At 42.1% G+C, this 72089-nt stretch overlaps 1 protein-coding gene across 1 annotated transcript; it reads right to left on the minus strand.

The window, feature by feature from the left end:
* Positions 1 to 25454: 25454 nt before the first annotated feature.
* LOC114643976 (potassium channel subfamily K member 13-like) lies at positions 25455 to 54910 on the minus strand. Its single transcript, XM_028792284.2, has 2 exons — positions 54392 to 54910; positions 25455 to 26441 (listed from the first exon to the last, which is right to left on the minus strand). Exons 1-2 carry the CDS (start codon positions 54729 to 54731, stop codon positions 25561 to 25563), a joined length of 1221 nt encoding a protein of 406 aa, XP_028648117.2. The 5' UTR covers positions 54732 to 54910; the 3' UTR covers positions 25455 to 25560.
* Between the last annotated feature and the right edge of the window lie 17179 nt (positions 54911 to 72089).

Here is a 72089-nt window from a genome sequence, read left to right on the forward strand (position 1 = left end):
TCTCAGCTGATCACAAGGGCCTCTCACTCCACCGCAGCATACAGTACCTCGTCTCCCTGTTCAGCAGCTCAGGTAGAGCACGAGATGCTCAGCACCATCGATGCAGTGCCAAGGCCAGTTTCAGAGGCATCAGTCAGGAGAGTAAAAGTAACATTCAAATTAGGTACAGTGTGACGATGCAGATTGGCTCCACCCTCCCACTTTTGTTTTGGGTGCCTCTTGAACCCAACGCCGTCAATAGACGATAGTAACTGGATGAGCCAGGCAGATGAGGACAAACATGTAACGCATCGCAAGGGGTAGGTGCCAAGGTGAAAGTGCTCTCATTAAAACAAGGTACAAAGCAATGTCCAAATTAAAGTGCAGGGCAACCCTCCTTAAATACATAAAACAGAAAAAATGAACAGTGTCCATGTGGAGGTTAAAATCCATCAAAGAAATAATCCATTAAAAATGAGGTAAAAAAACTCCAGCAGGCATTCCTCTTTTTTGAAAACTTTTGATGTGCAGTGCCCCTGTCAAACAAACGTCTCCTTGGCTTACCATAATGGGGTCTTGCTACCCAAAGGAGGCATTAACACCAATAGGTACAGACTACTTTTATGTGGCTCGGGTCCTCATCTGTCCCTGTCCGAGTCTCGCTTTAGCTTCCACCCTTCCTTCCCAAGATGGAGGCTCCCATTGAGCCCATCCAGAACTGGGTCCTCACTGCAGCCATTAGGCGCCCACTCTGAGCCTTCCTCCACTCTCATTGCTGCCCAATGGCTCCACTTGGCGAGAGCACTTCCTGAGTGCTACTAGGGGGCTCTGCCCCCTGCTCGCTTCGCTCGCCAACCCCTGCCGTTGGGGCATGACAAAGAGTGAGATGTATGAATTAGATATAGAATAGTGTGCAGGTGTGGATGATGCATAGAAAGCAAAAAATACAGTGTTTGGCACAGAGTAATGGTTTATTGGAATATTTCTTTGTACACAACATTAGTAGTAAAGATGGTGTCCTGTCCTTGAATGAGTCTTCCTTGGCATGGAGCATTTATAACTTTAACTTTAACGTCAGATGAACGTCGAACACGTGAGAAGGCAACATAAAGTTGTCCATGTCCAAAAATGGGCTCAGAGAGGCAGATGCCAACCTTGTCCATGGTTTGTCCTTGTGATTTGTTGATGGTCATGGCAAATGCAGGTTTAATGGGGAACTGTCGGCGTTTCAATGTAAAAGGTAATTCTAGGTCAGAACTCGTAAGGTCAATTCTAGGAATGAGAACAGTATTGTTAGCATGTGATCCTCTAAGAACTGTTGCTTGAATAACATTGTGTGTCATGGTGTTGACGACTAAACGTGTGCCATTGCATAAACTCTGTTTAGTGTTAAGGTTTCTTAATAGCATGATTATTGTTCCGTTTTTAAGGTTAAGATTGTGTTGTGGTAATCCGGCTGGGTTAATAGTGTTCAAATATTCTAAGGGGAAATTTAGATGTTCATTGTCGTCATCAGAGTCAACTTTGTCAGAGCTTAGAAAGAGCCGTGTCTCTCCAGGAAGTAATGAAATGACCTGGTTATTAATGTGATCAACATTAATATTTTTTGGACATAATATAGTGCGTTGTGTTAAAAGGGGCATTTGGCCTAATGAGACCGCTGTTCCAAATATCTCCGTAAGTAAGTCGTCGCAGATGAAGGGTTGAGGAATTGTAATAATATCTGGGTGAAGTCCATCTGTATTGGTGAGTGTACAATGTTGTAGTTGTAATAACCAATTGTTATATTCGGGATCTGGAAATCGCATGTTTTGTACCAAGTGTATCTTTAGAAAGCAAAGCCAATTGTTCGCGTAACATTTTTTGTTCCGCGGTTTTAGAAGCGCGCCGAGGTGAATTTTTTTGTTTGATGCGGGTTAGTGTTTGTGGTCCCGTTACTCGAGCCGTCTAGTTTTGTATCCGTGATCGTGAATTGATGACTTGTTTGATCTTTATCGTTAGGAATATGGATAAGTAATAAGTAGGATCGAACTCACTGTTAATATGCGGACTGTTCGTTTCTTCGTATTATCACCAATCAGGTCTCGCGCCTGTATATGTATTGTAGTTCGGTCTCGTGTTGTTTATATGACGTCGTCGCGTATTTTAAGGTGGACTGAATAATATCTGCGCGCATAGCATGTGGAGCAATAGGTAAGCACTGTCTAAAATCTCCTCCTAATAAAAGTACCTTTCCCGCAAAGGGAATATTATTATTCATCAACGTTTGTAGAAGTTTATCAATGGTGTTGAGTAAGTGACTGGATGCCATTGCACATTCATCTATAATTAATAGTGTGGCAAGACGGATGTCACGTGCATTGTTACTGTGCATTGTCATAGTGGATACCGATGTTTCTGTGATTGGGACCGGTATTTGGAATAAGGAGTGACATGTGTTTTTGGAGCCGAGACATTTTTTCTTCCGCGGTTCCAGAAGCGCTTTGTAGGTGCCGACGTGATTTGTGCATATTTGCACAAGGATTGGTGGGGCACGAGCGTCTTCTTTCTTTTTGTGTGCCAGGGGCTTGTTGAATCCTCCTCTTTGTGTGTGTCCCGTCCGTTGCTTGTAGGGTGGGTGGGGTGGTTTTGGGTTCTTTTTTTTTGTGTGCCAGGGGCTTGTTGAATCGTCCTCTTTGTGTGTGTCCCGTCCGGTGCCTGTAGGGGTGGGGGAGGTCTGGGAGGCTTGCAGGTGGGCGCGAGCGGCTTCTTTTTTTTTGTGTGATAGTTTCGTGTGCAATGGGTTTCGTGCGGCGCTGTGCGGCGCCTGTGTTTGACTCCTTTTTTCTGTGCTGACTCCTTTTTTCTGTGGTCGCGGGGCCTCATTTCTTTGACTCCTTTTTTCTGTGCTCACTCCTTTTTTCTGTGGTCGCGGCCGCCTCTCGCGGAGCCTCATTTCTTGGGGCGCCTGCGCAGTACGTCTTTTTGCGGCTACGGCCCATGGCCGGATGTCCCTGCGTCCATCCGGTTTAGCATTCTCGGTTAGTAATATGGATGGCCACTCCTGCTACCTGGTCACTCAACAAGACCGCCCATCTTCTACCTTCTTCACTCCCTTGTACTGCCTATCTCACTCTCTGCTTTAACCTCCATTCTTCTTTCCATCTTTTTTTTCCTTCCTGCCCCATGCAGGCTCCTCATATACGACTGTTTCAACTAGAGCACAGGTGTAAACATTCTGTGCCCTCCAAGGAATCGATGAGGCACCTGACTGACACACACACTCGCCTTCACGATCAGCTAGACACAATGGCCATCCTCAGAGCAAAGTGTGTTTGCACACCCACCAGAGCCCAAATAGAACCTGTACATATTTAAAATTGGCACAGCGCCACGGACCACTCTTCACATACAGTAGAGACTGTCTTTAGTCATTTGCATTCTACACCACATGATTACAGTACCGCTTCCTTGCTAAGTCTGGTAGAGTTGTAGTTTGGTATGTGATAAGAGGTCCGTACCAAAGTGTCATTTTTAAATAAATAATTGGGTCCTGGAGCATAAAGATACCAAAGGTGCGTGAGCGGGCACATTCACATGCTGCATCTGGGTTGATTGGTGGTGCTTGGAGTAGGTGGAGGACAAAACCTGCTCCCAATCAGGCATTATAAGAAAAGCCTGCACAGTAGAAGGAGGAAATTAAAGGCAGAGGAGATCAAAATCAGATCAGAAGAATAGAAGACACCTCTGCCTCAGAAAGTGCTGGGTGACCATCTGATGCTGATGGATGCTGTTTTGGAGTCACAAAATACAATAGTGGATGCTCTAAGATAGGGGATCCCAACACCGGTCTTAGAGGGCCCCAGTGGCTACAGGCTTTCATTCTAATCCTTTTCTTAATTAGTGGCCAAATGAGTCTAACGAATTAACGCAAAAATTTTTGATCGGTTACACGACAAATTGCTTAAATGTGCATCAATAGACAATGCTGAAACAGTTGGTGGTGATGGTGCGGAAACATCAACTTACAATATCCCGTAGGATATCTACAACCATTAACATTGTCTGGTCTTCCACCGGCCGAATTACTGTTGAAAGGAGGATGTATCGTAATGTTATTGCGTAATTTATGTCTGAGTGATGGGCTATTCAATAGGACAAGATTAGTTGTATTCAAAATTGGCTGAGCAATTCTGACATGTAAAATTTTAACAGGCGACAAAAAAGGTAATGTAGTACATCTTCGGGAGGATAACATTAGACACCAAAGGAGATCTTGTTATGCCATTTGTATTAAAACGTTTACAGTTTCCCATTAGAAGAGCTTTTGCTATGACAATTAACAAATCACAGGGACAAACATTCAAAAAAGTCAGTTAATTTATTAGAGAGAAAGAAACGATATTCACTCACAGGCAGTTATACGTTGCATTGTCACAATGTAAGTCCAAACACGGAATCAAAATTCAATGCGATATTGATAAAAAGTTAATTCCAAATATTGTTTTTACTGAAGTTTTACAGTAAAAGTGTAAGTTTAAAAAGTATTTGCGTGTTAATTTCAAAGCCAAACAGAACGAAAACGTGTAAAGCAACGAATACCTGTAACATAGCATGAAACATAATTTTCTTTCAATTTATTACATTTTTCTATTTTTTACTATGGTTAATTACTCGCTATAATGTAAAATAGTTAGGTATATTATGCATATCTAGCAATTCCCATGAAAATAACAATCTGTTTAAATTGTACATTCACTTCACCCTACGTGAGTGGCTGTAGTACAAAGTGGCCAGTGTGTAGCACCCGCCTGGGGGTTGGCGAGCAAAGCGAGCAGAAAGAAAGGAAGAGGTCTCAGGAATGTTGATCTGCTCAGGTCCCTGACACATTTTAACAGTGCTCTTATAACATAGAAAATCAATAATTTCAGAATGTCTGCTATTGCACAACGTGAGCAGCAAAAAGCCATGGAATTAAAGAATGAGTTTAATTAACGACAAGACTCGGTTGGAGTTTGAGGCCCTGACTTAGTTGGTCTTCTGTCGGCTCACTCACTTCACATTTAATTTCTGTTTGGGTGCCGTTTAAGGGAAGAAATGAAACAACTTAGAGGAACGATGAAGAAATTCAGGGGAACAAATCTTAAAAAAGTTCAATTAAAATAAATTCAAAAGAATGTTAATTAGCAGAAACAACAGGTCACTAATTAAGAAAAGGTTAGAATGAAAACCTGCAGTCACTGCGGCTCTCCAGGACAGGAGTTGGAGACCACTGTTCTAGAGGGAGAGACAGAGCAGTCAGTAGCTCTACAGAAGAGCGAAGGAGATTGTTCCCTCTGATTTATTGGAGGACTAGGTTTGATGGTAGTGGAGTCCCTCTCAGGAATCTGAGGGATGCCAAGGATGCGAGAAAGAAAACAGAAGGACTGCCAACCCTGAGCAGTCTGATAGACTCTGATAGGTCAAAAGGGAGGATCACAGCTGCTGGAATCTCCTCCGGCTGAGTGAGCTATGGGTGAGCTGGGGAGACAGTGAAGAAGCAACCCTGGGCTCAGATAGAAGAATGGGACAAAGATCAAGGACCCAATGACTGTGTTTTATTCTGGTTTTATCTGTGGACTATTTGGATTTTAACTTATGGACTATTCACTATTTTTATGGATTATTTATTTATTGTCTGTTTAATGAAGATCTTTTTTATGCACTACACTATTGGACACTGTTTGCTCATTGGAGAGTAATTGGGTGTTTCACCAACCCCTTGCTGGTGAAGTAGATAGATAGATAGATAGATAGATAGATAGATAGATAGATAGATAGATAGATAGATAGATAGATAGATAGATAGATAGATAGATAGATAGATAGATAGATAGATAGATAGATAGATAGATAGATAGATAGATAGATAGATAGCGTATCTCACAAAAGTGAGTACACCCCTCACATTTTTGTAAATACAGTGGAACCTCGGTTTGCGAGCATAATTCGTTCCGGAAACGTGCTCGTAGTCCAAAGCACTCATATATCAAAGTGAATTTCCCATAAGAAATAATGGAAACTCAGATGATTTGTTCCACAACCCAAAACTATTCATATAAAAATGATTAGTACAAAATATAAGGTAAAAATACATAAAACAAATTAACCTACACTTTACCTTTGAAAAGAATCATAGCTGGTGTGAGTGAGTTTCTAAACTCTTGTGGGATTGCATCCAACGGGACGACACGCAGAAGAGCGTCCCAAAGCAATCGCAGTCTCCCAGCGCTGTAGCAGTTCGCCATAAAAGCGAATCCGAAAAGATCACGGACGTGCTATAAGCACCTGCCGTCAATGGGTGATACAAGGAACAAGGAACATTATAAATGTGCAGGGCCCTGCCTGACTGCTGTGACTGTTTGAAGCTGAATAAAGCTGGTGTTGCTGAAGTACTGAGACTCAGCTTTGTGTTTTAGTGTGCAAGACGGGGACTCGCACCTTATAGCACAAACGCGCGCGCGTGCACACACATACACAAACGCGCGTGCGCATACACACATACACACACACGCGCACGCGCGCATACACACAGTCACAATGCTAATGCTGTAGTAAACAGTATACGCTCGTACGGATGTTTACTATGAGTGAGGCACGCCGACTCAGACGGAGAATAGGAGATGATTGCCCACAATCCCGCAGTGAGAGAGAGAAGAACCATCAGCTCTGTTGTGATCACATGACGCTCAGCAGACAAAGAGTATACATACTACTCGTACTGCAAGACCTCGCTCATTTATCAAGTCAAAATTTATTAAAAATTTTTGCTTGTCTTGCAAAACACTCGTAAACCAAGTTACTCACAAACCGAGGTTCCACTGTATTGTATTATATCTTTTCATGGGACAACACTGAAGATATGACACTTTGATCCAATGTAAAATAGTTAATGTACAGCTTGTATAACGTTGTAAATTTGCTGTCCCCTCAAAATAACTCAACACACAGCCATTAATGTCCAAACTGCTGGCAACAAAAGTGAGTACACCCCTAAGTGAAAGATGTCCAAATTGTGCCCAATTAGCCATTTTCCCTCCCCGGTGTCATGTGACTCGTTAGTGTTACAAGGTCTCAGGTGTGTTAAATTTGGTGTTATCGCTCTCACACTCTCTCATACTGGTCACTGGAAGTTCAACATGACACCTCATGGCAACAAACTCTCTGAGGATCTGAAAAAAAGAATTGTTACTCTACATAAAGATGGCGTAGGCTATAGAAAGATTGACAACACCCTGAAACTGAGCTGCGGCATGGTGGCCAAGACCATACAGCGGTTTCAGAAATCTGCTGAGATGGAAAACCCTGTTGGAAGTATGATCAAGTACGATCAGGCAATTATGGCGGAGTGGGTAATTCCCACTTAAAGTTTACCAAAAAGCATTTAAAGGATTCTGAGAGCATGAGGTAAAAGATTCTCTGTAGTGATGAGAGAAAAACAGAATTCTTTTTCGTAGAACTCTAAGAACTATGGATGGTGAAGAATAGATGCTGCTCATCACCTGTCTAATGCAGCAACAACAACAACAACAACAATTTAATTCTTGTATAGCCCAGAATCACACAAGGAATGCCTCAATGGGCTTTTACAGACCTTGTTTTTTGACAGCATCCCCCTGCCTTGACTCCCTAAGAAGAAAAGAGAAAAATAAAAAAAACAAAACCTTCCAGGAAAAAAAAAAGAAATAATCTCCCAGTTAGGTTGGGGGTCTACAGTTAAAAAATGTGTGTCAAAAATGGGGAAAATACAACAAACAAAACAGAACAGAAGTAATCCTCTTCACAGAGCTGGATAACCAGTCTATCAAGGCCACCTCAGAAATATAATAGTAGGAACTATACTAATACCATCCCTATGGTGAAAAATGGTGGTGGCAGCATCATGATATGGGGGTCCCTTCCAATGGTTACAACAGGGAGATTCGCCAACATTGAGGAAAGGATGAATGCAGCTAAATAAAAAGTGGTCTTTGAAGGAAACCTGCTACAGAGTGCACATGTCCTCAGACTGGGGAGATGGTTCATGTTTCACCTCGATGAAGACCCAAGACAATGCTGGACTGGCTTTGAGGCAAGTCTCTGACTGTCCTTGAGTGGTCCAGCCAAAGCCCAGATTAGAACATATATGGGGAGACCCGAAGATGGCAGTTTACAGGCACTTCATATTCAACTTAATTGAGCCTGAAAGGATCTGCCAAGGAAAATGGGAGAAACTGCCCAAATCCTGGTGTGTAAAGCTTGTAGAGATTTACCTAAGAAGACTCAAAGATGGAATTTCTGCCAAAGGGGCTTCTACAAAGTACTGAATTTAGGGTCTGAATATTTATATAAATAAGAGATTTCATGTTTGATTTTTTAATACATTTGCAAACCTTTCACCCAAAACATGTTTTCAATTTGTCATTATTGGTTGCCAGTAACAGAACACTGCATGATAACGTGCAGTAAATACACTTGACTTGAGCATTCCTCCTCTTTCCCTGTACGTTTAGCATTCGTTTTCTCAGAGATTGATGCGCTCGCTGCTTCCTGAGCAGCTCTTCTTTTCTCCATCGTAGCGGCCTGCTTCTTCTCTTCTTTCCTCTGCATCTTTTTGCGTTAAAACTGATTAAGTCAGTGTTTGTGTTGCAATTACTTAGTACATTTTTCTTAATTTTTCACTTAAGCTGGCACTTACCATAGATACTCGCGTATTAGTCAATCTCGCAGATAAGTCGAGTGTATTTTTAAGCCGAAAATTATGAAATTTGTTATGACCCGCATATTAGTCGAGGGTAAAACTTGACAGCTACCAGAGATAGAGGGCGACAATCAGCTGTTAACCCTTTGCGGTCGTTAGGCCAGAAAACTGGCCTTAGTAAAAAGTGCGCTATAGGTCGTCAGGCCACCGCTGGTGGCCCTGCAAGTTTCTGACCGATTTGCACAGTCGCCTGGTCGAGAAAAGTGGCCTGTGTTATTCCTACGTGCTTGAAAAAAATAACTGCTGTAATTATTGGCGTTTTTTCAATAATTAATTATGACTAATGTAGCGTCACGTTGAAAATTAAATACGACTGCAAAGGGTTAAAGACGACAAAACTCACTGTCACGTCACAAGCATTCCCTCTGTGCTTGGAGAAATGCTAGACTCGTTGACTCGGCAACTAATCCTTGCGTGTGCGTGAGTTGCGAAATGTAAACAAATGTAAACAAAGGCAAGATGGCGTCGATGTGTCACAAGGGAGCGAAGCGAGTGCAGAAAAGAAAACACTTGGCAGACGATGTTTTGCACATTATCGCTGAGTCAGACTCTGATTTTTCAGAATCGGATTTTATTGACAGTGATCAGGAATCGAGCAAGAGAGTGAGAAGCCGGCATCAGCTGATCGGACACCAGCCGATGCCACCCCAACTGATCGGCTGCCAGCTGAACGCATTCGCGCAGCTGATGCACCTACGGCAAGGTTCGCATGGGAGGAATACCCAGAAATTGATCCGTGGGAGCCGAACTGGCTACTGGACTTCACAAGACAGCATGGCTTGCTGTTGGACACAACAGATCACCAACTGCTGGACTACTTCAGGCTGCTTTCTCCTGATGCTGCTTTTCAGCTACTGCCAGACGAGACAAACAGGTAGGCAGAGAAATTTTTTGAATTGCGGGCTGCGCTTGCATCGCATTGATAGCGTGCGTTGCCTTGGTTCTTTTGATTCCAAATCTGGTTGCACGTGGCAGCTAATGGTATGCTTGTTATCCAAAACCTGCAAAAGCTAAAGCTCAAATTCAAGTATTTCACAGTTTAAATAATTATTTAATGAAATTAGGAAAAAACTAGCTATTAGCAATAGTATTGCTGGCTTATAATTATTTCAAAGACCATGGGAAACAGCAGATGACCGGTGACTTAACACCGTAAAGCGTGAGTGTACAATGTCATTGCCCAAATTCTATGGACAATTGTGTTGCCTCACGGATAAGTCGACCTTGTTTTTTTGAATGAATTTTAAGGCATAAATTTTTTGACTTATACGCGAGTATCTACGGTAAGTCTTCAATCTGCCTCAGGAATGGTTTAAGATATGAAGAGGTAGGGGAAGTGATGGTGAAGGTGGTAGGGATGAGAACGGCGCCCGTAAACATGCGGCCACACGGCCACCCTGCTGTGCACTGCCGAGAGTTCATTCTACAATAAAATAAAATAAAAATAAAAAGAGGAATAACCTTGGAGGTCAATCATCACCCCAAAAGTAGATAGTAGACGTCACGTAGTATATGTGTATCACATTTCAGGTCAATAGGTGAAACGGTTTGTGAGCCACACGTGATTTAAAATCCTGGACAGATAAACGGACAGCCACAGTAGCAAATTATATATAAAGATTGAGAGTAAATTGATGGGAAAAAATGACAGATTTATATATTTAAACTTTAATCTGCAAAACAATAAATTGTATATAAAAATAAAGGAGACTGAATACTTTCTATGTTCGCTGTGTATGAATTGAGATATACAGTATACTAATACTAATACAAATACTAATACTAATGCTAATAATACTACTACTAATAATAATACAAATAATAATATACTAATAATTAATAGTACCAATTAGATACTAATAATCTTCTTAAATCCATTCAAACTCATAAATATTGAATACAGGGCAGCTCTACAAAGTGCTGGGGTGCCAGCTGGGTCACCTCTTTAAATTGTAGTGGCAAACAATAAACAAAACAGGCACATAAGAGCATAAAATCTAAGCAAAACAGCATTTTTGGCTTCATTATAAGATCCGGCGTGTAAGAGTGGGTCACAATGGAGGAGCTCCGTCCTCATGTTAAAGTTCTGCTCCAAGTGAGACTCTGACATTTGGAGGTGCCACATTCTTATAGGCCTCCATCCATTAGAGGCAAAGTCACTTGTCAACAAGGGGCATCCTCTCGCTGCTGCAGAGGAGAAAACAGAGCACACTGTTAGCGTCAGCACCCCCTCTCTCCCTGGCATGGTATTTCATATTTTAGGTTACCCCAGGAGGTGATCCTCTGATGTGCATGCATGACAATATAAATATTCTAGCTTTACTTTAATGTGCATTTCTAAAAATCAAGGTTTTATACAGTATTTACCATGAAAGACTCAATATAAAAGCAAAACATATTGATGTCTACTGTAATGAAGAACACAGATAAGCATAAAGAGTTGGGACACCCACAGGCAAACCCCATATAAATGAAAATAAATGTGTTGAGAAAGGGAAAGAACATCTTCGCAGATGTGAGTCTCAAAGTGACTCCACCAAAATGGCAACACTTTTGGTTAAGTACAGGCCAGGAAGAAAAGAGGCGGGTCTAGCGGGGACATGCACCAGAAGTGACATCAGAGGTAGGTGGGCTGTCAATCATCTATTCTGTAGAGCACGCGTGTTGAACTCCAGTCCTGGAGGGTCGCAGTGGCTGCTGGTTTTCATTCTAACCATCTTCTTAGTGACCAGTTTTTGTTGCTAATTAATTTCTTTTGCTTTAGTTTTAATTAACTCGACTCAGGCCCCTTAGTTGTTTCTTTTTCCTTAATTAGCAGCCAAACAATAATGAGACACAAAACAAGCCGCCACATGAGCAGCTCACCTGTGTCCATCACACCAAATCTGAAAATGAAGAAAGGTGATGGTCTCAGTAAGGTTGATCTCTCAGGTGACCAAAACATTTTGATGGCGTTCTTAGAAAAAACAGAAAAATCAACAGTTTTGGAAATGTCTGCTGTGGCAGAATGAGAGCAGCAACAAGCCATGGAATTGGATAACGAGTTTAATTAACAGAAAGAATCAGCTTCTCATTAAGAGACTGGTTGGAGTTTAAAATCCCAGTTCAGCTGATCATCTGTTGGGTCGTTTCACATCTCATTTCTGTTTGGCTGTCATTTAATGAAGAAAAGAATCAATTCAGAGGACTGAATCCTTAAAAATGAAGGGAAAATAAGTTAATTAGCAGTGGAAAGAGTTAGAATGAAAACTTGCAGCCACTGTTGGCCTCCAGGTCCGGAGTTTGACACCCCTGCTGTAGAGGGAGGAGGAAGAAGTGAGAGGTTAGGAGCGCATTGCCGCACCCACCACATGACAAACCACCTCAGGATCCCAGACTATGACCCGAGTGCAGCCATGCAACGGGTGACACCTCAGCACACACTGGTCATCGGAGTTGACGGACATATTCAATCTGTCCCAGGCACAGGTATCCATGCCCTCCTGCTACAAGACCACTACCATCGTGCCCCTTCCAAAGAAATCGCATGTGAACTGTCTAAATGACTATCGTCCCATTGCACTCACCCCTATTGTGATGAAATGTTTTGAGAGACTAGTCATGGCACACATTCAGAAGTCAATTCCAGCAACCCTCGACACCCTACAGCAGTGGTGTCGAACCTATGGCACGCGTGAAAGAGGAGCCACTCAGAGAACCTCTCTGTGGGCATGCGTGCCGTCACCCCAGCACAGAGTTCGTTACTAGGAAGCCAGAGGGACGGGGTGCCAGGCTGCTCCCCTTCCCCTCTCCACGCGTGCCTGAGGACATTTCTCACATCACCCGCCCCTCTGCCCAGCAGCCCAATGGGAGCACTCCCTCCCTCCCCTGTCTGGGGTAAGGCAGGTATCTCACATGCGCTGTGAGGGTGCGGCGTGTATGACAGCCTGTCCAGTCTGTGGCGAATGTGATTCCCGTGGTGGGGTTGGAGGGGAGCATAGCTCACAGCGTGGCATTGCAGAGGGGAACAGTTGCTTGATTCAGGGAATACAGTAATCCCTCGCTACTTCGCGGTTTCACGACTTCGCGGATTTTATATGTAAGCATATCTAAATATATAATGCAGATTTTTTGCTGCTTCGCGGGTTTCTGCGGACAATGGGTCTTTTTACGTCTGGTACATGCTTCCTCAGTTGGTTTGCCCAGTTGATTTCATACAAGAGATGCTATTGGCGGATGGCTGAGAAGCTACCCAATCAGAGCACACAGTTAAGTTCCTGTGTGCTGCTGATTGGCTCAGCGAAGGAGTGCTGCATTAACCAGGAAGTCTCATCTCATTCATTCAGCATTAACGTGCTCCTGCTACTGCCTCAGGGGCCGTGTCCAAGCGCCAACAGAAGATGCAAATGATTTCAGAAAAGGTAAAAGTTTTGGATATGTTGAAGGAAGGGAACAGCTACACCGCTGCAGGACACCATTACAGCATCAATGAGTCCACGATTCTTTTTATTTAAAAAGGAGGAAAAGCATATAAGATCCACGGCCGCAGTGTCCTTTAACCAGGGCGCAAAACGAGTTGCAAGTGGACGTGATAAGGCAGTAGTCTGGATGGAATATGCTTTAGGAATCTTTGCAACAAGGTCGATGACGTCATGGCCACCTACAAGCTGCTCTTCGACCGGAAAAAGAAGCAGCGGCAGCAACTGCCAATCACAATGTTTTTGCAGCCACGCAAAAAAGAGCCAGTTCCTACTACTACTACTACGGATACACCTTCGGAAACCGTGGAGGAGGTGCCCCAGGAAATGGCACCGCCGTCTGAAGAGACGTTAAATACAGTCATCGGCTGCGCAGTAAAAGTCATCATCACCTTCATCGTCATCATTTTTACTGCGCAGCATATTCATCACCATCATCACGTCATATATAGCTACGTGTACTTCGCTATACAGTAAGTGTAAACTTATCTACCGATTTCATATTGCTTAGCAGTTGTCCCTGTTATTAATAGAGTAAAGGGTGGGTTGTAAACAATACAGGGAGGGTTTAAAAACGTCCAAATACACATTAAATAATTAAATAAATATGGTGTCCCTACTTCGCGGAAATTCAGTTATCGCTGTCGGCGGTGCTATCCCGCGATAAGTGAGGGATTACTGTATATCCATTTCTTTAGTGCTAGCTATTTTTGGTATAGGGATAGATTTGTATTGGGTGCTTCATTTTCACAGTTAATTCTGAAAATGAAATCCTTAAAGTGTGGAATTCTCTGCCAAATAATTTTAAGTCAATGAAAGCACTTGGGATTGCTTTCTTTACTTTGTTTGGATCATCTTATGCTTCTGAGCAGCTGTTTAAAGCTTTGAATTATGTCAAATCTGACACCAGAAACAGACTAACAGATGACCTGAGTGCTGCACGTGTTGCTCTCAAACTTACAAAGTATGAGCCAAGGTTAGACAAATTATCAGCATGCATAGAACAGCAAAAATCACATTAATTTTTCAAAAACATGCCAAATGCAAACTTTTACCTTTCAATAAAAAGTTGTTTGTATCATTGAAAGCTCTGTCAGTCCGTCATTCTCCTACCCGCTACATCCTAACACAGTGTCATGGGGGTCCGCTGGAGCCAATCCCAGGCAGGAACAAATCCTGGGCAGAGCAGCAGCCCACCGCAGGGCACACAAACACACCAAGAACACACAGGGATAATTTAGGATCGCCAATGCACCTAACCTGCATGTCTTTGGACGGTGGGAGGAAACCGGAGTACCCAGAGGAAACCCACGTGGACACGGGGAGAACATGCAAACTCCACGTAGGGAGGACCCGGGAAGCGAACCCGGGTCTCCTTACTGTGAGGCAGCAGTGCTACCACTGCGGCACCGTGCCGCCAAAAGCTCTGTTATTGTGTTTTTCGTTTAAGACAAAATATGTTCATGCATGAATTGTTTTTTCTAAACTAAAACCTCCGTATTCAGGTTACACTGCTGTATTGGCACTTTGCAATAAATAAGTGGGTTCATCATCACTGCCCTACAGTATTCTTACTGCCAAAATCGGTCCACTGATAATACAGTCAATGCTGCCATCCACACATTCCTCACACACCTGGAGAAAAGGGACACATATGTAAGAATGCTGTTTATTGACTATAGCTCAGCGTTCAACACAGTTGTCCCATGGAAACTGTGCAATAAACTTGTCTCCCTTGGACTGACATCATCCCTCTGTAGCTGGGTGCTGAATTACCTTACTGACAGACCCCAGTCAGTCAGAGTGGGAAACCAAACATCAGGCACAAGAACAATCAGCACCGGCTGCCCCCCAAGGCTGAGTGCTGAGTCCTCTGCTCTACACACTGCTTACCTATGACTGTGTGGCCTCTCCAAACAACACCACCATCATTAAATTTACTGATGACACTACAGTCCTAGGGTTGATCACTTTTTGGTCAGAGGCAGAATATAAGACAGAGGTGGCAGGACTCATGGCCTGGCGTCAGGAAATCAACCTCTCCCTGAATACAGATAAAACGAAGGAGATGATTATCGACCCCAGGAAGAGGAAGCTGCAGCACACTCCCATTTGCATCGGTGAGGCTGAGGTGGAGAGAGTAAAAAATCTTCAAATTCTTTGGAACCCACATCAGCAAGGACATGACTTGGTCTTACAATACACAACAACCCATTAACCGAGCACACAATAGACTCTTCTTTCTGAGGAAGTTGAAGAAATTTGCCATGCCAACCAAAATTCTCACCAATTTCTACAGGGGTACTATTATTGCTCTATTATTGTATGACACGGTAACTACTCCTTGCAGGAAAAGAAGGCAATCCAGCATGTAATTAAAACTGCACAGCACATCTCTGGAGAAACCTTCTCCTCCCTATAGGATATTTACACTAGTAGGGTGATCAGGATGGCACACAACATAATTAAAGACAATACTCATCCTCAACACACGCTTTTCACGCTGCTTCCCTCAGGGAGGCGCTACAGGAGTATGAAATCACACACCACAAGACTGATGCATATCCACAAGCAATCAGACTCCTCAACAATTCTAAACGTTAAAGTCAATCCAAACCATAACTCATAGCCTCATAAATGGTACTGACTGCTGCGGTATGTCATCAGGCACTGTGCACCTTATTTTGTATTCTTATAATTGTAATTGCTATTTGTTTTTATACTTCTTTTGACTTTCTGTCTTCATATATGAAGGTGAGCAAGCAAAGTAAGAATTTCATTACATGGTTTCAACATGTGTTTTTACTGTGTATATGACAATAAACTTCTTGTTTTCTTGTATCAGGTGGAACGGAACACTGTGAGGAGGCATTAGAAAACAGCACCATCTTGTGGATCTACAAGAAATTACCACCACCAGAGCCTTAAAGCTGTCCTCATGGCACACATGTGTGTCACACGGTAAAATGGAATGCCATAATTGCAAAACACTTTATAAGATATTGATTCCTTCATTTATTTTTTTTTTGTAGGTTTTAATTTAAAAATCTATTGCTGCTATTTGACTACTACTTTTTATTTAATATGTGTTTATTGGTGTATGACCTAAAAATGTTAATACACCAAATATTCCATCATTTTCTTTTCTGTTTATTTCCATTAGGAGATGAATTCATTAAATTGTCTTTATGACTCAGCATTTCAGTACCCTTTCATTCTGATGAAATTACCCTCGCCCGCCCGATCTTAAGAGACACAAACACCTTGTACTGCGGTCAGAATCTGCCTTGGGCTGATGTGACACTTGAGTCACTCCAAAGTGCTCCATTGATGTAGCATCGCCTAGCAACCTCTGAAGAGCCGATTCAAGTCGACATAAAAAGGAGCAGCCATGGTATTAGCACGACGGATCCGTTTGCAATGTCACAAATTAAGACTGAACTTAACAAGCTGCCATTAATTCTCGATGCTTATGAGAAAATGTGCAGGCATTTCATAATTTAGTGAAATGAAAAAAAAAATAGTTAACATTTTTTTGAAGGAAAAACTTGCAATGATAAAAATGCTTTCACATTTGAGGCCAGTGCTGGGTAAAATATTTCTTGTAATGGAAGGCAAGGATGGGCTGCCATCCGAGCTGGGATGGGTGATTGGTTACCCAACTGGGAGGCCCTCATAATGGATGGAGAACATCAGTGGTTAGGCTTACTGGCTTGGATAGCTGGTGTCCCCTTTCCCAGTCTGTAAGATACCATGGAAGAGAAAGTCCGGTCAGATATCAACTGACGACACTTCTGCTGTTGCCTTACTCCTCGTCTTCAGGTCTGGGAGAAATAAAAGGAGAACAACACAAGAAGTAGCCATCAGATGACCAACAGCAGATAGGAGGATCATTGTCTCTATAACGACAACTGTATAGGTAAAATCTCCATTACTTAAATTCCCTATTACAAGCAGGAAACAGAGAATATTTGTTTTTCCATGTGTTACCTGTTGTTCAAGTTGGTAGATAACCACGGAATTATTATGGTTGTTCTTGTTTGTTTTTTCTTGGCTCAAAAATTAAAGATTTGTGTTTCTTACTTTGATATTTTTTTCATTAAAATATTGCTACTGACAAAAAAAAGAGAGAGAGCAGCTCAATTGGAGTGCAGAACTAACATTCTATAGTGGATGAAGCATGAAAGTGTTGAGCTCCAGAAGCTCTAGCTACACAGCACTGGGCCTCCATAGAGTGTTTATGACCGTGAAATAGAGTGAAAGGCACTATATAATAGATAGATAGATAGATAGATAGATAGATAGATAGATAGATAGATAGATAGATAGATAGATAGATAGATAGATAGATAGATAGATAGATAGATAGATAGATAGATAGATAGATAGATAGATAGATAGATAGATAGATAGATAGATAGAGTGGTGTGAAAAACTATTTGTCCCCTCCCTGATTTCTTATTCTTTTGCATGTTTGTCACACAAAATGTTTCTGATCATCAAACACATTTAACCATTAGTCAAATATAACACAAGTAAACACAAAATGCAGTTTGTAAATGGTGGTTTTTATTATTTAGGGAGAAAAAAAAATCCAAACCTACATGGCCCTGATGTGAAAAAGTAATTGCCCCCTGAACCTAATAACTGGTTGGGCCACCCTTAGCAGCAATAACTGCAATCAAGCGTTTGCGATAACTTGCAATGAGTCTTTTACAGCGCTCTGGAGGAATTTTGGCCCACTCATCTTTGCAAAATTGTTGTAATTCAGATTTATTTGAGGGTTTTCTAGCATGAACCGCCTTTTTAAGGTCATGCCATAGCATCTCAATTGGATTCAGGTCAGGACTTTGACTAGGCCACTCCAAAGTCTTCATTTTGTTTTTCTTCAGCCATTCAGAGGTGGATTTGCTGGTGTGTTTTGGGTCATTGTCCTGTTGCAGCACCCAAGATCGCTTCAGCTTGAGTTGACGAACTGATGGCCGGACATTCTCCTTCAGGATTTTTTGGTAGACAGTAGAATTCATGGTTCCATCTATCACAGCAAGCCTTCCAGGTCCTGAAGCAGCAAAACAACCCCAGACCATCACACTACCACCACCATATTTTACTGTTGGTATGATGTTCTTTTTCTGAAATGCTGTGTTCCTTTTACGCCAGATGTAACGGGACATTTGCCTTCCATAAAGTTCAACTTTTGACTCATCAGTCCACAAGGTATTTTCCCAAAAGTCTTGGCAATCATTGAGATGTTTCTTAGCAAAATTGAGACGAGCCCTAATGTTCTTTTTGCTTAACAGTGGTTTGTGTCTTGGAAATCTGCCATGCAGGCCGTTTTTGCCCAGTCTCTTTCTTATGGTGGAGTCGTGAACACTGACCTTAATTGAGGCAAGTGAGGCCTGCAGTTCTTTAGACGTTGTCCTGGGGTCTTTTGTAACCTCTCGGATGAGTCGTCTCTGCGCTCTTGGGGTAATTTTGGTCGGCCGGCCACTCCTGGGAAGGTTCACCACTGTTCCATGTTTTTGCCATTTGTGGATAATGGCTCTCACTGTGGTTCGCTGGAGTCCCAAAGCTTTAGAAATGGCTTTATGACCTTTACCAGACTGATAGATCTCAATTACTTCTGTTCTCATTTGTTCCTGAATTTCTTTGGATCTTGGCATGATGTCTAGCTTTTGAGGTGCTTTTGGTCTACTTCTCTGTGTCAGGCAGCTCCTATTTAAGTGATTTCTTGATTGAAACAGGTGTGGCAGTAATCAGGCCTGGGGGTGGCTACGGAAATTGAACTCAGGTGTGATACACCACAGTTAGGTTATTTTTTAACAAGGGGGCAATTACTTTTTCACACAGGACCATGTAGGTTTGGATTTTTTTTCTCCCTAAATAATAAAAACCATCATTTAAAAACTGCATTTTGTGTTTACTTGTGTTATATTTGACTAATGGTTAAATGTGTTTGATGATCAGAAACATTTTGTGTGACAAACATGCAAAAGAATAAGAAATCAGGAAGGGGGCAAATAGTTTTTCACACCACTGTAGATAGATAGATAGATAGATAGATAGATAGATAGATAGATAGATAGATAGATAGATAGATAGATAGATAGATAGATAGAGTTTGGTCCATAAATATTTGGACAGAGACAACTTTTTTCTAATTTTGGTTCTCTACATTACCACAATGAATTTTAAATGAAACAACTCCGATGCAGTTGAAGTTCAGACTTTCAGCTTTAATTCAGTGGGGTGAACAAAATGATGGCATAAAAATGTGAGGCAACTAAAGCGTTTGTTTAGCACAATCTCTTCATTTCAGGGGCTCAAAAGTAATTGGACAAATTAAATAACTGGAAATAAAATGTTCATTTCTAATACTTGGTTGAAAACCCTTTGCTGGCAATGACAGCCTGAACTCTTGAACTCCTGGACATCACCAGATGTTGGGTTTCCTCCTTTTTAATGCTCTGCCAGGCCTTTACTGCAGCGGCTTTCAGTTGCTGTTTGTTTGTGGGCCTTTCTGTCTGAAGTTTAGTCTTCAACAAGTGAAATGCCTGCTCAATTGGGTTAAGATCAGGTGACTGACTTGGCCATTCAAGAATTTTCCACTTCTTTGCTTTAATAAACTCCTGGGTTGCTTTGGCTGTATGTTTTGGGTCATTGTCCACCTGTATCATGAATCAATTTGACTGCATTTAACTGGATTTGAGCAGACAGTATGTCTCTGAACACCTCAGAATTCATTCGGCTGCTTCTGTCCTGTGTCACATCATCACTAAACACTAGTGTCCCAGTGCCACTGGCAGCCATGCACGCCCAAGCCATCACACTGCCTCCACCGTGTTTTACAGATGATGTGCTATGCTTTGGATAATGAGCTGTTCCATGCCTTCTCCACACTTTTTTCTTGCCATCATTCTGGTAGAGGTTGATCTTGGTTTCATCTGTCCAAAGAATGTTTTTCCAGAACTGTGCTGGCTTTTTTAGATGTTCTTTAGCAAAGTCCAATCTAGTCTTTCTATTCTTGAGGCTTATGAGTGGCTTGCACCTTGCAGTGCACCCTCTGTATTTACTTTCATGCAGTCTTCTCTTTATGGTAGACTTGGATATCGATACGCTGACCCCCTGGAGAGTGTTGTTCACTTGGTTGGCTGTTGTGAAGGGGTTTCTCTTCACCATGGAAATGATTCTGCGATCATCCACCACTGTTGTCTTCCGTGGACGTCCAGGTCTTTTTGCGTTGCTGTGTTTACCAGTGCTTGCTTGCTTTCTTTCTCAGGATGTACCAAACTGTAGATTTTGCCACTCGTAATATTGTAGCAATTTCTCGGATGGGTTTTTTCTGTGTTCGCAGCTTAAGGATGGCTTCTTTCACCTGCATGGAGAGCTCCTTTGACCGCTTGTTGTCTGTTCACAGCAAAATCTTCCACATGCAAGCACCACACCTCAAATCAACTCCAGGCCTTTTATCTGCTGAATTGATAATGACATAACGATGGATTTGCCCACACCTGCCCATGAAATAGCCTTTGAGTCAATTGTCCAATTACTTTTGAGCCCCTGAAATAAAGGGATTGTGTTCAAAAATTGCTTTAGTTGCCTCACATTTTTATGCAATCGTTTTGTTCACCCCACTGAATTAAAGCTGAAAGTCTGCACTTCAACTGCATCTGAGTTGTTTCATTTAAAATTCATTGTTGTAACGTACAGAACCAAAATCAGAAAAAAGTTGTCTCTGTCCAAATATTTATGGACCTAACTGTAGATAGATAGATAGATAGATAGATAGATAGATAGATAGATAGATAGATAGATAGATAGATAGATAGATAGATAGATAGATAGATAGATAGATAGATAGATAGATAGATAGATAGATAGATAGATAGATAGATAGATAGATAGATAGATAGATAGATAGATAGATAGATAGATAGATAGTGTGGCAGACGGCTGTGATTTTCACAAGCCACAGTCTGAGACAAGGTGGTGACTGTTGAAGAAGGGAGCGGTTTCTGCATTTTCTGAGTTGAATAATAATTTCTCCTTTTCACTTTCAAGACCGGTGGTTTGGGAGAGGAGAAGGCGACCTACTGAGAATGACACAATAGGTGAGGAGGAGGAGAATAAAATGCTCCTGGACCACACCCTCATACACCTTTATCGTAAGAGCATCCCTTATCTAAGATGGTGCGATCAATCAGAAGAAAATATGCAGCTTGTTGAAAATTAAACGTCATTGAAGTACTGAAAGAAATTGATAACTGAACTGCTGCAACAAAATTCAATGCGTCTGAGAAACTGATGCGAGATTGGAGGAGGCAAGAAGAGGTAAAAAAAAAAAAAAATTAAAAATAAGTGTCATGTTTTTGAACGGATGTATAAATTGGGGTCTGATTTTATAATCGATTTTTAAGGTTTCAAGACCTGACTTATATGTGAGCATATACGGTATGAAGAACCAAGATCTTCGAGGGAAATGCACAAAGTTCCAAAGTTGAAACCAGGGCACTACAATGGGACTGGTAGCCTTTTGGAACTGATCTGAAAATGTTGCAGGGGCAAATAGTTGAGGGACCAAGGACAGAGCAGTGCAGTTGGTGGTAACACTGGAATGGGAGGCTTTTAAAGTGCTTGAGGATGTTCCATGGGAGGATTTAACGGAGTTGGGACAGCTTTTGAAGGCCATTAAGCACCGTTATGGGAGGACGGAAACTATATTTGGATCGTGAAGGCAACTGCATGGAACAAAGTCTGGTGAGTGCCTGGGAACTTTTGCCATGGAAGTACAAGGGCTGGTGAGATAAAATGGCACGTAACGTATTTCCCCATTGATTTGAGTCAAAAGCATTGAGCCACCATGTGCAATTTTCTGACCCGCAACTCTGGAAGAGGCGCTTGAGCATGCTGCCGAGTTTAAACTGGTATGTGAGGGGGAATCAACCTATACTGAGGGTTGCAAGAGATGGTGGGAAAGGATGTGCTGCCAGCCACTGCACACCCATGTGTTGTGCCTGGGAGAGGAGGCCAGTGGAAGAAATCCCCTGGTGGGACAGAACCTTGGTGGATCATCATTTTCCTCCACTACACTCCCTACCTACACGCTCTGTGGCCAACCCGGGCACCTTCACTGATTTTGTCCTTTCTGCCCAGCAACTCTCTTGGGGCCTGGAGACACACCAGGAAAAGGCCAGGGTTCAGAGTAGATGGGATGTTTTTGGACCCTACGGCTGTGGAGATTATTGTCATTTGCCTATCTGGATTTTGGACACTGATGTGAAGGCTTTGGTAGATACTGGGGCTATGTCTACTATAGTGTGATGTGACCTGCCGTCTAAGAACTATCCCCTACTAGCCATTCCCGGCCAATTCATTACCGGCATGGGTGCGTGAGCTACGATGGAGAGTCACACCAGAGCTCTCTTAAGAACAGGAGGACACATTTGGACATTCCCCTTTTGGGTAGCAAAAATCAGGGACTCTTGCATCTTGGAAGAAGACTTTTTACCTAAAATCCAGGTTCAGATTGACTTTTGGCCAAGGGACCCTCTTCATACCAGGCAGTGAAAACTGATGATCTGTCAGCTTCAGCTAGGCCCTCCTCCCTACTCTTTCAGCCACCTGGGAGCATCCCTGACCTCCGTAATCAATAATGGTGGGCGATGGAATGACACTCTGGAAGACATCTGGGAAAGAAGCCGCAAGGAACTGATGGAACTACAGCAACAATGACATAGAGATGTACTGGAAGAATCTGGAAACTGTTTTGCCACCTCCACTAAGAACATCAGCCATACTCATCACATCCATCACCACATTGACACAAGAGATGCATGCCCAATCAAACAAATACACGGTGCATCCCCCTGGTGTGGCAGATCTAGGCAGATTGGCTGGTACTCGATATGTTGAATGCCAGAATTTTCAAGCCATGAGATTCTCCTTCATGGTCCCCTGTAGTTTTGGATAAAAAGAAATCAGGAGAATAGTGTTTTTGCATTGATTATCACCAGTTGAACGCAGTTAAACAGAAAGACTCGTATCTGCTTCCTCAAATTGATGAGGTCCTTGGTGTCGGGGTTGTGCTGGTTCTCCACCAGCATGCTGGTGGGATGAAACCTGTCCATCACCGCTAAGGGACTTCCCCCAGTGTTACTTATAAAGGATTGTTGGAGATTGAGGTCCAGTGCGGTTCATTATGGATGTGGTCTGGTGGATTTAGGTGGTTCTTATGAGTACTGTATATTTCTTTTTTTTTCCCTCTGGTTCTTGATTTTTTTGCTACTATTTCAATTTAGATTTCATTTGACTTGGATTGCCTTTTTAGGCACATTTATTTATTTTGCATGTTTTTATTTCTATCAATAAATCCTGCTGTTATAAAGATTTGCATGGCCTTGCTCTACACAAGCCAGAGGTCGATTGTGATCTACTCCCTTGTGGAACATTTTGAGAGTGTTTTTGGACTTTTTGGAATATATTCTTTGAACATTATTATTAGGGAACCACAAACTGGCCAGATGTAGGCCAAAGCCAGGCACTCTAATAGACATGAGGCTACCTTTTTTGTGTACAGTTGCGACCAAAAGTTCTGAGAATGACACAAGTATTGGTTTTCACAAAGTTTGCTGCTTTTAGATCTTTTCTGTCAGATGTTTCTATGGTCTACTGAAGTAGAATTACAAGCATTTCAGAAGTTTCAAAGGCTTTTATTGACAATTACATGAAGTTTATGCACAGAGTCAATATTTGCAGTGTTGGCCCTTCTTTCTTTCTCAAGACCTCTGCAATTCACCCTGGCAGGCTGTCAATCAACTTCTGGGCCCAATCCTGACTGATGGTAGCTCATAATCAATGCTTGGAGTTTGTCAGAATTGGTGGGTTTTTGTTTGACAACCCACCTCTTAAGGATTAACCACAAGTTCTCAGTTGGATTAAGGTCTGGGGAGTTTCCTGGTCATGGACCCAAAATTTTGAGGTTTTGTTCCCTGAGCCACTCAGTTATCACTTTTTCCTTCTGGCACAGTGCTCCATCATGCAGGAAATGGCATTGCTCATGATTCAAACTGTTCTTGGGTGGTTGGGAGAAGTTGCACTCGGAGGATGTTTTGGTACCATTCTTTATTCATGGCTGCGTTCTTAGGTAAAATTGTGAGTGAGCCCACTGCCTTGGCTGACATGAATGGTCTCAGGATGCTTTACTGTTGGCATGACTCAGGACTGATGGTAGCACCGCTCACGTTTTCTTCTCTGGATGCCACAAGCAATCAGAAAGGGGATTCATCAGAGAAAATGACTTGACCCCAGTAGTCCTCAGCAGTCCAATCCCTGTACTTTTTGCAGAATGTCAGTCTGTCCCTGATGTTTTTCTTGGCTTCTTTGCTGCCCTTCTTGATGCCAGGCCATCCTCCAAAAGTCTTTGCATCCCTCACACCTGTCGTTCCTGAGCAAGCTCTGCACTGGTGGTGCCCCGATCCGAGCCATGAATCAACTTTAGGAGATGGTCATGGCGCTTGTTGGACTTTCTTGGTTGCCCTGAAGCCTTCTTCTCCTCTCTATTCTAACTCAATCAGCATGATAGAGTGATCTCGAGCCTTGTCCTCGTCGACACTCTCACCCGTGTTAACGAGAGGATCACTGACATAATGTCAGCAGGTCATTTTGTGGCAGGGCTGAAATGCAGTGGAAATTGGTTTTTTGGGATTAAATTAATTTTCACGGCAAAGTGATACTTTGCAATTAATTGCAGTTTATAACATTCTGGAGTTAATGCAAATTGCCATCATAAAAACTGAGGCAGCAAACTTTGTTAAAATCTAATATTTGTGACCTTCTCAAAACTTTTGGCCACGACTATACCTTTTCTGGACAGGCTGGGAGGATTTAAGCCTGCTTCTCAGGATGTTTCTGAAAGCCTCCTATCTCATTTGGTCACTTTAAATCATAGCAGTTAGCAAGTGTTTTTACAATTAGGGTATGTTAAGTGACATGCTTAGTACGCACACTAAGTTGGTGCCTTGTTGTTCAAAGTAAGATGCCTTAGCCACTACACTATACTGCCTACGTGAGATGGTACACTTTCCTCAATTTAAATCAAACATTGAGATGTACTTTTATTAATGTCACCTTTATCCATTTTCTCTTTGCTGGTAACCTGCTCCATGTCAGTTTATACATGACTAAATCACTTAATTTTATTGTATGATAGAAGCTTTGTGACCAATATCTGTACAAAAAAAAGTCTCTTTATTTATTATGACCCAAGAAACAAAATAATTCAGAGGTTTTTCAAAGACAATGTCACTTGCAAAAAAAAATTCTGAGAAAATCTTCAGTTACAACTGTCAGCTTTTATTCTGTTAAATGCTATCTGTCCACACTGGTCTCAGCAAGCCGGTTATTCATGATAGCCAGAGCTCCAATTCCCCCAGAAAAGCCATTATGGTGGATATAAGTTTGTCGGGCTCCATTTGCAGTCTCTGAAAGCTGTTTCTGCATAATTGCCAAGGAGACTTTATTGGAAGCCAGAAAGTCTTTGACGGATATCATCTCCCCTGACATGCGGCGCCCGTCAGTTTCACTGTCACAGACCGTATCAATGGAGGCATTTTTCTGGCGAGTCTTGTTAGGTGCTGGTCTCACCGCATTGCGATGATGACGGAAATGCTTTTTTTGCCAGCGCCGGCAGCAGCGACAGTCTATCTTGGCCAATATCCAATTGAGGATCTGCTTGATGACAATTGAAATGACATTAAAAAGAGAATAAATGCAGCAAACGCCCATTATAATGAACAAGTAGTTCCCAAAACGGTAAGCATTCTGGCTTTGGTAATGTTCTTTTTGACTGCTCACTAGATCGCCAAAGCCAATTGTGCTGAATGCAACAAAGCAAAAGTAGAAAGAATCAAAGTAACTCCAGTCTTCCATGGAAGAGTACATTGCAGAAGCACAACAGGCAACGAGCAAGGCCGCCACTCCTAAGATCAGCATCACGTAGTAGACAGAGGGCTTCCAGCCTTCAAGACTATCGACGTCACCTGCTGAGCCACAGCGGTGCTCAGACGACATGCGGACGCCAGTGCGATGCAGCTGCCTTTCATGAACCCATCTCAGTATGTATGCCAACATGGTGATAATGCGTTCCAGGAAGAGGTTAAAGAAGAGAATGGTGGCGGCACAGCCAATCAGCCCATAGAAGATGAGAAAGATCTTTCCACTGATGGTGGCAGGTGTTGTCATGCCAAACCCTGAAAAGAAAGATAGAATTAAAATCTTAATAAAAGAATTTTGACCTGAAAAGTTTGATTAACAAGGAAATATAAAGAAATATTTCAGATGGGTCGTCATTTCTTGTGCCACACATTAAAAAGTCTTATTACTTGCTCTCTGAAGATCAGGTCCAATAAAGATCACATTTGGTTCTTGTGATTTGTACTGTAAGGTGACAGCATCCCATCTGCTAAGCCCATTACGGATGCCTGCAGGGCAGCATGTGAGTTGTAGGTTCTGTGGGGGCCTCCAGGGGGAGCTGTTGGATAGTAATGATCCAAGGACCACTGTAGGCCTGTCTGACCCAGAAGTGCTTTCTGGTGACAACGGATTAACCTGGATTCCCAGGTCCGGGAGCCCTCCGCTCGGCTCAGGGTGTTGGAGTCGGGAGAGGACTTAAACAACACTCCCCTAGAAGAAGTGGAGGAAAATGGTTGTGAGATACTGGGTCATGAGATATCTCTAATTGGGTCATGCTGAGTTATGAATTACATTTGAAGTGTGTAATGGCCGACCCCTTACCCAGCCGGCAGCTACACCTCCAAGACCTGCGGCCTGGATAATTTACTGAGTTTGAATCTAACTGTCAAGCCGTACATCTAACAAATTAAACTTTTCCCCACAATCGACGGTGTAAATATAAGCACAACAGAAAAGCAGGTGTGTAAATTGAACTGATTAGTTGTATTAAATGAAATAACAAGACAAATACAAAATATATATATATATATATATATATATATATATATATATATATATATATATATATATATATATATATATATATAAATATAAATATCCCTCCACCACAGCAACATCGGCATTCACTGACACACACATAAACAGTAAACGGGACAATGGAAACAAGACGCACGTAGTACTAACATTTGACAACACTATAACTATGTAGCCCCACTACATCCCCCGACCCCAACCTTGGACAAGGGAGGGCCAAAGTACAGCTTGATATTGGTCACACGAATAGTGTCAAGATTGGAGTTAGTGCTGATACCCCTTTGAATCTGGAAATTGACTGGACCTTTTTAAGAAATGATTTTGGCTGGACCTAACCATTTAGGCGCTAGCTTGGCGGAGAACCTTTTGCTGGCATCCGAGAGATGGTGAGCTCTAATCCAGACCAAATCACCCGGCTGAAAGTGCACTTCCTTGCGCCGGGCATTGTACAACTTGGCATGTCTGGATGTCGAACTCTGTTGGATTCTGCGCCGCAATTCCTCAAGTTTAAATAAATTATTGTAACTGGTGGTTTCTGGACTAGGGGCTCTGGGAAGGAGTCGGTCAAGCAGGCCCTTCAGTTGTCTGCCCAGCACAACCAAAGCAGGCATCTCACCTGTGGCTTCATGCAAAGCAGTGTTCAGGGCAAACCGGAGCTCGGGGAGCCATTTATCCCGATCCTGATGGCGTTCACCCACATAGGAGGCGATCATGTTCTTCAGGGTCCGGTTCACTTTGTAGCGGGGCTACATAGTTAGTGTTGCAAATGTCAGTTCTGAGTGCGTCTCGTTTCCATTGTCCCATTTTCTGTTTGTGTGTGTATCAGTAAATGCCGTCCCCATGATGGAAGAAGACCACAGCTTCTAACCTGGAAAACACCTGTTCGCAATAATCAATTACAGCCGTCACAGGACTATTTAAGTAATCAGAGAGAAGAGAGGAGAAAGGAGACCATTCGTTTTCAACCACGTATCAACTTACTTGCTGTTTTTTCACATTGCGCCTTTGCACCAGTTTGTTTTTCATTTTGCCGGACTGTCTTTCATCCTTCATCTGCTGAGACCCCCGGGGTCGATTCACCATCTACCATACGCCGAGGAATCACGGTGAGATTGCTCCATTTGTCGGGAACATCATCTGCTTTTTGCTTGCTTATATTTACACCGTCGATTGTGGGGGAAAAGTGTAATTTGTTAGAGGTAAGGCTTGATAGTTAGATTCATCTCAGTAAATTATCCAGGCCACAGGTCTTGGAGGTGTAGCTGCCGGCTGGGTAAGTGGTCGGCCATTACAACTTGCTCTGTCATGTTGGCCTGGGGATGATAAGCTGTTGTCAGGTTTTTCTTCGCTCCCCAGGCTGTATACAGTTCATCCAATACAGAGCTCGTGAACTGCTGACCGCGGTCTGAAACGATGTTCTTCGGCACCCCTCAGCAGGTGAAGATTTCATTCTTCAGGGTGGAGCATATTTTGTTGGTTTTAGCATCTGTTAATTCAAACATATCCACCCACTTCGAAAAATAATCGATCACCACCATCAGGACAATAGTCCTGTGACGGATGTAATTAACTGATAGTGAACAGGTGTTTTCCAGGTTTGGGGCTGCGGTCTCCTTCCATCATCCGTCCCCCTTTACAGGGACGGCATTCACTGACACACACATAAACAGCAAACGGGACGATGGAAACAAGACACACGTAGTACTAACATTTGACAACACTATAACTATGTAGCCCCGCTACAAGTGAATGAGAAACAATTGCCTTGCACTCGGTCGCCACTTGCATGCCTGGAACAACTCCCCAGATGCCATTCACTATTGAATCTTCAAGTCATACCACACACACACACACACACAAGGGGGAACCCCAAAACCCCACGAAAGATGGTTGGCAGTGTCAGAAATAAGCAAGGCAGAAGCTCATAAAGAGTTGGGGAACTTTCCCCTTATAATGTCCGGTGGACAAATGAAGAACAGATGCAAAAAATGGGGTCAAAATATTCAAGAAATAATCGACAACTTGACATGAAACAAAATGTGAATTTATATAATGGTGACAGGAAGGAAATGGCAGTGGAAGAGGAAATAATGCCATCACAGGCAAACGGAAATGACGTCATCAGAGCTTGACTGAAGTGATGTCATCAATGTTGCACCGGAAGTAGCGTTATAGTGGGAGCAGCGTTGGGAGTTGCGTCATCGGCAGGAGCCGGATATGACAAAGGTAGGGAAAAAAACGGGATTGTTAATCTTCTGCAGGTCTGTTGAAAGAAGGAGAGAAGCATCAATGCCTTGTTCCAACCCCATATCTCGTGATATTGCACTCACATCTCTAACCTGTTGGCTGCCTCCTAAGCGCGCGTGTGTGACAGCAGCAGTTCTCCAAGGGTGAAGGGCGATGTTTAGGGGGAACGGCACGACATCTGGCCACTGTTCTGATGGTGATTATGAGTCATGCGAGACACGCTAAAGGCAAAATTGGGTTGCGAGAAAAATAAAAATTTAAGAACCACTGATCTAGGGATCTTAAATTTCAAGGATTACAATCGGTTCATTTTTTATTTTGTTTTTGCTGTAAATTGAGAAGGTTCAGGATTTTTCCCACTGTGGCATGATGCTGTCTTCATCTTCTATGGCACTGCTGTTTCAGGGTGTTTGGTGTTTCCAATTCCCATTTTGGGGCGGCAACTGGGGCGACTGCCCCAGGCTCCACGCCTAAGGGGGCCTTGCTTTTGCGGTCCGCATGTCCCGTTCATGCAGATTTGTCAAGTTATATTGTCCAGTTATACTTTGATAAAGTCCGCGTGTTATCTTGCAAAAATGTAGCTGAATACTGTAATGGGAAAATCCGGTGTATGTTAACATTATTTTCATTAAATATACGCGCAAGTTTATACAGTCCACACATACCGGTAACAACGTTTGAAGTAACCGAGTGGGGTTGGTCAGCCCTAGGCCCCGCACACCCCTAAGCCCGCCTCTGCCCATTGCAATGACATTGTCTCAAAATAATGAATGTGACATTATAGCAGTGGCAGCTTAAAGGTCACTCCAGACATTTCTATACTATCTGACTACTTGGACTTTCAAAACTTTTGACTACCCATCTTTTTGATCTCTTGCTCACATTTCTGACTACTAGTTTTTAATTACGTTTCCAGTTTGTTTTCAAGACAGGATTGATTTTCGAGCCAGTCTTAGCCTGCCTTTTGACTGTGCATATCTACCAGTCCTCCACATTAAAAAATGTACTGTCCTGAACTGAGTCAGCATATTTGTTTTGTGTATTTAGCCACAACAAGATTCTTATCAGTTTAGATAGATAGATAGATAGATAGATAGATAGATAGATAGATAGATAGATAGATAGATAGATAGATAGATAGATAGATAGATAGATAGATAGATAGATAGATAGATAGATAGATAGATAGATAGATAGATAGATAGATAGATAGATAGATAGATAGATAGATAGATAGATAGATACTTTATATTCAACAGACCAAACACATGCTATAATTTTCAGGAGTTTCCATACCAATCGTTGTACAATGGAGCAGCAGAATCTGCAAGCAATGACAGGTAGACCATGAAATGGATATTTTTTAGACAGAAAAGACAACAAAAAGATTAACAGGTTAAATAACATAGAAGAATGCCAAAACCCAAAGCACCCAAAGTAAAAAGTACTCAATGCCCAGTCTTGACTCCTAATGCAAAAAAAACTCATGAAGAAAAAGGAAGGCCATCGATTCAATATGCAGATGTTTGTCTTTCCTCATCACCATCTTACACAGTGATAACACAATGATGTGAAACACTGCAACATCATATGCACTTGTAATGGGCTAGAATTCAGTATTCTAAAGAAAATGACATTTCGGTGTGTTGCTTAGTGTAATGGGCTATAAACCAGTGTTTTAAAGAAAAGGCAGAATTTCTGGAAAATTCTGCTACAGGTTATTGCTGATGGCTATCTACAGGACATAAATATTTACCTGTCTTGCTAAAGAGTCACCTGCTTTGAATAGTCAGACTGCTTTGATTTAGTATCTTATCTACACACAATGTGTAGATACAGAACTGTCTGCTTCCTTGGAAAATTAACGAGTTCTGGGGACATTGGTTTCTAATCAAGTAGTCAAAGTTAATGTGTTTACACTATTTGTTATACAGAGTAAATTGGCTTGCACCATTGTTTTCACTGATTACCATGTTGATTTATGCAGAAATTGAAGCATATATATATTTCTGGGAAAAGGAGAATAAAAAAGAGAACAGAGAAGTATGGCCTGAGACTCGGGACTGCTGTTTGTTTCTTTTATGCTTTACACCATATCGCTGTGGCTACACCCTGTAGCAACAGTGGCTTGTACCTGGCCCAGGTTCCCCTAGGCCTGAGGTCGGTAACACACTCATAATTAGTAACGGTCATCAATGAAATTCATCAAAGTATTTTTCATAGAGAATTACCTGGGAATTCTCAGTGTGGCTGACTTAGGCCAACTTTTTTTTTCCTAGCGCCCCATGCTGCTTTGCAAAGCCAGACTGACATCATAGAGCTCTAGTATCCAATGCTGGATGGGACATAACTACTTAATCTGTACTGACTGGCATCGAGCACAAGAATTTTCATACATGTCCACTGTAAGTGTGCTCCACCTCCGCTTTGTGCATGCATGAATAATTATATATATATATATATATATATATATATATATATATATATATATTGTAAGAAGACACTATATAGCGGCTGACCCGACACAGATTTGACATGGGAGACACGTATAAAGGGCAACACGGTGGTGCTGCTGCCTCCCAGTTGGGAGACCTGGGGACCTGGGTTTGCTTCCCGGGTCCTCCCTGCGTGGAGTTTGCATGTTCTCCCCATGTCTGTGTGGGTTTCCTCCCACAGTCCAAAGACATGCAGATTAGGTGGATTGGCGATTCTAAATTGGCCCTAGTGTGTGCTTGGTGTGTGGGTGTGTTTTTGTGTGTCCTGCAGTGGGTTGGCACCCTGCCCGGGATTGGTTCCTGCCGTGTGCCCTGTGTTGGCTGGGATTGGCTCCAGCAGACCCCTGTGTTCGGATTCAGTGGGTTGGAAAATGGATTGATGGACACGTATAAAAATTAACCAAACTTTTATTTTCTTCGTCTGTGGGCTACGCCTTCCCCGTATCCACATACACAGCACAGTCCCAAGCACAAGACACACAATACTGCTTTTCTCTTTCTCTCTTCCACCACCACCACCACTCCTCCACAAGCTTTGTCCTCCTTCCACCCGACTCTGGCCGTTGAGTGGTGGTTGCTGGCTCCTTTTATGGCCCACCCGGAAGTGCTCCAGGTGCTTGATCACCTGTTTCCGGTTGCACTCCCGGGTGGGGCTGAAGATTAGTCCAGCTGGGCTTGGGGACCCATGTCATGCCCCCTGGCAGCCACCCCAGACCCCAACAAGGCTGTGGAGAACTATGAAGCCCTGCGAGAGACAGAGGCACCGCTCCAACCCAGGGTGGCGGCCATCCAGTGCCCAGGAGGAGGTACTGCATACACTGAATACACATCGAAGGGGCATCCAGCCGGGCATGGGACCCGGCCATCCGCCACAATATATATATTTAATAGGGGGTTACTCCCTGCTCACTTTGCTCGCCAACCCCCCTGGCCTGCGCTACACGCCAGCCACTTCATGTCTCTGCAGCTCGTGTTATGAAGAGGGGGGCTGAACACACCCCAAGGAGATGCAGTCGCTCCTCCGAAACCCCCTTCTAAACGGTGATACAATGGTAAACAAATACAGTTTTTTTTTACCTCCTCTTTGCTTGATCAGCTGCTGCTGCTTCTGTTGTGATCTGCATCTAGCGCAGCACTTCGAACATTTTAAAGCCTGTGCAGCAGCTGTCTTTGTCATCTACTCTTTGTCTTTTATTTCCGGCCCCGGGTGTGGTTAAAAGTCTTGGCACAAAGTCTCGTGGGACATGAGTTCTTGATATTTTAGTTTATAATTTAAAAATTGAATAAGAATCTGAAAATCTAACAACATGACATTAAAGTTTGATAAATTCTGAAATGAATGATACCAGACATATATATGTAGGTTTTAAAATAAGCCCGATTTAAACCATGACAAAAAACGTGACATAAAAACATCGCTGCACAAAATCGTTGCACTTTTAGGCTTAGGATTATATATATAGAGAGTAGATATATATGTTGTCGCAGGAGGCTGGGGGACAGACCCGGCCGGGATGCCTGGAAGGACCAAGAGGTGGTGCATTTGTCCTCCGGGCCACGAGGAGGCAACCGCCCTGGATCAGAAGAGGGCCACGGAAAGGGAGCAGGGAGGCTCAAGCCCGTTGGGGCCCATGCCCACTACCAGGGGGCGCCCCGAGCCTCATGGAGCCCAGGACACATTTACTTCCGCCACACCCATGGACGACCGATCCTTCCAGGGACACCTGGAGTGCTTCCGGGTGCTCTCCTGACACTTCCTCCACACCAGGAAGTGTCGTCAGGCAGAGCACCTGGAGCTCATCCCGGGTAAGAATAAAAGGGGCCGCCTCCCTCCAATCAGGGAGCTGGAGTCGGGAGTGGGAGCAGGACGAAGCTCCTGTGGAGAGAGGAAAAGGCGTCCCAGGGACAGTGAGAGAAAGGCCCAGGAGAAAGGTGATTTGGGTGAGGAGCACAGTGTGTTGTGCGGGACAGTGTTATGTGTAATGAAAGAGCAGAAAAAAAATGTGAGTTTTATAAAGATGTGGTCTTCGACTGGTGGTGTCCGGGCAAGTCACACAATGTATAATGTAACCTTGAATCTGGTTTTTGGGCTGAGTTGTAGTTGGTGCGGACAAAACAAATTCAGAATGTTTTTCACAAAGTTAAAAATCATTAATGTCTTTCAGCATTGCCATTTTTGCTTATCTGTGTACGTAGCTTTCATACTTTTCTGAGTTTTATGGATATAAATAACACCTCTAGCTAAGATGTGCTTTGTTTCTCACTTTTGTTTTATTGATGAAGAAATTTTTTTGCTCTAATTTCTTGACTATGATTCTGGTTACTATTAGGAATTGTTAAAAGATAGTAATCGCTTGTTGCTGTAGACTTTTGGCTCATTGCTCTGACTATGTAACGTATTTTAGTCCTGTTCATCTAAAATTCTACCTTTTTTTCACTAATGTTTTAATTACCTTCAAAATATCAATAAAGAAGTTGGTCTCTAAAATCCCAGTATCCATGAAAATGTATTTTAAACCAGACATCTTCACTTCCTGGAGCGTCACAGTGACTGCAGGTTTTCTTTCAAAACCAGTTTCGTATTAGAAGACAGACCTTGCTGATAACAGAACTTGGTGTTTAACTATATTGCCTGTTAATGCTTTCATTCATCCAAGGTGTATTTTGACTTTGATTTTTACCTCATGGCCTGATTTTGTCACCTGTTCTAACAATTTTGTGGTTTCGTTTTTCTTGCTATGTCCTGACCATGTCTGTTTTCTCGATCAGTCTCATTAAAAACAATGCACTGAACAAAAGCAGAATATGCACTCTGTCTCATAACACACTGGTGAGGCCTCATCTGGAGTACTGGGTGCAGTTTGGGTCTCCAAGACTACAAAAAGGACATAGCAACACTAGAGAAGGTCCAGAGAAGAGCGACTAGGCTGATTCAGGGGCTACAGGGGATGAGTTATGAGGAAAAATTAAAAGAGCTGAGCATTTACAGTTTAAGGAAAAGAAGATCAAGGGGAGACCTGAGTGAAGTGTTTAAAATTATGAAGTGAATTAGTCCAGTGGATTGAGACGGTGACTTTAAAATGAGTTCAAGGACACGGGGACACAGTTGGAAACTTGTGAAGGGGAAATGTCACACAAACATTAGGAAGTTTTAATTCACACAGAGAACCACAGACAATTGGAATAAGTGAACAAGTAGTGTGGTGGACAGGAGGACGTTAGGGACTTTCAAAACTCGACTTGATGTTATTTTAGAAGAATTCAGTGGATAGAACTGGTAAGCTTTGATGTTGTTCAGACTGTTCTGATGTTCAAATAGCCAAATGTATGACAGGAGACAAGCTCTGCTGAAGTCATACACTGATGTGCTTCAGTTTTACGACAGGAGACTTGTCACTTAATTTTCATTTAACTGTATGCAGATGTGTATTTACTTTCCAGTAGCCACAATATGAATGTAACACCAAAAGTCCACCTTTTGAGAAGGATTTAAGAGCAAAAGTGAACTCTATGCTATTGACTTCCAGACAGTGTTCAGAAGCCATTAAGAAGGCTAACAGAATGTCAGGTTATATAGCGCCTTGATGTATGGAGTACAAGTCATAGGAGTTTCTGCTCAAGCTTTATAACACACTGGTGAGGCCTCATCTGGAGTACTGGGTGTAGTTTGGGTCTCCAGGCTACAAAAAGGACATAGCAGCACTGGAGAAGGTCCAAAGAAGAGCAACTAGGCTGATTCAGGGCTACAGGGGATGAGTTATGAGGAAAAATTAAAAGAGCCGAGCCTTCTCAGTTTAAGACAAAGAAGATTAAGAGGAGACCCGAGTGAAGTGTTTAAAATTATGAAGAGAATTAGTGCAGTGGATCGAGACGGTGACTTTAAAATGAGTTCATCAAGAACACAGAGACACAGTTGGAAACTTGTTAAGAATAAATTTTGCACAAACATTAGGAGGTTTTTCTTCACACACAGAACCACAGACACTAGGATTAAACAACCAAGTAGTGTGGTAGACAGTAGGAATTTAAGGACCTTCAAAACTCGACTTGATGTTATTTAATTTCTACTTGGAGACAAATAAAGTATGGTCTATCTATCTATCTATCTATCTATCTATCTATCTATCTATCTATCTATCTATCTATCTATCTATCTATCTATCTATCTATCTATCTATCTATCTATCTATCTATCTACTTTTGCGATGATGTTTTGTCTAACTTGACAGAAAGACAGTTGGCCTCAAACTAGGTTGCTGCCTGATGGTCCATACAGTACCCAATGGGATGTTCTATGGCCAGGGCTCCCCATCTAGTAGTAGTCTGATATCTGACATTTTTAAAGGTAGGTCTTCTGGGTATCTTTGAAGCACTTCCTCTGAGTTGTGAGTAGAGGAGTTGGGCATTCTGATGCAATGACCTGTCCAGCAGAATTATTTCTGAAGAAATTGATGGATTTGATGCTGGCCATTTTTGCATCATTGAGAATGCCAGTATTGGTGCTGCAATCTTCTTGCACTATATAGAAAATGTTTTGTGAGGCAGCACTGGTGGAATCTCTCCAGATGTTTGAGGTGACAGTGGTAAGTGATCCAGGTCTTGCTGTCATACACAAGAGTAGTGAAAACAGACAACCTTGTACTCCAAGGTGTCTTGGTGTTCTTCTTAAGACCACAGTTCTCAAAAACGTAATGGTGTAGTTTGCTAAAGCAAGTGCTGACACAGCTGATAAGGCACTGACCTTCCTCCTTAATGGTTGCCTTCTGGGACAGATGTGCTGTCAAGGTATGGCGAGTAGTGAACACACCTATCAATAGATGGAAGAAAGCATGGTATGCTGAGCTAGCATCAGGGTGTAGAGGGAAGGTAGCTGTCGTGACTATGTGGGTTTTTCAACAAAATGCTTTTTGGAGGCCATTGGGATGACTTCATCCCAGCTAAAAAAGGCAATAAAAGATGTTGTGGAGGAGGCAGAGGAAGGAAGTTTCTGACTGTGGCTACAAAGGAAAGATAAGGTCTTGACCATTAGGGACACCAACTTGAGAGCAAAGGAAGTTCTTTAGGATTCCAAACCAGCTGCCGGGAGTGACAGGGAGACATCTCTGATCACTGCCGTACCACCCTGAGATATTCTGGAATTAAAAGGATGAAACATCTGGAAAGGTTGGCAGCCAGGCAATGACCCTGCAGCTGGTATTTTGATTTCTATGTATCTACTAAAGGAGATTGAACACTACCTTGAAGAATCCTTGTACTTGAGAAGAACGGGTTTTGAAAACAAGTGCCATGTACTTTGAGTTTCTACAAATTATTTGAAAGAAAGTCCTGAATCCATAATGTATTAAACAGGTTAACACTTATACTGCTCACTTTCTCAATCAATATGTGAGGGTGGTAGGCAGGAGATAAATCCTGAAATAGTGCATTGACATAAGAGCCGAGCTTATCAAGACAACATCAGATATAGTGTAAGACTAACAGCTGAGGATCTTCTATAACTCGTTTGTACAGTAAAGAAAGATAAGAAGAAACTTTATTAATCTTGAGGGAAATTACTGGGTTAGAGTAACTGACAAAAAGGGCACAAATATACTGTACATATAACTAGAAATATCTATAAGGATATAAACAAAGTGTAAATGTTTACTGAGTGTAAAGTCATCATAATTGCAAATCTCCTTAACAGCTTCACAGTAATAATAAAGTATAGTATGTCATTCATGGGCGCAGTATGTTCAACACAGTGTCATTGTAATATATATAATTTATATATATAAGATATATAAAATATCTGCTAGACCAGCTCTGGTGCCATTCAGCAAACTGGGAACAAGGCCACTTCGGCCAAGGGGTGAGTCATTATAGGGACTGATGGCAGAGGGTAGGAAAGACCTCACATAGAGCTCCTTGGAGCTGTGAGTGCCACAGGAGATAAGTGGACATCAAGGTGGGTGATTCTTTCACCTGGATGTGACACCATAATCAAAGAAAATAGAAAGATGTGCTCTCTGATCGGCTGGGAACAAGAATATTTACCTGGCAGGGAGGCCAGTAGGCTTTGGAGGACCAGGAGAGACACTAGCATCTTTGTACTATGTCCCCCAATGCACTAGAGGGCAACGTCCCTAGGATTTGAGTGTCCTTTAGATACCCCCAGGGCATCATGGAGTTCCAGAATACAGTCCAGTTGGGTTCCGTGTGTGCTACCATAGGGTGCTGCAGGGTGATATGGTCCTTACTTGATGGGACTTTCATCTGACCCAGAAGTGTTTCCTACGGACCATTCCTCAGCCCTGGAAATACTGCTGGGTCAACGAGAAAAGGAACCGTGTCATCTTGACTAGTCAGAGAGAGTCAGGAAGACATGGACAAGGCTTGACATGAGGAGAGTGTAGGAAAAGGATTATGTCCTGGACTATTTGTACTTTGATGGTCATATTCTGTCTGCAAGATAAAGTGTGTTAATAAAAAGGGACTTTATCTGAACCTGTGAATAATGTGGGTGTGATTGTGTCTGGGGTTTAGTAGTACCCCCTACTGATTTCAGGGCACTCTCCTTTATTCGGCCAATAATGCATACATAGGATGAGAGACATTGTCCACAAAAGTAGACATTGTCCTACATGACTTCCCTTTGCCACTTTCTCCAGTGAGTCTAACCTGACTGTCATTACTGAGCCAGACTTTTTATTCAATTTCATTAAGTGTGTTTGCATAAACTGCATTAATTCCATTGCCATAGCACACTGCTGCATAAAAGATGGTCCTGGCCACTCCAGACTGGTAGAAAACATATAAGAGGGGCCTACATTTACCAAATGACCTCATACCTCCTTGAGAATTAGAGGCAACTCTGATCCTACTTGTATATGAATGAAGATGAACACAAGATGGCTTGCATTTTTACCATGAGGAGCTGGCCATTACCAAGTGTAGTTTCAAAAGTCAATAAGTTCAGGTTCTTGTGAAGTTCTTCAAGTGAGTAGCTGTTTCTAACCCCAAAGTGTTATAATTCAAGACTAACCCTAAAACAAGCAACACTTGAAAGAGGTTGTGGTGACAAACTGGAAAAGCAGAACAAAAGAAGAAATCAGCCATTTGGATGCTGTTGATGAGTTGGAGTCTTAACACAAGCAAGGGATGTGCAACCAAATGTTAGGTGTGATTTACTTTAAGACTGTCTGCTCCTATACTTTTGTTTGCCTATAAAATTAGGGGGTCTGCTACAAAGGATGTGATCTTCTGGATTGTTCAACACATCTAGATGTCAATGCCAGAAAGTAAAATTTGAAATCCTGAATTCTCGTCTCGTAGGTATCTTTTGATCTCCAATCCAAATATCTTCAGTACATAGCGAAAAAAAAAAACAAATGAATTGACCCTGTCGTTCCAATACAGTAATCCCTCCTCCATCGCGGGGGTTGCGTTCCAGAGCCACCCACGAAATAAGAAAATCCGCGAAGTAGAAACCATATGTTTATATGGTTATTTTTATATTGTCATGCTTGGGTCACAGATTTGCGCAGAAACACAGGAGGTTGTAGAGAGACAGGAACATTATTCAAACACTGCAAACAAACATTTGTCTCTTTTTCAAAAGTTTAAACTGTGCTCCATGACAAGACAGAGATGACAGTTCTGTCTCACAATTAAATGAATGCAAACATATCTTCCTCTTCAAAGGAGTGCGAGTCAGGAGCAGAGACTGTCATAAAGACAGAGAAAGCAAACAAATCAATAGGGCTGTTTGGCTTTTAAGTATGCGAAGCACCGTGGCACAAAGCTGTTGAAGGCGGCAGCTCACACCCCCTCCGTCAGGAGCAGGGAGAGAGAGAGAGAGAGAGAGATAGAGAGTGACAGAGAAAAACAAACAGTGAAAAATCAATACGTGCCCTTCGAGCTTTTAAGTATGCGAAGCACCGTGCAGCATGTCGCTTCAGGAAGCAGCTGCACAGAAGGTAGCAACGTGAAGATAATCTTTCAGCATTTTTAGACGAGCGTCCGTATCGTCTAGGTGTGCGAACAGCCCCCCTGCTCAATCCCCCTACGTCAGGATCAGAGAAAGTCAGCGCAAGAGAGAGAAGAAAAGTAAACTGGGTAGCTTCTCAGCCATCTGCCAATAGCGTCCCTTGTATGAAATCAACTGGGCAAACCAACTGAGGAAGCATGTACCAGAAATTAAAAGACCCATTGTCCGCAGAAATCCGCAAACCAGCAAAAAATCCGCGATATATATTTAAATATGCTTACATATAAAATCCGCGATGGAGTGAAGCCGCGAAAGGCGAAGCGCGATATAGCGAGGGATCACTGTACTTTCAAACCAGACTGAAAATAGAGATACATCTGTTTTTGTGTGTGTGTGTTTATTTTTTACGCCATTAAATTTTACTCATATTTATGGCTGAGGAAGATAAAAGTTAAGAGATGTTTCTAAAGGGTTAACTAATAGGTCTTTTTACACCTTGCTCCAAAATACCTTTTAATACTGTAAAAGTCTCTAAGGATATGGCCAACTGCATCCATAAAAGATAGAGCATTAAAAATAGAATTTATGATATGCAAGCTCAATGTGTCCACCCATGGATGAAGGTCTGTGATACCATCAGTCCTAAACTTTACTCCTTATTTAACTTGTCCTTATGCTTTATAGGGCTGATTTCCTATTTTGAGCAAATCGAGCTCAGCCCTTGTTACTTGCCTTCAGGAACTACACTAGCCTGCAAAAATACTTAAATCTTTGTGTGTAGTGGCACTTGTCAGTTTAGGGTGTAAGTTAGTGAAGACTCGATCATTGATCACATCTCCATTGATCACCTTCAGTCTAACTATGCTGCCCTGAACACTGCAAATAGCAAAGTTTATAGAAACATACACAAGAAGACTTGAAGTTGGATTTACTGCCAAATGGGCTTCTGCAAAGTACTGAATTAAGAGTCTGATCACTTACAGGAAGAAGAGATTTCAGTTTTTAATCTATATGTATAAAATCTACCATCTGTCTGTCTGTCTGTCCACTTTTCATGAGAGAACTACCTAATGGATTTAGATCAGGCTTTTTTCTATAATTTGCTTGAACATTCTGGTTGATTTTGCGACTTCTCTCAACACGCTAAGGATCATAGTATGCTTGCGATACTGATTTATTTGCGCAAATCAGAGACAGGCGCAACAGACTATGGGCTCACGCTCCAGCCTTGGGGTGTAACCTTAACCCTGCTTAGTTAGCGAACGAGAGAACTACTTAACGGATTTAGATAGGGTTTTTTTCTATAACTTGCATGAACATTCTGGGTAATTTTTCCACTTCTCTCATTGTGGTAAGTATCATAGTTTGCTTGCGATACCGATTTATTTGCGTGAATCCGAGAGAATAATCCTCATCATTATTTGTCATAAAAATAAACAAAAAGCAACGAAAACTGCTCTGAATCAGCTGAACTGAAATTTTAATTAACTTTACTTTTAAGGTAGCTATCTTTACCAATTAGACCATGTAGTCTACTCACTCAAAGTGGAAGTAGCTTCTGTTAAAGACTCAACCCGCTTCACTCACAAAGAAAAAGAGAGCGTTCATTTGTAAGGCAGGATTTATCACAGTTTGTCAAGTTAGAATTTATTATAAGGCAGTCTGTTTGTAACCATTGGTTGTCGATATGTTGGACTTCCTCAACCTGTAAAACCATTGGAGATATCGGTAAAACCCTAGAATGACCTAACTCAACTGTCCGGAATATCATGAAGAAGAAAGAACACACTGGTGACCTCAGCAATCACAAAGGGACTGGTAGGCCAAGGAAGACCTCCACTGTTGATAACAGAAGATTCCTCACACTGGTCAAGGTTCAGCCACAAACTGAGGGGGGCTGATGTGGACGTGTCAGAGACGACTATCAGCAGAAGACTTCATGAACAGAAATACAGAGGATACACTGCAAGATGAGCACCACAAAAACAGGATGGCCAGATTACAGTTTGAGAAAAAAGACTTAAAAGAGCCTGCAGAATTCTGGGAAAAAGTCTTGTGGACAGATAAGACAAAGATGAACCTGATCAGAGTGAGGGCAGAGCAAAGCGTGGAGACGAACACGAACTGCCTGTTAAACATGGCGGTAAGGGGTTATGGCTTGGGCATATATGGCTGCCACAGGTCCTGGCACACTTGTCTTCATTGATGATGGAACTGCAGACATCAGTGGCACAATGAATTCTGAGGTGTATAGAAACATCTGATCTACTCAAGTTTCAGTAAATGCCCCAAAACTCAGTGGACGACGCTTCCTCCTACAACAACTTAATGATCCAAACACACTGCTGAGGCAGCACAGGAGTTTTTCAAATCTAAAAAATTGAAAATTCTTGAATGGCAGAGCCAGTCACCCGATATAGGCGAGATAAGAGTCCATCTGTCTGATGTTCCTTGCCTCGTCTTGGATGTGGTGTCATCCGGGGTCCACAAGAGGGTAGCAAAGGCAAATGGCCATACATAATGGCGCATGTCTGTGAGTCACATTGTCCAAAACATTACTGGAATGTCTAACAAAGAGAGGCAACACGAAGCAACAAAGAAAGACTGGAATGTAAGGGCCAGAATGTCCAATGAATAAGAACAGAGGCTCACAAATGCATGACACAAGTGAAACAGATGGATTTACCATTAAGCCCATTTTACTGAACTAGTCACCATATAATTAAACTGTTACTATTCAATGGTTTTGCAGTTAACTTATGATACTTTTTTGTAGGCGACTTCAGGGGCGAGGTAAACAAAGCAGTAAGCTCACTTGTAAAGTGTCCCATTAAGAGGGGTTTGGTACACCCATGAAAAGAACCAAGTACATTACATTCATAAAGTTCCTCATTACCTTCTAAGAGTCATCAATTTTTAATTTAGAATGTGGTTTGACTAGGAGCCAAAAGTTTCTCTGCATCCTCAGGACCAGGATCTGCCACAGCCATTGTCACACTGTATCATTTTTCCAATGATTTTATATCAGAGTCTTCATTTACATAATCTTAAGAAGATCCCATAGAGTTGTAAAGACATGGCTGAAGATATTGGTACATTTTCATTAAAAAAAAAAAAAAAGGAAAACACTTTTCTGTAAGCTAAGCTGTAATTGTCAAAAATGTTTAGTCTCCACAATTCTTTTCATCACAGTTAATCAAAGAGAAAGTTTGTCACACAGAGAAACTTAAACACATGGAGTAAGTGACCAAGTAGTGTGTAGACAGTAGGAATTTAAGGACCTTCAAAACTCGACTTGATATTATTTTTGAAGAGTTAAGCAGATAGGATTGCCAAGCTTTGCTGAGTTGAAGGGCATGTTCTCATCTCTATTAGAACATCCATCCATCCATCCATCCATCCATTATCCAACCCGCTATATCCTAACTACAGGGTCATGGGGGTCTGCTGGAGCCAATCCCAGCCAACACAGGGTGCAAGTCAGGAAACAAACCCTGGGCAGGGTGCCAGCCCACCACAGGGCACACACAAACACACACCTACACACCAAGCACACAATAGGGACAATTTAGGATCGCCAATGCACCTAACCTGCATGTCTTGGGACTGTGGGAGGAAACCCATGCAGACATGGGGAGAACATGCAAACTCCACGCAGGGAGGACCCAGGAAGCGAACCCAGGTCTCCTAACTGAGCTACCCACTGCACCACCGTGCCGCCCTATTAGAACATCAGAACATTAAAACAATCCAGACAAGAAAAGGCCATTCAGCCCAGCAAAGCTCGCCAGTCCTATCCACTTAATTCTTCTAAAAAACAACACGTTGAGTTTTGAAAGTCCCTAAAGTCTTACCGTCTACCTTGATACTTGGTAGCTTATTCCATGTGTCTGTGGTTCTCTGTGTAAAGAAAAACTTCCTAATGTTTGTGCGAAATTTACCCTTAACAAGTTTCCAACTGTGTCCCCGTGTTCTTCATGAACTCATTTTAAAGTCACCGTCTTGATCCACTGGACTAATTCCCTTCATGACTTTAAACACTTCAGTCAGTTCACCTCTTAACCTTCTTTTGCTTAAAGATTATTCTAATGTTCTGATGTTCGGGTGTGATTAATGTCCAGACAAATTTATTTAAAATAATTGAACAAATACAAATGGCATGAACAAAAATTTTGGTACCCTTAAGCTAATATTTCAAAGAATAGCCTTTGGAGACAATGACTGCCATCAAGTATATGCACCCCTGAGTGTCATTTCTCCAATTCCCAACTGGTCGATTGTCCCACTGTTCTTTATTTCTCTCAGGTTTGATGGGTACCTTCTCTCAACTACGCACAGTTAGTCAGTGGTATTCAGAACAGAACTCATAGAAGGCTTCTCCAGAACAGTCCATTGTTTTCATTTTCTCTATTCTTGTGTGCTTATGAAGGTGTTTGTGGTGTATCCAGCTGGAGGACCTATGACTGAGACACAGCTTTCTGGCATTGTGCTGTATGTTTCACCCCACAATGCTCTGATTTTATTGTGCCCTATATGGATTCAAAGAGACAGCAAGGCAATCTCAAAACATCATTGAGCCTCCTCCACGTTTCACGGTAGGGATGGAGTTCTTTGGTTTAAAAGGTTTCTTTTGGTTACTGTACCAGGGAAATTGTGTGATTTACCAAAAAGCACTTGTTTAGTTTCACTTGTCCAAAGAACATTCTCTCAGAAGGACTGTGGTTTGTCCACATCACTTGTTTTCATTTCTCTCTTACAGGTGGGGTCCTTCTGGTACTTCCACCATGGGTCCCACAATTCACACTGCCTGTTAAGACAAAAACCAAGCCATGAAGTCCAAGGAATTCTCTGTAGATCTCCAAAATCAAAATTATGGTGAGGTGTAGATCAGGGCAAGAAGATAAACCATTTTGAAAGCTTTGAATGTTCCTAAGATGGAAGACAGTGGACTCAATAATGTGAAATTGAAGAAATCTGGACCCACCAGCTCTTCATAAAGTTTAGTGTCCAGCCAAACTGAGTAACCAGATAAGAAGGGCCTTGGTCTGAGAAGTCACCAATAACCCAATAGTCACTAAAAGAGCTTCAGAAGTTCTCTGCTGAGACAAGGGATCTTGTTAGAACTCATCTCAGCAGCACTACATCAATTAGGAGTTCATGGTAGAGTGGCTAACTCCCACTAGGAGTTTGACAAACGACACTAAGAGTATTCTTAAAAGCTTGAAGAAACAGATTCTCCAATCTGATGAGACCAAAATTACATTTGTTGAGCAGAATTCATTATCATCCCAACAATAACAAATTGTGTGACTTGAATCTTTTGTTCCTTGAGCTTGAAGGGCAGCTTGCAGCTGTTTTGAAGTTCTCCACCATTCGAAAAATGTTTTTCTTTTTAATCTCAATTTAATTTTCCTCATACTGCACCATCCAAGGATGTTGCCTGAAGTTACATCATCTTTAACCTTCTTGATAATATTGGCAACAGCAGGCAAAGAAACATCAGTCTCTTTGGGGATGACCTTGTCATCTTTATGTTGACCATGCTTGACTGTTACCTCCTCAGATAACTCTCTGCTTTTACTTCTCGTTCCCATTTTTTGTGTGACTCATAAAGGGTCGAGTGAGCTCTTTTCTCAGTTTATAGTGGCTGAATGATTGATTATAAAAATTGAAGACACCTATGCTAATCATTATAAGATACAAGTCTGCTGGAAGTTCATCACAAGTCAATTACTGTTTATAACTTCTAAAAGGTTCCAGTAATTTTGTCCATGCCATTTTGAAATGTCTTCTTAAACCAAACAAGAACCAAATTCTTCTCATGCCTTTTTGTTTTTTGCTTTGCACCCTTCCCCATCATAACCTATCGTCTATGGGAGTGGAGCGAAAGGTTTAGATTCGGCAAAAATTTCGATCTTTGGTTTTCAATAGCTCCCAACATTTTGGGGTCCCCGATACGAAAAAACATTGATATTTTGTGCATGTCTGTGTCTGTGTATCACAGTTTCTTGAGGACGGTTCTTGTGGGGTAAACTTTGTTCTGTATTTGTATTATATTTTGCTCAAGCCAAACAAGATGAATTCAAATACAGGACACTCGTATAGGCATTTTAACATCAAAAGCATATCCTCTTCCCGAATTATACCTCACTTTTAAAACAGTTGTTCAAACAAATTGCTAAATTGGTTTACAGCCTTGGAAAGGAAGACATGCCAGTAGGTACTATGCAACATCAAAAAAATTATAATTTGGGAAAAAGGTACTGTAGATGAAAGAGTTGTATGCAGGTGTATGCAACAATCATGTGTTTGTGAAACCCCTGGCCTGAAATTTTATCATAAATATGCCTCATCTGAAGAGTGACAGAAGAGGAGAAGAGAACGATGTCAGAAGAGGGCGCTAATAACGTGCATACATTTTCATCTGATCTTTGGCTGGGATTGGCTCCAGCAGACCCCCGTGACCCTGTGTTCGGATTCAGCGGGTTGGAAAATGGATGGATGGATGGCAAAGCATCTCATGAACAACTACGAGTGCTGGATCACAAGCCGCCTAGGACATTCATTCTTGTCATCTTTAACTTTTCGCAAGCTTTTTCTAAAGACTATATATATCCATACTTTTCTATCCACATTTTCTTCCACATTAACTTTCTATGCTTTGTCTTCATGTCTAGAGTGATTAAAGTAATGAGGTAAATTTTTTTGAGCACCTGTTATAGCCGGAGATTTGCCATTACCTCTGCGCTGCAACGTTTATTAAGGCTAAGGCTGTGAGCTCCACCCAATAGTAGAGAACAGTACGTAAAGTTAGGCATTCTTGGTTGATAAATGGCCTATAGTCACGGATGCTGAGCCTTTGTATCTTTGAAAATATTCTTGTAGACCAAAAGTAATATTTAGGTCTGAGATATATGTAAGACATTGTTTGTTGTTTGTGCCAATAATAAGTAAGTCTCTTGACGTGCTGAGACCATGACAGGCTGTGTTATTCCTAAGGCACTTGTGTGGTTTAAAGTGCTGGAGATTAACCAGCTGTGTGTGTGTGTCATTCTTGGGGCACTGTTGTGGTTAGGGTCTGTGTGTAGGTGTATATCTACTGTGGCACCCGGACGGGGCTCATGCCTGGCTGGGACGCCCAAGAAGACAGGAGGAGGGCTTATTTCTCCTCCAGACCATGAGGGGGCATCCGCCCTGGTTGTATTGGGGGCCACATGTACAGGGCTTGGAAGCCCAACGCTGTAGGGGCCTGTGGTCAAAGCCAGGGGGCGTCCCCCTGCCTGAAGGACCCTGGACCCCAGTACTTCCGCCACACCAGGAAATGCTGGGGGGAAGAAGTGAGGGAACACCCGGAGTGCTTCCGAGAGGACAGCCGGCATTTCTGCCACACTGGGGCGTGTCCGCGGGATTGCCGGTGCACACCTGGAACACATCCGGGTACAGATAAAAGGGGCCGCCTCCCTCCATTCAATGGCTGGAGTCGGGTGGAAGCAGGACAAGGTGCAAGAACGAGAGAAGGAGGCGGTCCGAAGAGGCAGAGTGGTTGGCCTGGACTTTGGGGAAGATTGGGGTTTGTGGCACTTATGGACATTTGTAAATAGTAGGTATTGTAAATAAACGTGTGTTGGCTGACATGAGCGTGTCTGCCTGTCTGTGTCCGAGCCAGTCACCACACTGTGTATGTGTGTGTTAATCTTAAAGGGCAACAGTATACCAACCCAGTAACAAACCTGATGAGTACACTTACCCCTAGGTAAAGGGTAAGTAGAGGGAAATACCACAGTAATACAACAGTCTAGAGCTAAAATGGCTTGAAACCTAAGTCTGTTATGAGATGATGATGTGCTCCTTTGAATTTTGAGGCAAATCGTGCAAGAGAAAGAAGTGCTGTAGAGGAACCCTCGAATACCATAATTCTGCAATTAATAATGAATTCTTCTCATCAATTGTTATCATAATAACCTATTTTATTATCAGAAAGATCAGCATCAGAGCCGTAAATAATTACTGAAATGTTAGAGAATGGTTTGGGTAACTTGGTTCCTAGGGCGCAAGGCCTACTGATGCTCACATCCATTTTTTTTTTCTACTGCAAACCAATGAACTGCAAATATGGATAACAAGAGATCTTCTCATTTTAATACTTGAATAGCCATTATTTGAATAAAATGCAATGGTATTAATATTTTCTTCCCTGTCTATAGATGGTTGTAGGTGTGTAGGCATCTCTAAAAGCTGTTTCATGTGGCAACCCCAGCAACTCTTTTCATCTCACTATTTTAAAATGAAACTGTTTTGATATTATAGTAGTGTGTCACTAACTGTAGGAGTGGGATGTTGTGGCCAGTGAGCACTCAACTTGAAGTGGCATGCACGCAGTGCCCACAAACAGTGAGGAACATTGGCAGCTGTTAAGGCAAAAATGGAAGTGAGTGTTTGGAACGGTTCAAACGGCAAAGTGTCTCAATGAACTTTTAGATCCAGCACAGATGTCAGTTGGGCGGCACGGTGGCGCAGTGGTAGCGCTGCTGCCTCGCAGTTAGGAGACCCGGGTTTGCTTCCCGGGTCCACCCTGCGTGGAGTTTGCATGTTCTCCCCGTGTCTGTGTGGGTTTCCTCCAGGCGCTCCGGTTTCCTCCCACAGTCCAAAGACATGCAGGTTAGGTGGATTGGTGATTCTAAATTGTCCCTAGTGTGTGCTTGGTGTGTGGGTGTGTTTGTGTTTGTCCTGCGGTGGGTTGGCACCCTGCCCGGGATTGGTTCCCTGCCTTGTGCCCTGTGTTGGCTGGGATTGGCTCCAGCAGACCCCCGTGACCCTGTGTTTGGATTCAGCGGGTTGGAAAATGGATGGATGGACAGATGTCAGTTCAGTGTTGCATCACATCAAAGCAGAAAAAGAAAAAAAAAAGATGGGCAAAGTGTGCTCCACGTTGATTGGCTTGCAAAACGAGATGACACAGTGGTACTTTAGGGGTCTGGAAGTATGATGAAATGTCAAGAATTTTGTTAGCACTTCTCCCCTGCAATTCTCAATCATATAATTTAACATCATCAGTGGCAATGAAAGTCGGCAACTACAGCCATTAAATGTGACACGCTCTATGACTTGAAGTCCTGTAATGTTTTGCTGGCCTTAGACAAAATGATTAGTTTTTAAAAAGTGTTAAAAGTCTGAGCCATCTTCACTTCCATTACTGATCCCCAAAGTTTCAGTAGTCAGAAAAAGTCACTGAAGTCTCATTTTTTGAGTTGCACTAATCATCAAGGCATGTCAGGAATTTTCAGATATGGCTTAGGATGGAAATTCACTGAGCATGATGAGTTCAGTCAGCACCTCTGCATCATTTTTGGGTTAAACAGGTTCATAAAGGGATGAAATAATAGCTGTTGCCCCAGACATGATTATCTGTATGAGCCTACTGTGACTAAGAAAAAGGCATCAAGGGAGAGGGATGTGGAATGAGACCAAAAGACTCATATATCTGTCTGATTCTACCATCGTTACAAAACCATTATGTGGAAGAATAATTTTAGGGTAACATAACTTTCATCTTAAAGAAGTAGCATTAAAGGGTTAATAAATGTCAGAACCCTTTGCAGGCATATCATGTGCAAGAAAGGACAGAGCCGGCTATAATTCCTTAGAAGACTGGCGTCCTTCAACATCTGCAATAAGATGCTGCAGATGTTCTATCAGACGGTTGTGGCGAGCACCCTCTTCTACGTGGTGGTGTGCTGGGGAGGCAGCATAAAGAAGAAGGACGCCTCACACCTGGACAAACTGATAAGGAAGGCAGGCTCTGTTGTAGGTACGGAGCTGGACAGTTTGACATCTGTGGCAGAGCGACGGGCGCTGAGCAGACTCCTGTCAATCATGGAGAATCCACTGCATCCACTGAACAGGATCATCTCCAGACAGAGGAGCAGCTTCAGCGACAGACTGCTGTCAATGTCCTGCTCCACTGACAGACTGAGGAGATCGTTCTTCCCCCACACTCTTCAGTTCCACCCGGGTTGGTTGGGTAAACGTTAACATTATCAAAGTTATTGTCTGTTTTTACCTGCATTTTTATTACTCTTTAATTTAATATTGTTCTTTATCAGTATGCTGCTGCTTGAGTATGTGAATTTCCCCTTGGGATTAATAAAGTATCTATCTATCTATCTGGAAACCAGATAAAGGTCAAGTGAATAACACAATGTACTGAAAGATGACTAACAAATCAGCAGATGTCCTGTAAAGAACCAGAATGTTTAGTTGTCATGTGCACAGAAATGTCAATAGTGGTGGTTCAACTGAAAGGTATAAGAAGAACCAGAATATAATATAATATAATATAATATAATAGACTTTTATTTTATATAAGTCATTTGGGTTGCGACGGACGGCTGGTGCCCTTGCCTGGTCGGGATGCCCTGCGGATGGAAGGACCAGGGGAAAACATATCTTCACAGCAATACTTCCTCCCGAACACGAGAGGACAACCCCTCTGGATTGCATTGAGATCTTGGAAGCTCAACCCTACTGGGGCCCATGGTCACAGCCGTGGTTGCCTGGACTGCAGTTATAAAAGAGGCCGCCTTACTCCATTCAAAGAGCCTGAGTTGGGAGGAGGAGGACAAGACTTGCGAGGAGAGGAGTGGAGGTGGCAGAAGAAAGAAAAGGCAGAGAAATAGAGAAGAAAAACAGAGAGAAAGAAGAAGAGGAAGTGTGTAGGGACTGAGCCTTATTGAGAAGAATTGTGTGCTGAGTGTTGTATAAAGGGCAGCAGAAGAAAAATAAAAGCATGTGCTTTTGGGACTTGTGTCTCTGTGCCTTTCTGTGTTCAGGTTATATTCCACAAGGTGTAAACCAACGAACCAATCAGAGTAAATGTATGCGTTGATTGACACTGTATGTAAATTTAACAGTTTATAAAATGAACTTCTGTTCTTGGTTTCTCTGACCATTCTGACCAGGCTGTAACAGACTGCTTTTGAAGAATGGTCCCTCCAAGGCATTTTGCTGAGAAGTAATTAAAAGATACAATGAACAGCTTTTCTCCTTCCTGATTACTGATTTGTCCTGTTAGAGGATGTTTCTTTGTTTAAAAAGATATTTAAATTTCTATCACAAGCTCTGGTCATCTCCACTGCACAATCCACATTACCTGGGAGTCATCAACAGGAATCCATCTTCTGACTACAAACTAATGAAGACTCTTTTACATTCTTGTCTTTATATTGAAAGTGGCGTTCAAGGACTGGTTCCTGCCTTGTGCCCATTGTGGGTGGAAAGACATTTGTAACCAGTAGCCCTGAACTGGACTGAGTGGCTTTAAGAATATTATGTTGTATTTTAATTCTGATCTTTGGAGTGGTTTCTGAATGACGTTTGGCTACTGAGTGGTGTTAAATATCATTAGAACATGAAAACATTAGAACAATCTGGACAAGAACAGGCCATTCAGCCCAACAATGCTAACCAATCCTAATTACTTCCATCCATCCATTGTCTAACCCACAGGGTCACGGGGGTCTGCTGGAGCCAATCCCAGCCAACATAGGGCACAAGGCAGGAACCAATCCTGGGCAGGGTGCCAACCTACCGCAGTCCTAGTTACTTAATTCTTGTAAAAAAAATCAAGTCTAATTTTAAAAGTCTCTAAAGTCCTACTGTCTGCCACATTACTTGGTCACTTATTCTTTGTGTCTGTGGTTCACTGTGTGAAGAAAAACTTCCTAATTCCTAATTCTTGTCTGAAGGCTGACATTTGATGTTCTTTTTCGCTCTGTGTTTTGGATTGTGTGCTCTCCATGATGTTTAAAACAAAGACACAATTTTCCTTCATTTACCTCTTGTGGTGGACAGCATGGGCTTTTACCCAGCTAGGACGCCTTCAGAACAGAAGGATTGGGGTGTTGGGGGTTTGGGAAGAGAACATGCACAGGGCATTATCTCCACTGGAGCGCTAGATGGCATCTCCCCAGGTTGCAGCAGTGCCTCGTATTCCCATAGGGCTTCATGGGAGTTGGAGTTTGGCACAACCCTGTTGGGTTCCATGGGTGCCAACAGGGGCTGCTGCAGAGACTGCAAAGCCTTCTTTCACTGGGCTCCCACCTCACCCGGAAGTGCTTCCAAACCATGCTAATGGACCTCCGGAAGCGCTCTGGGTGCAGAATAAAAGGAGCTGGCCACCAATGCTCCTGGAGCCAGAGTCGAGAGGGAGAAGACAGAGCTTCCTGGACGAGGAATGGAGGCAGAAGCAGAGAGAAGAAGAGAGAGAAAGACAGAGAAAGAAAAGAATTGCCATGTACTTTATTGATTACTGTGCTTCTTGGGCTTTGGAGTGTACTGCGGTGATGGGAAACTGTTGGGAAGAGTTTCGCACGGCTGAATAGAGCCAGTGTGTTTTTCTGAACTTGTGTCTGTGGGGTTTGGGGAGCTGGAGCACCCTTGGCAGGCCACACTCTCTGCTCCACAGTTTAAAATTAAAATCAAAAACTTCAAACATGATTAGAGTGCACATTGCAGACTTTCATTGAAGGGGATTTGCAGACATTTCGGATAAGAGCAAGTAGAAATGACAACACTTTTTCTACATAGTCCCCTAACACAATTCAATGCACCATATTGTTTGAGACAGTGTCTGAATATCTGCTTAAGTGAAAGTCTGCAATGTAAGCCTTTCTATCTTGATTTAAATTTTACTAAAACTTTTAAAACAAGGACACTTGAACTGTGGAATTATTTGCATACGTGTCAGTTAGTCACACTCATAGCCTTAACCCCATGAGAAAGCAGAAGCTGTGGACGTTTTGTAAAATAGACAAACGTAGCTGCAGAGTCTTTAGATTCTCATTGATTGCATCCCAGTATGGGCTTTTTTAATTCAGAGTACTTTTTCAGTCAATTTAATTCTATTTCTATTTTTTTCTTTCCTTATTTTACTCCCCTGCTATTTCAGTTCTCTTCTTTGTTATCATTCTTTATTTGTTGCTTTCTTTATTCCTGTTAAATGAATTTCTACTTGTGTAGCATGGTATTGCAGTGGTTAGCCTTTCTGCATCTTGAGTCCAATGTCCTGGGTTTGAATCGTGCACTTGGATGTTGTCCATGTCGAGTTTGGATATTCTCCCTGTATCTCAAAGACGTCCAGGCCAGGTAATAAGCAATTCCAAATTGGCCCCAGTATGGCTCCAGATGTCCGGTTTATACTTCATGTTCAGAATGCGTATGCATCATGGCTCTCATGCATCCCCAGCATTCCTTTGAATGCGTCATGTGTGTAAGTTGCAGTACCAGCAAAAATATGGGTGGCGTGTGTTGTTCAAGTTTTGGTCTGTGACGTCATCATCATCGCAGCTCCAACAGGATCAATGGGCTTGCTTCGATGTTTGATGAATGGTTTGATGTGGTGGAGCCGGTGAAGTCATCAAACTTAATTGCTGACATGGAAATGTCTTTCTGATGGCTTTCTTCATCCATTTCTTACAAAGGCAGTACAAGTGTTGCATATTCGCTATTGTAATGACACAATACATTTAAAGATATCACATACCATCGTTTAGGGCAGATTTCAAAATCCTCCTTTTAACATATAAAACAAGGTCCGGCTTACTTGTCTGAACTTATCACGACTTACAAATCAGAGCACACATTAAGATCTCAAGATGCTGGTCTGCTTATGAGTTCAAGGATTAATAAAATAACAATGGGAGGTCGAGCTTTTAGTTACAGGGCCCCTATACTGTGGAATGGTCTGCCTGCTACTATAAGGGATGCCCCTTCAGTCTCAGCTTATAAATCCAGGCTGAAGACTCACAAGTTCAGTTTAGCACACCCTGACTAGAGCTGCTGATTCACTGTACAGGCTGCATCTCTGTTGTTAGTCATTAGCACTAAAACATAACAACAACAACAACAACAACATTTATTTATATAGCACATTTTCATACAAAAAGTAGCTCAAAGTGCTTTACATAACGAAGAAAAGAAGAATAAAAGACAAATAAGAAATTAAAATAAGTAACATGATAGTTAGAATTTGTTACTAACCCTCATCTATTCTGTTTCTCTTCTCTTAGTGCCACAGCCCACCTGCCAAGTTGTTTTGCCTGCCTAAGATGAAGTCATCCCTGATGGAGGATCGCAGGAATCATGGGAAAGAGGGGTCCTTTCATCGGATTGGCTGTCTGATTAATATTGATATTTTTCTTTACAAAATACATGCAGAAATGGGGCACAAAAACAAATCTTGCATACCCCTCAAAACAGCTTTTTCTACCCCTACACCCAGTGCTACCTGATGGGCTCTGGGAACCCATGGAAACCCTAAACTTTCATATGCAGCTTCAGAAAAATTATGGAAGCAAATATGTTGCCTGAGGATTACTGAAAAAATAGGCAACAAGATCAGTTCAGTGTCAAATTGAGAAAACTTTCTTAAGCCCCCTACTTCCATTACTTATTATATTTCACTTTAAGATGGAATAAAACTCACCAATTGTTGAAACAACTGTGCCCACAAAGTAAAATGCCCCAGGGAAGTCCCATCGAGGCCTCAGGGCATCAACTCGAATCCCCGCCACATTGGCTTCCTCATATTGCCTCAAGAAGGCCATCAGTTCTGCGGGGCTGACGTTGAAGGTCTGTGTGAAATTTCGAAGACGCATCTTCCAGAGCTTTTGGGCTTGTAGCTCACCGGGGTGTTCGATGGCCGAGAAGATTGCTGCTCCACACAGCAGGTAAATTAGAATCAGCGTTGCCAGTAAACCAAAGCGTGCATTGTCTTCATTCATCTGCAGCACAGAACAGCAGCCTTCTTTACTCCTCCTCGCCATGCCCTGGACGAATATGTCAGCCTAAGTGCTTTAAAAACCACCCCGGCTTTACTGCTGCCATCTTCATGGAGTTGTGCAAAATTCAGCTATGACATGGAGTTTATGAGTCTTCTAGAAATGCTCAAAAATCTGAAAAATAATTATGCACTCTTAAATAAATGGAACTCGAGCGATATTACAAAATCTCACGTTACGTTTTTTGGCTGTTTCCATAAATGACCAAAAATTGACTTAACTTCCACAAGAAGAAATCAGCAACATTCATTTGTTCCATTCTTACTGATTTTGTTTCTTCGATAAACTTGTGATTGATCCTATGCCATGTTTTTGTATTTATACCCTGGTATTACAATTTTTGCGTCAGCCTTTATCTTATAGGTTACATACATTCCATATGCCTTCTTACTTGGGTTTTATTTGTCCTTTTCATTTGTGAGTTTCAATTCGTTATTGATCCTTCTTATGTAGGATGTGCCTTCTTTTATTTGAATATCCATCTTTCCATTTCTCTTGTTCCCTCCACTTCATCATTTATGTGGAATCCAGGGAAAAAGTCAAAACAGGCGATTTTCTTCATCCCTTTTCTATGGAAGAATTCATTTACTCTAGGCGGGAAAATCTGAATTAACTGAATAGAGAAAGTGCAGCCTGCTAGCTACATCATGTCTCTTATGAGCGACCGAGTGGCCCCCATTTTGAGATCTTCTGTATGTCTCAGCGTCTCTTGCTGTTCGTGATCTTTGCAGAGAGTTTTGATTAGGTGTTTATCAGAAAGCCCTTCTCCAGCGCTTGCTCATTTTATTTCTTTTCAAGTCTCTTAGTGTATAGCGTGATTAGTCGTGGAAGAGCAGATCCTGTTGGTATTTCTCGAAGTGTACCTGTAAGACATGAAACAAAGGTAAAGAAAAAATATGACTCTATTAAACTCATACTAGGTGTTTCATTGTGAGATGATCTCTGTTTCCCTTTTAGGCTCTTTATTACATAGACCTTCAGCAGAATACACCAAATCTTATACTCTTACCATAATGTCAGGATTGATTGCTGTTATAGTTCAATATTTCTCACTTTCTTTTATATCTGTACTCTGAAGCAACTAAATAGACTACCAGAAGAAGCAGCAGGATTATTAACAAAATGATACAACCTGGATAACAGGCTATCAGGGGGCTTTCTGTCTTAGTATGTTGGTTTGGTTTCTGGTCCAGTGTTGCTCATCATAGCTCATTGTGTTAAAGCACTAAAGAGTTCCAAGAACACTTTCAAAAATGTACACTAGAGGGAGAAATCCCTTCAAAAACCCTGGTTAGATACAAAAAGGGCCACACAAAATCTTCACTAAACAGACAAAGCAAAAGAGGTTTGGGGGCAGCCGCCCATATCGTCGAATTAGGCTACCTAAAAAAAGATTGCGGTTCAGTGTTTACAGAACTCGGTCCAAAAGGAGAACAAAAGGACAAGCAAACATGGCAACTTTAAAGGCAGGCAATGGAAGTGATGTCATCGGGGGCAGGAACTGGAAGTGACATCATCAGAACGCCCCAACCCCCGGAACGGAAGTGATGTCATCAGATCCAGGTGAAATTTCCCGTGGAAAGTCTGCCGATGATAACGAGTAAGGATTAGTGAACTCTGCCATCCCCTGGTCTGGCATGGAATTGCCTGCCTCCCATGCGTACGTGTGTGACACTCTATAACAGTGACAGGCAACCTTTTTCGAGTTGCGGCGCATAAGTCAAAAAATTTTCTTTCGCGGCGCACCTGAGGGACTGCCCATAAATAAAGTCGTGACGACACAATCTATGGACAATCGCCAATAAAAACAGTTAATTTTACAAGTTTGAAAGACATTTTATTAATAAAGGAATCAAAGGATAAATCTTAAATTTAATTAATGTGGACGTTGAGATTGTTTTTCAGCACATATGAGATTGATGCGAGGATCAATTTTCGAAAGACAGACACGCATTTCCTTGTTGATCACTGTCGAATGTTTTTCACCACAAAGAACTGGAAAAGGTCACTGAGTTTACAAAGTTTACTGTGTTGATCAGCGGTGTCAGAGCGAAAATAAGGTTCATTTTTCCACAGTAATACTCAGACGATTAAGTGGTGAGAGCTGCAGCTACAGCGATACTCTCTCATCGGCAAGAGACGAAATGTAGCGTTCGTATTTTCTCGTTCTATATTTGCTCCGCTTTCTTCTATCCATACAGTGAGCGAGATCTTCTAACACCGAGACTTTTTAAGTCTCGCGAGATGTGTTTTTGACACCGCTGGTGTTGATATTATGATGAATGGTGAACAGCGAAAATTTTAACTTGCATTCAAAATAAATACATTCGTTTATTCAACAATCTGATTAACCGTTATCTGTTTTTCCAACATAAAATATTATTTTTTAAACATTATCTTTTTAATCAACCAAAAGTTCAAAAACACTAGCAATATTAAATATTTTACAAAAGTTTTTGCGGTGCCCCTAGAAAATTCCATGGCGGGACAGTGCCCGACAGTGCTCTATAAGTACATGAATCTCTGTAGAGCATCACAAGGTAGAAAAGAGTTACCAGCAAGGGTAATCCAAGGTGAAAAAATCCAAATACACAATCAAATGGTGAATTCAAAAAAATGATGACAAAAATGATAAAAAAAAAATCCAATGAATCAAAATAATAAAGCACAGCAAAAACACAAGGACCGCTCACCAACTCCCTAGCGCATTTGAAACAAATCACCAGGAATTATTGGAAACCCTACAGTTTTATAGGTTGGAGGTCAGCTCCTGGCAGCGATTGGCAGGTGGTCCCACCTCTTAGGGGGTCGACCATGACTTTGCACCCCAGTCAGAGGAAGAACCCTGGCAGTGATACAAATCTTGGATGGAAAGGCAGAAACAGGCATCATGGCTTTTGTGTAAAGGGCAACCATGAGAAAGGAACTGCATGTCTTTGCAGTCCTCATTTACCCAGTCCTTGACACACCTCTTGCACCAGAGGATGTGTAGTTCCCAATAACTCAGTTCAGATGGGGTCAGGCCCCCCGTCCCAGTCAATTAGAGGCTTAACACCCATAAGCAAAAGTCTCTCCTTGATCTGGTAAGTTGTAAATGTCCATGAGCTTCCCTGCAGTTTAAAATGGCATATTTCAACATTTATGCTACATAAGTATCTATCTATCTATCTATCTATCTATCTATCTATCTATCTATCTATCTATCTATCTATCTATCTATCTATCTATCTATCTATCTATCTATCTATCTATCTATCTATCTATCTATCTATCTATCTATCTATCTATCTATCTATCTATCTATCTATCTATCTATCTATCTATCTATCTATTATTCTCCAGCCTTTATGAAACTAGTGCAGATAAAACCAGGGCTACTGTAAGAATTATATTTCTAGACTCAACACCATCCAACCTCTGCTCCTTAGGGACAAGCTGACAGAGACGGGAGTAGATTCATACCTGGTGGCATGGATCATGGACTACCTTACAGTCAGACCTCAGTATGTGCGTCTTGGGAACTGTAGGTCTGACATTGTGGTCAGCAACACAGGAGCGCCGCAGGGGACTGTACTTTCTCCGGTCCTGTTCGGTTTATATACATCGGACTTCCAATACAACTCGGAGTCCTGCCACGTGCAAAAGTTCACTGATGACACTGCTATCGTGGGCTGCATCAGGAGTGCGCTCGAGGAGGAGTATAGGAACCTAATCAAGGACTTTGTTAAATGGTGCGACTCAAACCACCTACACCTGAACACCAGCAAAACTAAGGAGCTGGTGGTGGATTTTAGGAGGACCAGGCCCCTCATGGACCCCGTGATCATCAGAGGTGACTGTGTGCAGAGGGTGCAGACCTATAAATACCTGGGAGTGCAGCTGGATGATAAATTAGACTGAACTGCCAATACTGATGCTCTGTGTAAGAAAGGACAGAGCCGACCATACTTCCTTAGAAGGCTGGCGTCCTTCAACATCTGCAATAAGATGCTGTTCTATCAGGCGGTTGTGGCGAGCGCCCTCTTCTATGCAGTGGTGTGAAGGGGAAGCAGCATAAAGAAGAGGAACGCATCACACCAGGACAAACTGGTGAGGAGGCAGGCTCTATTGTAGGCACAGAGCTGGACAGCTTGACATCTGTGGCAGAGCGACGGGTGCTGAGCAGACTCATGTCAAGAATGGAGAATCCACTGCATCCACTAAACAGTATCATCTCCAGACAGAGGAGCAGCTTCAGCAACAGACTGCTGTCACCGTCCTGCTCCACTGACAGACTGAGGAGATCGTTCCTCCCCCACACTATGCGACTCTTCAATTCCACCCAGGGGGGTAGATGTTAACATTATACAAAGTTATTGTCTGTCTGTATACCTGCATTGCTATCGGCATTGTTATCAATCTTTAATTTAATATTGTTATTATCAGTATGCTGCTGCTGGAGTATGTGAATTTCCCCTTGGGATTAATAAAGTATCTATCTATCTATCTATCTATCTATCTATCTATCTATCTATCTATCTATCTATCTATCTATCTATCTATCTATCTATCTATCTATCTATCTATCTATCTATCTATCTATCTATGTGCACAGGGACTCAGTCTGTAACATTTCCTGCTTTACCTGTCCCATCTCAAGATCTGCCATGCCTTAGGACAAGTACTCTTTGACAACTTAAAGTGAGCTTTGGGGGGCATAGATAACTTTCAAGTTACAAGCCCTTTTCCCTTTTAATGATTGCTATATATTTCTTTTTAATTTCTTCGGCTGCATAGGTTACATTTTCTCTGTCATGCTTCTTGAGAGTATCCTTACAGGTATCGAGACCAGAAATGCTGCCATCTACCATCGGCATGGGAAGTATGTAATCCAGATAGGTTGTCTCCCCCCGTTTCTCCATTACACCTCCTCTTGGTCAGCTAAGGTTCTTTGATCCATTTTCCATCAGGATGCCAGTGTGCCCAATTTTTTTATTGGCATCTCTGCTAACCTTCTGGCTAGGACAGAGAATGTCCTGTTGTTCTTCCTGCCCTCTATTTACTATGATCACCAAGCCAGGTAATGAACTGAAACCATTCTCGACAGGTGACAACAGCCCATGCAAGACAAATATCACAACAGGAAAATAGAAAGGCAAAAATTAAAGTCTCTAGATAGATTGCGTTTAGGGCAGATTTCAAAATCCTCCTTTTAACATATAAAGCCTTAAATACCCGAGGTCCGGCTTACTTGTCTGAACTTATCATGACTTAAAAACCAGAGCGCACATTAAGATCTCAAGATGCTGGTCTGCTTATGATTCCAAGGATTAATAAAATAATAGTGGGAGGTCGAGCTTTTAGTTACAGGGCCCCTAAACTGTGGAGTGGTCTGCCTGCTACTATAAGAGATGCCTCTTTGGTCTCAGCTTTCAAATCCCGGCTGAAGACTCACTACTTCAGTTTAGCACACCCTGACTAGAGCTGCTGATTAACTGTACAGACTGCATCTCTGTTGTTAGACATTAGCACTAAAACATAAGTAATATGATTGTCATAATTTGTTATTAACCCTCACCTATTCTGTTTCTCTTCTCGGTACTCAAATGTGGCACATGGTGCCACTGCCGACCTGTCAAGTTGTTTTGCCTACCTAAGATAAAGTCATCTCTGATCGAAGATCGCAGAAATCATCGGGTAGAGGGGTCCTTTCATCAGATTTGCTGGCGCAGTACTGACTCACCTTGGAATGGCCAATAGGGGGAGGCAGCTTGATGGCCAAGGTCTCCAGGACTCTAAACAAATCTAAATCCTATTATGGGATTTAATCTACTGTTGAGTTCTGCTCTGTACTTGTAATATTTCTATTGCACTATTATATTGTATTGATGATTACTTGTGTTCTGTGTATTGTATTGAGCCCCTTTTTTGACACCCACTTTACCTGCCTGGAGAGGGGTCTCTCCTTGAATTGCCTTTCCAAAGCTTTCTTCCATTTTTTTTTCCCTACAAGGTTTTTTTTGGGGGGAGTTTTTTCTTGTCTTCTTAGAGAGTCAAGGCTGGGGGGCTGTCAAAAGGCAAGACTTGTGTGATTTTGGGCTATATAAACATAAATTGTATTAGAGATAGATAGATAGATAGATAGATAGATAGATAGATAGATAGATAGATAGATAGATAGATAGATAGATAGATAGATAGATAGATAGATAGATAGATAGATAGATAGATAGATAGATAGATAGATAGATAGATAGATAGATAGATAGATAGATAGATAGATAGATAGATTCCTTTTCAAAATTCAGTCTTTGGTCTCTAAACTGCTGTTAGATTTAATTGTTTTAGGAAGCTCCTGTGTATTCTCTAAGGAGGATTATCTGTTTCTTTGATGTTCATTTATGCTTCATTGATCATAAAAGTCTTAGCAGGTCATCTGATTGCAGTGTACTGTCTGGATACAAAGCGGGTCAGACATGACTCTACTTTAGTCTCAGACAGAATGACACAACCAGTGCCATTCTTCCAAACCAGTGCTTCAAGGTAATAAATAAACCTGAAATGATAAATGGTATGCCAACCCCAGTCCAGCCTTTGGACTATGAGCGTGGAGTCTGCACCTTCTCTTATTGTTCAAATGGCCTTTCCTCAAGCTCTCCTGTTTTCTCAAAAGTGTGTTTATCTGATTGATAAGTGACATCACATTTACTTAATGTCCATTAGTGTGCCTTTGACTATAGTTTTTCTAAAGGACTGGTGCCCCTTAAAGGTGTAGCTCTGCCATGCTCAACAGGCTGCACTGAAAGGTTCCAGACTCCCAAGGCCTTTAATAAAGTAACTTCAGAAGAAGAATGGTTAGCTAGATGGAATTTTAGAGAAAAAATAGCAGAGTAGCGGAGTGTTTAATATTATTAACTTGGAGATTAAAGGACTTGGAATCAAATTGGAATTGGAATCAAATTCCTGCTTATGTAGTTTATGTATATTTTATATATATTTTGTGATTTATATATTTTTTTCTGTGCAGGTTTACATCTGAAAGATTTTGGGTTAAGATGACAGGTGGCTCTAAAGTGACAATGTTATGGTGATTGTGGGTAAGAGAACATTTTTATCTGCAAAAAAGAGGCATACCATCCAGGGTTGGTCCCACCTTATACTTCTACTATGGGATTCAATTCTCCATAACCATCTTGTAGGTTAGGATAATGGATGGATGGATGGATGGATGGATGGATGGATGGATGGATGGATGGATGGATGGATGGATGGATGGATAGATGAGTGTGCCTTGTGATGGGTTCTAGTGTCCAGTGGATACCATTTGGAGAAATGTTACCTAAAATCAGGGATGGGTAGAGAGATGGATGGATGGATAGATAGCTTGATGGATATTTTGATATGGGTGCATACACAAATGTTACAAGAGTCATGTCAATAGTTACACTTCAGTATTTTCAGTATTGTCTTTTTGACTAAGTGCAAAATCAGAACAGCTAGATAATGGATGGACGGGTATAGGAATGAGTGTGGATTGTCACAGGTGGCCAGGATCCTTACGCGTCTGGGACACTTCTTTGCTGGAAGGATCGGGGGAGCAAGCATGGTCAGAGCATTACCTCCCCCGGGACGATAGAAGATTGCAGTGGTGTCTCGGATTCCTGCAGGGATTCATGGGAGATGGAGTTGTCCAGGTTCCAGGGGGCGCTGCAGCTGATACCATTTGGAGAAATGTTACCTAAAATAAGGGATAGATAGATAGATAGATAGATAGATAGATAGATAGATAGATAGATAGATAGATAGATAGATAGATAGATAGATAGATAGATAGATAGATAGATAGATAGAGTGCATCCAGAAAGTATTCACAGCGCATCACTTTGTCCCCATTTTGTTATGTTACAGCCTTATTCCAAAATGGATTAAATTCATTTTTTTCCTCAGAATTCTACACACAACACCCCATAATGACAACATGAAAAAGTTTACTTGAGGCTTTTGCAAATTTATTAAAAATAAAAAAACTGAGAAATCCCATGTTCATAAGTATTCACAGCCTTTGCTCAATACTTTGTTGATGCACCTTTGGCAGCAATTACAGCCTCAAGTCTTGCTGAATATGATGCCACAAGCTTGGCACACCTATCCTTGGCCAGTTTCGCCCATTCCTCTTTGCAGCACCGCTCAAGCTCTATCAGGTTGGATGGGAAGCGTCGGTGCACAGCCATTTTAAGATCTCTCCAGAGATGTTCAATCGGATTCAAGTCTGGGCTCTGGCTGGGACACTCAAGGACATTCACAGAGTTGTCCTGAAGCCACTCCTTTGAAATCTTGGCTGTGTGCTTAGGGTCGTTGTCCTGCTGAAAGATGAACCGTCGCCCCGGTCTGAGGTCAAGAGCGCTCTGGAGCAGGTTTTCACCCAGGATGTCTCTGTACATTGCTGCAGTCACCTTTCCCTTTATCCTGACTAGTCTCCCAGTTCCTGCCGCTGAAAAACATCTCCACAGCATGATGCTGCCACCACCATGCTTCACTGTAGGGATGGTGCCAGGTTTCCTCCAAACGTGACGCCTGGCATTCACACCAAACAGTTCAATCTTTGTCTCATCAGACCAGAGAATTTTCTTTCTCATGGTCTGAAAGTCCTTCAGGTGTCTTTTGGCAAACTCCAGGTGGGCTGCCATGTGCCTTTTACTAAGGGGTGGCTTCCGTCTGGTCACTCTACCATACAGGCCTGATTGGAAGATTGCTGCAGAGATGGATGTCCTTCTGGAAGGTTCTCCTCTCTCCACAGAGGACCTCTGGAGCTCTGACAGAGTGACCATCGGGTTCTTGGTCACCTCCCTGACTAAGGCCCTTCTCCCCCGATCGCTCAGTTTAGATGGCTGGCCAGCTCTAGGAAGAGTCCTGGTGGTTTCGAACTTCTTCCACTTACGGATGATGGAGGCCACTGTGCTCATTGGGACCTTCAAAGCAGCAGAAATGTTTCTGTAACCTTCCCCAGATTTGTACCTTGAGACAATCCTGTCTCGGAGGTCTACAGACAATTCCTTTGACTTCATGCTTGGTTTGTGCTCTGACATGAACTGTCAACTGTGGACCTTATATAGACAGGTGTGTGCCATTCCAAATCATGTCCAGTCAACTGAATTTACCACAGGTGGACTCCAATTAGGCTGCAGAAACATCTCAAGGATGATCAGGGGAAACAGGATGCACCTGAGCTCAATTTTGAGCTTTATAGCAAAGGCTGTGAATACTTATGTACTTGTGCTTTCTCAATTTTTTTATTTTTAATAAATTTGCAAAAATCTCAAGTAAACTTTTTTCACGTTGTCATTATGGGGTGTTGTGTGTAGAATTCTGAGGAAAAAAATGAATTTAATCCATTTTGGAATAAGGCTGTAACATAACATGTGGAAAAAGTGATGCGCTGTGAAACTTTCTGGATGCACTGTATATAAGAAGATAGAATATATAATGATAAAATATGATATAGCATATAAGGACAATACAAAAATAATAACGAGATAGTAGGATTAAAATGTCCAGGCAGTCCAGTGTGCAGGCATACATTGTGGACACTTGGGGGCGCACCTGCCACCCCATCCCAACACAGACAGGTTCCAGCACAGCACAGGCTTTATTCAGAGTGAGAAACATCCTGAGGGTGGAATTTAATCCATTTTGGAATAAGGCTGTAACATAACAAAATGTGGAAAAAGTGATGCGCTGTGAATACTTTCCGGATGCACTGCAGATAGATTAACTGATGGACTGGTATGGGTGTATGCACAAATGTGTCAGGTATCTTTTCAATGGTTGCTCTTCAATATATTCAGTATTGAGTTAAGTTGTACATCAACCTTTTTGGACTAAGTGCCCAATGTGAACAGCTAGATGATGGATGGATGGATATATGAGTGAATATGGGTGTGTGTGTGAGAGAATGAACCCTGCAATGGAGTCAAGTCCCATTCAAAGCTGGTCCTTTCTCATGCTGCTGCAAAAGACACCACCTGACCACCACCATATGTTGGATTAAACAGGTAGAACAAGGCTTGACAGATGGTAGAAAAACAAGGGTGACACCTGTGCCTATCACTTTAAGACGTTACAATATGAACACGTTAATTGTGTAAAAGAGAGCAAACCATCCAGTTGGTCAAATGTGTTTGCTGAGCTAATTACGTAACTGTGTCAATATTTAACTCAAACAGTTTTAAAGCTGCCATGGTCTCCAACTCATCTTTCTGGTTTAACAGTTTGCCACTGATTCACATAACCAGATTCCAGGCTTCTACTGTTGATTCACTTTCATTTAACTTCTGCTAGTCCTAGTATGTGATACAGGACTTAACTGCATGGATCGCTCTGGGACAACATTATCAATGTCTTTGACAATCTGAAGACCTTGTGTCTAATTGTGAGTGTGTTCTCTACCTCACAGACATCCCATCCAGGGTAACACCCATAGCCATTGCAGACACATTGACTCCATGCACCTCAGGAACTGCAAAAGTGGCTTCCAAAAAATGGATGGCGATAAACCTGACCATGCAAGTACCCATCCATTATTTTAAGATGCTTAATTCACTTTGTACATTCTCTCATGGCTCATATGGGCTTTCATGAAATTCTGCAGTTCTCTCCCACATCCTATTAGTGGATGACAAGAACCTGGCAAAGCAAGTATTCATCCATTAATAAAGAGGCTCAATCCAGTTCAGGATGGCAAAGTGACTCTGATTTCGATGATGCAGGGGGTAACAATGGTGTTTGTAGGATGTAAAGGGAGAGGGGAGACTTTACATGAGGCAGTGACCTTAAATCTCTCCTTTCATAAAACTGTGTGCATTCCATGAAAGCGGCTCTCTGTGGTCACTTTGATCCCTTCAGTTCCCAACAAGTGCTTAGGTTCAGTGCAGTTCTCTGTTACGTTCAGGTCAGACTGCACACTGCACACTTGAATTGGTCTTGGACTTCTCGGCTCTTTCTCTGTCTTTTGCAAACCTCAAGTCCGCAATATTGGTGTTATCTTTGACAGTAACCTCTCTTTTCAGAAACAAGTAAATTCTGTAGTCAAGAGTTGCTTTTTCTAGCTTCGTCTATTAGGTAAGATCAAGCCTTTTTTATCTTCTAGGGATCTTGAGAAAGCTACTCCTGCTTTTATCTTTTCTCGCCTTGATTACTGCAACTCGCTGAATTCTGGGATTAGCAAATCTCTGATACGCACGTTACAGTTGGTCCAGAATGCTGCCGCCTGCTTTCTAGTTGGGGCAAGAAAGTCTGATTCTGTTTCTCCAATATTAGCTTCTTTACACTGGCTGCCTGTCAGTTTTTGAATTGATTTTAAAATCTTGTTGCTAGTTTTTAAATCTTTACATGGGCTCGCTCCTGCCTATTTATCTGAATTGTGTGTTTTACATCAGCCATCTAGAGTGCTTAGATCTTCTGGTCAGTTGTCTCTTGTTGCCCCTCGTACCAAGTGGAAAACCAAGGGGGACAGACAGGACTTGTGCTGCTGCTGCTCCTCGCTTGTGGAACTCTTTACCTCATCACATAAAGGAGTCGTCCATATTTGAACTGTTTAAAACAAGATTACAGACTCATTTCTATTCACTTGCATTCCGTGACCTTCAATAATACTGATGGTTTCCACACTGTGATTATATAACATCACTTCTATTTATTATTTATTTTATTTTTATTTATGTTCATATATTTTTATTTCTATTTATGTCATTTGTTTGTTTGTTTTTTTTTCTTTTATTCTATTATTGTAAAGCACTTTGGCCACAGCATTACTATGTTGTTTTAAATGTGCTATATACTGTAAATAAATTGACATTGACATTGAATAAATTTAGGCAGTGGCCATTAACATAACGGTCAGAACACTACAAAGAACAAGGGTGTATTTGAATCAACAAGTAGCGAGAATGCACAGAATCAGAACCTGTTCTTCTTCAGTATAATTTTGCTTTGTCACGCAGATCTCTGCCCGGCATTCCTTATGAATAAATCTGTGTGAGCAGGTAGCAGCAGGTCATGACACTGCAGATTTGTCTTAGTAATGTCTAATGGCAGGAAACAAGATGGCACTGCCAGGTATAAACACATTTATTTATTGGTTTGTTTTTTATCCATCCATCCATTATACAACCCATTATTTCCTAACTACAGGGTCACGGGGGTCTGCTGGAGCCAATCCCAGCCAACACGGGGCACAAGGCAGGAACAAACCCCGGGCAGGGTGCCAGCCCACTGCAGGAAACACACACACAAGGGACAATTTAGGATTGCCAATGCACCTAACCTGCATGTCTTTGGTCTGTGGGAGGAAACCCACACAGACACGGGGAGAACATGCAAACTCCACGCAGGGAGGACCCAGGAAGAGAACCCTGGTCTCCTTATTGCAGGGGTGTCAAACTCAAGGCCTGGAGGGCCACAGTGGCTGCAGGTTTTCATTCTGACCCTTTTCCTAATCAGTGACCAGTTTTCACTGTTAATTAACTCCTTTTCCCTTCATTTTAATAGCCCTGTTTTTAAGGATTCAGTCCTCTGAATTGATTCGATTCTTCATTAAATGGCAGTCAAACAGAAATGAGATGTGAAACGAGCCAACAGATGAGCAGCTAAACTGGGATTTCAAACTCCAACCAATTTCACTCCAACCAATCTATTAATGAGAAGCTGATTCTTGCTGTTAATTAAACTTGTTATTTAATTCCGTGGCCTGTTGCTGCTCTCATTCTGCCACAGAAGACATTTCCAAAACTTGATTTTCTGTTTGTCAAAATGTTTTGGTGACCTGAGAGATCAACCTTACTGAGACCTTCATTTTTACCTTGACCGAGACCTTGACTTCACCTTTATTTTCAGATATTGTGTGACGGGCACAGGTGAGCTGGTCATGTGGCGGCTTGTTTTGTGTCTCATTATTCTTTGGCTGCTAATTAATAAAAAGAGACAACTAAGGGGACCTGAATCAAGTTAGTTAAAACTAAAGCAAAAGAAATAATTAGCAGCAAAAACTGGTCACTAATGAAGAAGATGGTTAGAATGAAAACCTGCAGCCACTGCGGCCCTCCAGGACTGGAGTACGAGACCCGTGACTTAATGAGAGGCAGCAGTGCTACCACTAACTGAATTTCCCATTGGGATTAATAAAGTATCTATCTATGTATCTATGTATCTAGCATGAAGAAAAATAAAAATCAATTAAAATAAAAATCTTTAATGTATGGCAGACTACAGATTAGGAAACTTGAACTTCACCTGTGTTATATGTACAGTACAGTGCATCCGGAAAGTATTCACAGCACATCACTTTTTCCACATTTTGTTATGTTACAGCCTTATTCCAAAATGGATTAAATTCATTTTTTTCCTCAGAATTCTGCACACAACACCCCATAATGACAATGTGAAAAAAGTTTACTTGAGGTTTTTGCAAATTTATTAAAAATAAAAAAACTGAGAAATCCCATGTACATAAGTATTCACAGCCTTTGCTCAATACTTTGTCGATGCCCCTTTGGCAGCAATTCCAGCCTCAAGTCTTGTTGAATATGATGCCACAAGCTTGGCACACCTATCCTTGGCCAGTTTCGCCCATTTCTCTTTGCAGCACCTCTCAAGCTCCATCAGGTTGGATGGGAAGCGTCGGTGCACAGCCATTTTAAGATCTTTCCAGAGATGTTCAATCATATTCAAGTCTGGGCTCTGGCTGGGCCACTCAAGGACATTCACAGAGTTGTCCTGAAGCCACTCCTTTGATATCTTGACTGTGTGCTTAGGGTCATTGTCCTGCTGAAAGACGAACCGTTGCCCCAGTCTGAGGTCAAGAGCGCTCTGGAGCAGCTTTTCATCCAGAATGTCTCTGTACATTGCTGCAGTCATCTTTCCCTTTATCCTGACTAGTCTCCCAGTTCCTGCCGCTGAAAAACATCCCCACAGCATGATGCTGCCACCACCATGCTTCACTGTAGGGATGGTGCCAGGTTTCCTCCAAACGTGACGCCTGCCATTCACACCAAAGAGTTCAATCTTTGTCTCATCAGAGCAGAGAATTTTCTTTCTCATGGTCTGAGAGTCCTTCAGGTGCCTTTTGGCAAACTCCAGGTGGGCTGCCATGTGCCTTTTACTAAGGAGTGGCTTCCGTCTGGCCACTCTACCATACAGGCCTTATTGGTGGATTGCTGCAGAGATGGTTGTCCTTCTGGAAGGTTCTCCTCTCTCCACAGATGACCTCTGGAGCTCTGACAGAGTGACCATCGGGTTCTTGGTCACCTTCCTGACTAAGGCCCTTCTCCCCTGATCGCTCAGTTTAGATGGCCAGCCAGCTCTAGGAAGAGTCCTGGTGGTTTTGAACTTCTTCCACTTATGGATGATGGAGGCAACTGTGCTCATTGGGACCTTCAAAGCAGCAGAAATTTTTCTGTAACCTTCCCCAGATTTGTGCCTTGAAACAATCCTGTCTTGGAGGTCTACAGACAATTCCTTTGACTTCATGCTTGGTTTGTGCTCTGACATGAACTGTCAACTGTGGGACCTTATATAGACAGGTGTGTGCTTTTCCAAATCATGTCCAGTCAACTGAATTTACCACAGGTGGACTCCAATGAAGCTGCAGAAACATCTCAAGGATGATCACGGGAAACAGGATGCACCTGATCTCAATTTTGAGCCAAAGGCTGTGAATACTTATGTACATGTGCTTTCTCAATTTTTTTATTTTTAATAAATTTGCAGAAATCTCAAGTAAACTTTTTTCACGTTGTCATTATGGGGTGTTGTGTGTAGAATTCTGAGGAAAAAAATGAATTTAATCCATTTTGGAATAAGGCTGTAACATAACAAAATGTGGAAAAAGTGATGCACTGTGAATACTTTCTGGATGCACTGTATGTAGCAAGAGTCCATTTTAAATCATGGCCCATTTGGCGAGTTGGTGACCCCTGAGCTGGGGTACAGAATTCTGCCCAGAGCTTCCTTCTTCTCCTTTTGTCTTCTCAGAATGATTTTAAAAATGCAGGCTTGTTAGGATTACCTGCGATTTAGTGAGTGTGCTCTGGGATCAAAATATAAAATTGAGATGCAAACCCGCTAATTTCACATGTCTCGCTTATCATTTGGCTGCATAGTTTTAATAGACAGCACCTCCTCGGCATATTCTGTTCTATAAGGTATGCACCAGCCAAAAAGTTGTATTTATTATAACCTATTCTGACTTTCTTTATTAAATAACACGTTCTTTAGAGTTATCTTTAAATTTGTGAAAAATAAATAAATCAAACTTTAAAATGACAATCAAAAAGACACTTCTGTTGTTATTTTCTTCAACACGTATCATGTTCTGATCGTGCATATTTCGGCACCAGAATCCTATCTTTCTGACATAATGAAGTCCAATGAAAGAATCGCTCACTGCCAGTCTGCAACTTCTCAGGTGACAATCTGGAGTGACCAGGCAGAGTAAACTGTGCCTGAAGAAACTGAACTAAGTAGAGGAAGTTCAAGAAAACACAAATGTTAACTACAGTGCAGTCATCGGCTAAAATCTACCTTTCATATCAATGTATCTAACTGGCCAAAAAAAAAGATCCCACTGGTCCACATTTAGCTTTAATGAAATCGCGTACTCGTCCTGTCATTGTTTCGGTGAGCTTTTGCAACGTCTTGGCATTTCATTTCGTCGAGAATTGCATTCATTTTTTGCCGAGATCTTGAATTGACAACAGGAGAGTCGGACCACTCTCTAAACTTCACCACATCCCAAAGCCTTTCATTAGAGTTAAGGTTAGGACTGCCATTCATGTGTGAAAATAATTTTTTATGCTCCCTGAACCACTCTTTCTACCAATCTGTGCCCGATAAATATTCGCTTGATCTTTCCGGAATATCCCTGTGCCGTCAGTGAGGAAAAACATCCTGACTTCCTCTCATTGCCGTGTTACGTTTCAGAGCCAAGAGCATTGCAACTGAAGCTACCCCATCTTAACACCGCCTCCAGATGCTCGTTTCCCTTTGTTTGCTGTGGAATTAAATCTGGACTCATTTTCCACTGCTCCATTGTCCAATCTGTATGCTTGTTTGCTCATTTAAACAACCCCCCAATCCCCCCCAATTTTGACCTCACTCAGAAGTGGTTTTCTAGTGGTCACAAAGATGTTTGACTCTCATCCTGAAATGTCTCATCTCACTGTGAGTGTGGAAATATTTGATTAAACATGGCCCTAAGTTCTACTGGTGATTTTCTATGATTGGACATCACCAACCAAGTATGGTTGGTTACTGTAAACTGTATCAATACAAATAGTTAAAAACTGAAAAAATATACAGTACTGTGCAAAAGTTTTAGGCAGGTGTGAAAAAATGCTGTAAACAAAGAATGCTTTCACAAATGGAAGTGTTAATCATTTATTTTCATCAATCAACAAAATGCAGTGAATGAACAAAAGAGAAATCTAAATCAAATCAATATTTGGTGTGACCACCCTTTGCCTTCAAAACAGCATCAATTCTTCTAGGTACACTTGCACACAGTTTTTGAAGGAACTCGGCTGGTTGGTTGTTCCAAACATTTTGGAGAACTAACCACAGATCTTCTGTGGATGTCGGCTTCCTCACATCCTTCTGTCTCTTCATGTAATCCCAGACACACTCGATGATGTTGAGATCAGGGCTCTGTGGGGGCCATACCATCACTTCCAGGACTTCTTGTTCTTCTTTACACTGAAGATAGTTCTTAATGACTTTGGCTGTATGTTTGGGGTCGTGGTCCTGCTGCAGAATAAATTTGGGGCCAATCATACGCCTCCCTGATGGTATTGCATGATGGATAAGTATCTGCCTGTATTTCTCAGCATTGAGAACACCATTAATCCTGACCAAATCTCCAACTCCATTTGCAGAAGTGCAGCCCCAAACGTTCAAGGAACCTCCATCATGCTTCACTGTTGCCTGCAGACACTCATTATTGTACCGCTCTCCAGCCCTTCGACGAACAAACTGCCTTCTGCTACAGCCAAATATTTCAAATTTTGACTCATCAATCCAGAGCACCTGCTGCCATTTTTCTGCACCCCAGTTCCTATGTTTTTGTGCATACTTGAGTTGCTTGGCCTTGTTTCCACGTCGGAGGTATGGCTTTTTGGCTGCAACTCTTCCATGAAGACCACTTCTGGCCAGACTTCTCCGGACAGTAGATGGGTCTACCTGGGTCCCACTGGTTTCTGCCAGTTCTGAGCTGATGGCACTGCTGGACATCTTCCGATTTTGAAGGGTAATAAGCTTGATGTGTCTTTCATCTGCTGCACTAAGTTTCCTTGGCTGACCACTGCGTCTACGATC

Source organism: Erpetoichthys calabaricus, chromosome 1, assembly GCF_900747795.2.
Source record: "Erpetoichthys calabaricus chromosome 1, fErpCal1.3, whole genome shotgun sequence".
NCBI lineage: Eukaryota > Metazoa > Chordata > Cladistia > Polypteriformes > Polypteridae > Erpetoichthys > Erpetoichthys calabaricus.

Coding starts and splice junctions, on each gene's coding strand:
- LOC114643976 (XM_028792284.2), bottom strand. CDS start 54,731: ATGGCGAGGAGGAGTAAAGAAGGCTGCTGTTCTGTGCTGCAGATGAAT. Junction 26,442..54,391: donor CACAGTTGTTTCAACAATTG/GTGAGTTTTATT, acceptor CTTTCTTTTCAG/GGTTTGGCATGACAACACCT.